Raw genomic sequence first — 72,089 nt, 5'->3', positions numbered from 1 at the left:
CAGTAACCCTTAAAGTTCTCAGTACATATATTCTTAAATTGCTATGTGTCTCAAAAAAAATCACCAATTATTATAATTTTTTTTTTAATTTGGCATAGATTGGTGGTAAAATGGCTGCATGAAAATATTCAAAATACCCCAGGTTTAATACCTTAGGTTGTCTTCTTTTAAAAAAATATATATACATGCAAAGGGTTATTCGGGGTTTCCTGACAGATATCAGTGTTAGAATGTAACTTAATTTTGAAAAAAATTGGTTTGGAAATAGCAAAGTGCTACTTGTGCTTATAGCTCTATAACTTTCCAATAAAGGCTAAGAACATGCTAACATTGGGCATTTCTAAACTCAGGACAAAATTTGGAAACTATTTAGCATGGGTGTTTTTTTAGCTGTTGTAGATGCGTAACAGATTTTGTGGGTCAAAGTTCGAAAAAGTCTGTTTTTTTTTTCAATTTTTTCATCATATTTTATAATTCTTTTTATAGTAAATTATATGATATGATGAAAATAATGTTATCTTTAGAAAGACCATTTAATGGCGAGAAAAACAGTATATAATATGTGTGGGTACAGTAAATGAGTAAGAGGAAAATTACAGCTAAACACAAACACCACAGAAATGTAAAAAGAGCCTTGGTCCCAGTGGCAAGAATTTTGAAAAACAGCCTGGTCACTAAGGGGTTAAAGTAAAATGGCAACTCACAGTGAGGAAGTGACCAAAATACCTTTACTAAAATACAATACAGTTTAAAATGTCCACAACGCGTTTCGCCAGCAGGCTTTTGTTTTAAAAATGCCGCCAAAGTGATATCATAATTGCTTAATTGATGATTGAAAATGAAGTTACAATTAATTTATGGCTGTATAGCAAGAAACAGTAAAATGTATACAGAACAGATAAATATGTGGTAGTGAAAAACGAGGGTGCCAAAGGAAGTAAGACTAGACAGGTGGCCATACTTTTTAAATTTTTTTGAGCATCATGGGGGGTTGAAGTATGGCCGGCGATATCGTCATTAAGACGAAATAGGTGGGCATGGACACTTAGATGGGGCGTCATAAGAGGGAGTGAGTGATAGGTGGAGGGGGAATGGGTCACGTGATCGGCGGCCATATTAACCGGGCATTATGGGGGTTGTAGTAAGGCCGTCTTCATAGTGGCAAGGGGAGTGTATTAGGTGTTACTTAATGGCATGACCAACCAATGGTGGATGAGAATAATATCAGATGGGAGGGCATGTTGCAATAGTGTGAACTAAGATTATGAATAACCGTGGGTTACGAGGGCGTGGCCTAGTGACGCGAGTCAGTTAGGAAGAAGAGGGGGGAGGGGAGAAAAGTAAAATAAATATATATAAAAAGCTTATTAATAGAAGCTAACTGATAGAATAGGAGTTTTTTGAACCCCATCTTCAAATAGAACAAGAAAACAATGCCTAAAACAATTAAATGCAATGACATAAGTAAATAGTGAGAGGCATAACAAATTGGAATAAATATAAAGGTAGAATCTTAAGATAAAAACAAAGGTGATATAAAATGAAAGACATATGGTCCAATTATTATGAAAAAAAGATTAAGATCATTAAAGAAAATTAAAAAGATCAAAATCGACATTAAGACCATCTAGTTCTAGAGTTTTTAAAAGGAATACCAAGTTCATTTTATTTTCCCTAAAAGATTTTTTTAAATCACCACATCTCCATGGGTTTTTACATTTTTTAATACCAATGCATTTTAAGTATTGGAGACCACATGGACACTCTAGAAGGTATATGACGTTTTTTTGTATTGCAATTTATGAAATCCTTAATAGAATAAGTAGTATTGGTATTGTTAGAAGTGAAGTGTCTGGTTTTGGATTTGATTTTTGGATCTGTTGTTCTACATACTATATATTTGTTGCATTTATAAAAAACATTTAGGTTGTGAGAGAAGTGATGGGATGTTAATAACAGAATTTTTAGTGTAGTTTTTTGTGAGGATGGTTCTTATATTTGGGGCTCCTCTAAATATTACACTGGGTTTGTCAGGGAGTAGTTTGCCAGCGTTTTGTAATAATTTTTCTTATAGTTTTGCTTTCTTCATTAAATTTAAAAATGACTGGCATAGATGTCTTTGTTGTGTTTGTCTTTGTAAATTAAGAGATCTTTTCTGTTTTTTAGTTTCATTTTTTCAAAAATTTTCTTTAGGTTTTCTAGAGGGTATTTTTGTTGATAAATTTGTCTTTAACCCCTTCAGGACGGAGTCAATAGTGCACGTTCTGATCAAAACAAAACGTAAACAAAAACTGGAATTTGCGCTATATGTCTGTTCACCCGTAGTTCCCCTCTTTCAAATTATATGCACCCACACTTATTATATATCATTTTGTTCAGGAGAAACAGGGCTTTAATCTATCATTAACTATTCATATATGGAACATCATTTATTATGAATAAAAGTAAAAAAAATGTGAGAAAATAAGATTTTTTTTTAAATTTGCATTTCCGTCTGACATTTTAACTGTGAATGTCATAATACAAAAAAAATGCACATATTTGTAATCAGCGATGTCTCACGAGTACAACAGTACCCCCCATTAACAGGTTTTATGTTGTTTTGGAAAGTTACAGGGTCAAATATAGAACATTACATTTTCAAATTGAAATTTGCCAGATTGGTAATGTTACCTTTGAGACGGTGTGGTAGCCCAGGAATGAGAATTACACCCATAATGGCATACCATTTGAAAAAGTAGACAAGCCAAGGTATTGAAAGTGGGGTATGTTTAGTCTTTTTTAGTAGCCACTTAGTCACAAACACTGGCCAAAGTTAGCGTTCATATTTGTTTTTGTGTGAAAAAAGCAAAAAACGAATATTTGGCCAGTGTTTGTGACTAAGTGGCTACTAAGAAAGACTGGACATACCCCACTTGCAATACCTCGGGTTGTCTACTTTTGCAAATGGTATGCCATCATGGGGGTAATTCTCATTCCTGGGCTACCATACGCTCTCAAAGGCAACATAACCAATCTGGCAAATTTCAATGTGAAAAAAAGGAAATGCAAGCCTTATATGTGACTCTCTAACTTTCCAAAACACCATAAAACCTGTACATGGGGGGTACTGTCATTCTCGGGAGACTTCACTAAACACAAATATTAGTGTTTTAAAACAGTAAAACATATTACAACAATAATATAGACCATAAAAGTGCAGTTCGCTTGTAAAAAATGCAAAAAACGTCACTTTTACTTAAAATATCATCGTTGTAATACAATTTACCAGTTTGAAACATGAATATTTGAGTTCAGCGAAGTCTCCCGAGTAAAACAGTACCCCCTATGTACAGGTTTTATGGTGTCTTGGAGAGTTACAGGGTCAAATATAGTGCTTGCAAATTAAATTCTCTGCACTTTCTCCCTGTGTTGTCAGGCATGTCAATCAAATTTTAATTAATCAAATCACATAATTACGTTAAAAGATTATTTAAATATACATGTAGAATTTTAATATATATGCATTTATAGGTATTTAAATTCTACGTGTATACTAATGTAATCTTTTATGTAATTATATGTATTTATCTATATATATATATTTGCGGTTATTTGTATTTTATATATATATAGATATATATAGAATGTCATTCTAAGTGTATTTTGTTACCGATATATATATATTAATAACAAAATACAGTTAGAATGAAATTACATATGCATATATAATTTATATTAAATTTTGTTTCAATATTTTATTTATTTATTTTATTATTTTATTTATTTATTATTTTAATTATACGTATTTATATATAATATATATACTTTGTATATAATATATATATGTACATCTATTATATATATATAATATATATACATATTATATATATGTAACGTCATTCTAAGTGTATTTTAATATTAATATATATACTTATATTAATATTAAAATACACTTTGTATGACGTTACATATATATAATATGTATATATATTATATATATAATATATATACATATTATATATATATAAAAATATATTTAATTTATTTTTACACTTGTGTTTGATTTATTTTTTATACTTCCCACCAGCAGGGGGACTGTCTGATATTTCAAACAGTCCCCCTGCTGGCATATCCACAGCCAGCTATAGGGGGCCATGTGATCGCTCTTTGAGAGCGATCACATGGCCCCCGGGGGCCTCATTTGCCGTGGGAGGGCTGCCTGGGCTGTGAGGCAGTCCTCCCGAAGCGGATCGCGGCGGAGGTAAGTACATCTTACCTCTTGGGGCTGCAAGCCGTTACGGCGTGCTATGCCGTCATAACGGCTTTAAAGCCCACTTAACCCGTGACGGCATAGCACGCCGTAACGGCGTTAAGGGGTTAAGGGTATTGGATTGATCTTCAAATTCTCTCATAAGGGAGCAGTTTCTGCGGTGTTGTAAAAATTTACTTTTGGGGATTCCATCAAGCCATGGCTGATGGTGGCAGCTAGATTTGTCAATAACTGTATTGGAACATATTTAAAAAAAAATGTTTTAGTATTTACAGTTCCGTTTTGTATAAAAATTTGGATGTATAAAAAGTTAATATTTTCCTTACTGTATTCTGAGGTTAAAATGATGCCGTTGTTATTAAGATTAAGGTGCTTTAAAAATAAGTTTAGTGCATCTTCAGAACCATTCCAGACAAAAAACAGGTCATCTATATATCTAAAATAGGTAACTACGTTTTCCTTCCAGGGGTGGTCGCCCCAGCCAAGGACTCCCAGTCATCCATAAAAAGATTAGCATAACTGGGGGCAAACCTAGTTCCCATGGCTGTGCCTTGTTTCTGTATATAAAAGGTGTCTAAAATCCAAAAATAGTTGTTGGTTAAAATAATATTTATACCTTCTATAATACAATTAATTTGTTCATCTGGGATATTGTTGTCTTTTTTTAGTCTGTTGTACACCGCTGTGCATCCTTTGTCATGGGGAATAATGGTATATAAGGGTTGTACATCACAGGTGACTAGTAAGTAATTAGGATGCCAATTAAAATTATCTAAAAAACGTAAAAGGGTCATGGAGTCTTCTAGATAAGATCTCATGAGTTTAACGGATGGTTGTAGTAAAATATCAATATATTCTGATAAATTTGATAATGTAGCGTTAATACCAGATACAATGGGTCTACTTGGTGGGTTTTTTGTGCCTTGTGAATTTTAGGTAAGTAAATAACTGGAATTTTTGGATGGGGGACATTAAGATATTTATATTCTCTTTTGTTTAGAATTGTAGTTTCTTGGCCCTTAACGAGGAATTGAGATAGTGTATTCTTGATAGTGAGAATGGGATCTGATGGGGTCATTTGATTGTCTTAATGCTTCATTGATATACATAACTTTTGAAAGTATAACTAAACCACCTCCCTTGTCGGCTGCTTTAATAGCAATGCTGTCATCTTTTTGGAGTTCTATTAGTGCTTTTTGTTCTGGGTATGTGAGATTATGATATTTGTGTGTGTTATTTTTATGTTGTTTGTGTTTGATTTTGTCCAGATCTTGTAATACAAATTTTTCAAATACCGTTAGAGGGCCTGATTTAAAACTTGAACGGTAAAATGTTGAATTCTTTTTTAGAGAGGTATTTACTACCTGGGGTTCATTATGGGTTGTGGGGTTTGTGACTTCTAGGGAAGCGTTGGTGACAGTGTTGGATTTACTTGTAAAAAAAACTTTTTAGTGTGGCTTTCCTAACAAATTTGTTGACATCTAAAAGTGCTTGGAATGAGTTGAAAGGGTTGATTGGCGCAAATTTGAGGCCCTTACTTAAAACTGAGATTTGTGTGGAGGTTAAAATATATTGTGAAATATTAAAAATTCCATGTTCTTTTTCGTTAAGAGGAGTTAGTGTCTTTCTCTTTTGTATTCTTCTTCCACTTCTGTTTCCTATATACTTAGACTCCTCTTTTTCGCTCTTGAAGTGTAGGGAGTTTGGATAGTTGGGTTTTTGAGGGTTCTGATCTCTAAAAAATGATCGTCAATATCAATTTCGGAGTCCATGGATAGTAACTGGTATCTGTTGGGGTGATTATAATTGGTGGGAGGAGATAGGTGGTTGGGACTGTGATTTTTGTAAGAGTATCTTTGTCTTTGGGGTCTAGGAGCAACATCAAGGGTACAAAGTCTTGATGGGGGTTCGTGATATGGAGCAGAGTGTGGGTAATTTTGGTAGTGGGGTGATTGGACATGTCTTTTGGTGGTGTTTTGTGTTGTATTGTGGTAATTGCTAGGTGTTGGGTGGTATTTTCTATTGGAGTAGTTGTGCATTGGGCCTTGGTGAGAGTTGTGGGAATATCTATGTGAATGGGACCTGTTGGGGGGGGGGGGTGATGGGGGAAAAGGAGAGGTTTGATGGGACGGTGAGGGAATTGACGAACAAAGTGGTTATCCTGTCTGTGTTGGTTTTGGTAGTTTGTGTTGGTTGTGTGATAGGTATTAGTATCTGAAGTGTATTTTTCGTTGTTAGTCAGGTGATATGTTCTAACTTGATTGTTGGAGTAGTCATGTTTATCCCTAATGTATTTCTTTACTTTGATGTGTTTAGTGTCCATCTCTACTTTTTCAATTTTGTTTTGTATAATAATGGAATTTTGTTTGAAAACTTGAGTCTCTGTGAATGGTAAGAGTTTATTGTGGAGGTCATTGATTTCTACATCTAGTAAGGATAGTTTTTTACTTTTTTTTTTTAGAATGAGAGTCACCATGAGGCCCAAAGTGCATATACCGTATCTAATTTTTTTTTTCCATTCATTCATGAATTCTTCATCGTCTCTATCTATAAGAAAAATTATTACAAAACCCTGGCACATTTTAAAACATGCTGCTATGTTAAACAAACTACTCCCCGACAATCCCAGTGTAATATTTAGAGGAGCCCCCAATTTAAGAACCATCCTCACAAAAAACTACACTAAAAATCCTGTTATTAACATCCCATCATTTCTCTCGCAACCTAAAGGTTTTATAAATGCAACAAATGTATAGTATGTAGAACAACAGATCCAAAAATCAAATCCAAAACCAGACACTTCACTTCTCACAATACTAACACAACTTATCCTATTAAAGATTTCATAAATTGCAATACAAAAAAGTCATATACCTTCTAGAGTGCTGATGTGGTCTCCAAAACATGGATATGACATCCAGATGCCTAAAAATAAGACGAGCAGAACATTGCCGCAACATCAGCAAAGGATTAATAAAAACCATTCTGGATCAAAATATTTTTTTTTTGTCAATCTTTCTTTTATTAAGGCATGTGCAATAGGGTACAGAACAAAAAGAGGGGAAATGCAATAGTGATATACAGATAAGGGTTAATACAGCGTTAATTACATTTCCAGCTAAACAATGCCTAATTTTTATTTTTTATGTAGGTTAACGAGTTTAGGTTCACGTTTGGTTTTGAAACGGTTGAACAAACATGTTGAAAACCGAGTTTTAACAACAAGAGGATAGCAGGCTATTAAACCTTGTAGTTTGGACTGTAACGGAGTTTCAGTTATACTTGTGACACTCAAGTAGCCGTAGCTAAGATTCATCAGAGTGTTATATTGGCAAAAGGGCAGGTTCTACATTATGCAGTTATACATGGACTGTTTCAGCTGTTGCTAGCTCTTAACAAAAACAAACAAAATATACTGATAACAGGTTGCTTCTGAGCATACATGCGCTTATAAGAACAGTTAATACACAGGCTTAAATTCCCTAACATGTCAAGTATGTATTCAGTGTCGGCAATGGAGACTTCGTTTGCATATCACATACAAGCTTAAAATATATTATAAACAGGTTTAAGTCCCTTAATATGTTGTGTAAGCCGACAGTGCTCATAGTAGGTTGTAATGTTAGGAGGGAGAAATAGTGAAAAGAGTAACGTAAAGAAAACATAGGCCTAACGGTAACACGTGACAACATCTCCGATGTCGGGCTGCCTCTTGTTATATTAGTGGAATAAACAATACGATTGGAAACAGGATGGCTTATTTGTCTTAATCTAGCTAATCATAAGCAAAGTATCAAGTAGGTAATTAAGTAAAGTAAAACAGTGCCCTGTACTATCATGCATGGTTATCAAGGTTATACTAAGGCTGTGATTACTGCAATTTATGAGGCTTAAACATGCATCAAGTTGCATAAGTGCCCAGTACTGCTCGTTGTTTCAAACTAGGCATAGTAGCTTTTCAGATAACGGGAATTGAGGTCAGTTGTATAGCAGTCCATAAGCCTGACAACAGGAGGGTGCGTGGTAGAGCTTTATCAGTTGCCTTCATCCGATCAGTAAAAGAAAAAGACACGAAACTCAAAATATGGTGCATGGCGTTTAAGGGCTAGAGCAGCTGCTCAGATCGCTAGGTGGGAATGTCCAGTACAGTGCCAGTCCATCAAGGTAGCTGAACCGAGTCCGTCAGGAGGCAAGGTTGTTGTGTCGCTGGGAATGGTAGCACTGGCCCATTCTGTCTGAGTTCTTGGTAGCATTCAGCCGATGCCGGTCAGGAGCAAGGCAGGTGTCGGACGGATGGATGGTCGGCTGCTCGGCAGTGCAGCGAGACAGACTTCAAGTCGTGGGGTAAGCGTGCAGAGGGGTTGAGTGCGGTGAGAAGCTTCTCCCCAGCTCCAGGCTTTACATTGGGCCCCCACCTCGTGTCCACAGACTCGGGTACCTCTCTGGGCCGGGTCTTTCCCTTTATGGGCGCTGTGGAGGGATCTGGTGGTTCTCCGCCGCCGGCGGCGGGCGACCCCCCTGCGGTGTGGTCGGTGGTTTGGAGAGAATCTCCTGTTGGGCCTCTGCCTAGAAGGGCACTCCGCCATTGAAGAATTGGCGGCCATGTCCGGGATCTGCCCTCTCCGGCTCGCAGTCTCCCGCTTCCCCACTACTGCAGGTTGGTTGGGGGTTTGGTGTAAGCTCCGCTGCTCCAGTTTTTCCCAGAAACTATGCAGCAAAGCGTCCAGGCGTACATGAAGGGGCTGAGTTTCTCCAGGCTCCGTGTTGAGGAGTGTGGTCGCCATTTTGCGGTTTACAGCCTGCTGGTGCAGAGCCTGTTGTGGAGTGCCGTCGGTTTTTGCATCGTTTGTGGGCTGATGGCACATGTCGGTTGGGACCGGGATGACCCCCGCCGGTCTTGGGGGGGGGAGGGAGGTCCGATACTGCGGGTGCTGTGAGGATCGGTGAGCTGGGAGAGCGGCCGCCTCTCTCCAGCTCTGCGAGTTGTAGGCCTCGGCCCTCCGGTTCAGCATCACAGCGGGCATGTAGTCGATCAAGGTGTCTCCCGGTACCCCTGCTCCTGTGAGACAAGGCAGGGTGAACTGGGGTGCAGAAATTGTAGATTACCCCCTGATTTTTGCTGAAAACCGGGATCAGGCTCAGGAGCTCTCAGTAAACGTGTCTGTTCAGCTCCCCGGTCAGGCTCCGCCCCCCGGATCAAAATATTTTATTACGCACAACAAAAATGCAAAATACTCAAAATGCATTGGTATTAAAAAATGTAAAAACCCATGGAGATGTGGTGATTTTAAAAACTTTTAGGCAAAAATTAAATGAACTGGGTAGTCCTTTTAAAAACTCTAGAACTAGATGGTCTTGATGTCAATTTTGATCTTTTTAATTTTCTTTAATAATCTTAATCTTTTTTTCATAATAATTGGACCACATGTCTGTCATTTTATATTACCTATGTTTTTATCTTAAGATTCCACCTTTATATTTATTCCAATTTGTTATGCCTCTCACTATTTACTTATGTTATTGCATTTAATTGTTTTAGGCATTGTTTTCTTGTTCTATTTAAATATAGGGTGCAAAAACTCCTATTCTATAACTTTGCTTCCATTAATAAAAACTTTTTATATATATTTATTTTCCTTTTCTCCCCTTCCCCCTCCCCTCCCTAAGTGACTCGCGTCACTAGGCCACGCCCCCGTATCCCACGGTTATTCATAATCTTAGTTCACTCTATTACAATATGCCCTCTCATCTGAGATTATTCTCATCCACCATTGGTGGGTCATGCCATTAAGTAGCGCCTAATACACTCCCCTTGCCACTATGAAGAAAGCCATACTACAACCCCCATAATGCCCGGCTGGCTAATATGGCCTCCGATCACGTGACCCGTTCACCCTCCACCCTCCGAAAATGACTATCGACGGCCATACTACAATCCCCGTAATGCAAAAAAAATAAAAAATGGCCGCCGATCACATGACTGCATACAGCTATAAATTAATTTTTTACTTAACAATTATGACGTCATTTTGGCGCCATTTTTAAAACGCACCAGCTGTTTCACTCCCTTTATACACCCACACCTGCCAGGTGACCCGTTCACCCTCCACCCTCCGAAAATGACTATCGCCGGCCATACTACAATCCCCGTAATGCAAAAAAATTAAAAATGGCCGCCGATCACATGACTGCATACAGCTATAAATTAATTTTTTACTTAACAATTATGACGTCATTTTGGCGCCATTTTTAAAACGCACCAGCTGTTTCACTCCCTTTATACACCCACACCTGCCAGGTTACGTTCTCTGCATTTCCACTTGAAAAAGCCTGCTGGCGAAACGCGTTGTGGACATTTTAAATTGTATTGTATTTTATTAAAGGTATTTTGGTCACTTCCTCACTGTGAGTTGCCATTTTACTTTTTTTTATTTTCATTTACCTATTTTACCTGGCTTCTGAGTTTTATCCTGTTCCAGTGAGACATTACTCCAAAGAATCCTAGGTGGGGATTATACCACTCAAGCCTTATACACTGAGCAGTGCGCTTGCTCGTGTAAATGTGAGTAACCACTTTATATTTTATTTTCTTCTTTACTGATTTTTAATAGAGAACACTATTGCTGTTCCTTTTTATTTCATATGACCTTCTCTCAGACAAGACATCACTTCACGTATCCTATACGTGGGGATTATACCACTGTATGCGCTTCATACTAGAGTTAGTATCTATACAACTAGCTCTATAGTTAGCTCTATACAACGTAAGTAGGATCATGTAAGACGTTTACCAGAATAACACCTGATTGTTGAATATATTGCACCATTAGTTGTCTCTTTTATTTACACATACAGAGTGGAAGAACTTACGGAGCTGTTATCCCATATTCTACATTTTCGTTGCTTCTACATACATTCCCAAGATGACATTCTTGAACTCTACTACTGGACTTTTAATCACTTAGACTATATTATTATTATTTTTAACTACTTTGCTCTTTATTACTGGCATCGCCTCTCTACTACCCTCTACCCTATTTCTTTGTCTACCTGTAAGGCCTTCTGAGGGAGCCTTACTACCATGGTGTGCAGCCCAATTATCCATTGTTTTATCTGTACCAATAACTTGAGCGCTGACCCATCTCTACTCTTTTTTTCCTTTGATACATGTGTAAATATATACATGTTTAAACATATATAGAGTTTTCGAGTATGTATTTGTATATTGTATTTGTGTATATGTATATACTCTATAGGATATATTGTATATAAGAAGCAAGAGTCATACCCTGCCTAGAGTCTAGACCAATGAGCCAGGAAAATGTATTAAGCCCCCTCACTGACCCCCATCCAGCACTCAATCCCTCTGTCCTCAGTCTTCCCCTTTACCTTATGTCTGTGTATTTTGTTTGAATATCAGTATAGTTTATGTATTGCTTTTAGTATGAGCCTGAGTGATTATAGCTTGCAGTTCGGGTGAAGATTTGAATGGTTCCAGACGAATGCAGCATCCAAGTAGTGTTCTCCCCAGCAAGTAGACAGTTACCCAAACATCTGCCTAGACTAGATGAAGGGTACAACAGGAATGAAGTTTAATGGTGCCACACTGCCTTTTATGCAAGTCCCCATGCAAGGGGCACTCCAACATGGATCTTGTGGGGGACTCCAACACAAAGTTTACGAACAATAATAACAGTGACAAAGTGTAGCATTCCAAATACAAACAGATAACTCCCTCCTCTCTGCCTGTGAGATAATTGAGTCAAATACTGTAATAACTCAATTATCTCCAGGCACAAAAAACAAATTTTTCATAAAACTTGAAAAGTACCCCAAAACACAAAGTTCCAATAAATGTTAGATCCCCTGATAGCCCTGATATCGGTGACCAACATATCCAAAAATCACCCAGATCAGTTCAGGGGTTTTAGAATTTTATGGAAGTCTAATTTTGACCGATTGCACACGAGGCTCCTGCCCAGAAACAGTTCCATGAGTTTAGGTTGTGCGGTCGATCTATTTCGGAAGGTCGCAAAAACGAACAAATGCACAAATGGTACCCCCTAGCTCATAGAGCGATTGTTCCCCTAGTTTGTGGGAATCAAACTACCGAACAGCGCTTTCCTGGCTGTTCGGGAAAAGGAAGCAGGCATTCGTATACTTTGACCGGTGTTTGGGAAGTGGAGTGTCCGATTTTAGTTCCAGACACTCGACGACCAAGTCCTGCTGCCTCCTTTCTTGCGAACAAGATGGTCGCCATTTTCTCCTGCACATGGCTTTCGACTATATGAACGGCGGCCACACAGGGAGAGCACTTAATTGACTGTTCTCTTTGAAGATAATGAGCCAGGGGGTGTTCGGTGTTCAGTAGTTACAGCTCCCGAAAAGATAAAAGTCCCGAATAACATAGTAGTTTTATTACAATAGTGTATTGATTAATTGATATGATATATATATTATCTATTCTGTGTATCTATGTATATTTTGTATAGTGTTTTATACACTATATCTGTGCATATAATGTGTAGTTTCTATATGCATACACAGTATATTTTGTTTATATATATAGATCATGTATTGTATGTGTGTGTATTTTGTATGTTTATATGAATACATTTGTTTTTATATGTGCATAGATAGATATGTAAATATTTTCCACAAGAGAGCAATTTTTTTTCCATTTGTTTTTTTTAGGATCTTGGTTGGCATGAGGAAATAAGCAACCTGGCATCAAAAGGCTGAGAAAATGAAGCAATGATAGAAGTACTTGCCATAGACCCAGAAAAAAAGTCTTGCAGAATAAAAAAATAAAATATAGATCAAATATGAAATAAAATACATGTAACCAAAGACCATGTATGTACAAATGAAAATGTCTGAAGCTTACAAGTGCAATAGACTTAACATTTCCATATGCTAGCAGTGGATCGTGGACTGAGTAAAGAGAAAACTTTTCATAAAAAAAAAAGTAAAGAAACCTTCAGCATACCCTCAACAACCCCAACACGTATACCAGGATGCCGTTGGGCAGGGTAAAAGCGGATGGGTCAGTGGTGAGATTCATGTCACTAGCATCGTCTAATGTAGACGGACCTGTCCTTGATTACTACTTGATTATTTGGATGGCCTTGCTCCTGAGACCCATCGTTTTCTTCAATCAGCCCTTGTCCATCCTGCTCATGATCTGCTCTCCTGGCTTCCCAACCTTTGCTTCTGGACTTCCCCTCCTCGCTTTGGATTCTTCTAATAAAACTCCAATACCTCTATGTACTTCGAAGGAACCTGTCCTCATCTCAAGGATTCTTGGGAAGTGGTGTATTGCAAGGTTGTGCGATATCCTGCCATAGGGTTCCTTCTCCTCAGCTGACAGGACCATCCCCATCGGACCTGACAGGTACACACTCTTTTTTGTAATATGCATTCTATTTTGTTATTTCAGGGTACTGAGGAATGTACAGAATTCAATGTAACCACACTAGATGTTATATAGTTTGCTCATTAAAAGCCCTAGTACAATAACAACCTCTGCTCATAGCTTATGATAAAGAGCAAGAGGGCTATCAATGTGTCTCTGTATATGGTGGCTTATAACGGCATCAAATTGCAATTATTATAACTATAAGATTGTCCCAAAAAATCCATCCTTGGTAGTACATTAAAAAAAATCCTCATCCTTAATCAAGGGCATAACCATTCTATACTTTCAATATAGAGACAAAGGCAAACCATAGGAATTATTCTAGCCTTGGGGAATGAATAATTTAGATGTTATTAAAAAGAGAGGTGGTGAATATTTGCTAAACCTCCAGAAGCAAAGAAAAAGTTAACACAATTCGAAAAGAAAGAACCAACCAGAACAAAGACGGTCATATATTACTCCCTGCAGGATCCTCGCACTTCCTTTTTCTTTGATGAGTTTAAGCAGGAGGGCATGGAAGTCCATGAAGAGGGGAATAATGAACAAATCCACACAGAATGAAAGCCAACAGAACCAAAGTAGTCCAGATTAAAATGAAAGAAAAAATAAACTCTGTGAAACTAAACTGTTATAGTAGAGTGGCATGTTAATTAACAGTTAATGTAAACTAACCACAAAATACATCATCCAAACCAATGCAATACAGCACAAGAAACAGTCAGACGCAGCAAAACACGATAAGACGTGTGAAAACCACACACCCTCAATACAGCAAAGAAAACAATCAAAGAGGGGGAAGACAAAAACCAGGGTGGGACAATATTTGCCTCCTTTCTTTAATAAAATTTAGATTATTTGTTCACCAATAAAAATAATATTACCAAAATAAGCTCGCTAAAAACTGGTGACAACCAATCTGGAAATGAATAATACAGACAAATATAGTGCAGACTATCTGAATAGTACAGTGTACAGTAAGGGGGAGAACTCACATGTACCAGAGCCCTATCACCGCTGGCTCTGGGTTTGCAAAGCTCTGTTTGAAAGGGAAACGTCCCACACTGTGTAAATGGAATCTGGATGGTATATTCTCTGCTGCATTGGGAGCACGAAGATTTATCACCGGGTGGAAGTCCTCCATCTCTTTCCGGACAAGAAAGCTGTTGCTCAAGAAGGTAGGTGGGCCCTGCACCGGTTTTACCTTGCCTTTCTGTCGAAGTGCAACCATCTCCGTGTTGGTTCCACTCCTGCGCAACTACTGCACTAGGCACAACAGGAAATCAATCCAGAAATCATCTGCAGCACCCAGGAGGAGAGCTTCCCACTGTGGAAAAAAGTGAGACAACCTGCCAGCAATAGGTAAATGTGGAAAAGAGTGAGGGACTCTTACCTGAGGCATTTCTGGTCTGGGAGAATGATGTACCGTGACCTCTGCAGGAACCCCTTGGGAACAATGGGTGGTGCTGGTATTGGGAGGACAATGAGGGGAAGGACTCTAAAAGGTGGGGCCTCGTGCCCCAGAAGGCAGCTAGTAAGGCTCAAATGCCAACCAGTTCTGGAGGAAATATGGTCAGTCAACCAAAAAACTTTCTTGTATGAGAGCTGGACCTTGTCGAGTGAGGTGTAGATAGACACGTACCTGTTCAACTCCTTCATTTAAAAAGAAGACAAACTACCACAACAAGAAAACATAGTCTTAAATTAGAGGGGTAAAGGTTTAAAAATTATTTCAGGAAGTATTACTTTACAGAGAGGGTAGTGGACGCATGGAATAGCCTTCCAGCTGATGTGGTAGAGGTTAACACAGTGAGGGAGTTTAAGCATGCGTGAGACAGGCATAAGGCAATCCTAGAGTTAAGATAAGGCCAGGGACTAATGAGAGTATTTAGAAAATTGGGCAGACTAGATGGATCGAATGGTTCTTATCTGCCGTCACATTCTATGTTTCTATCATAAATGCATCCCTGAAGAAGAGACCCTTAGGACCAGCCTTTTGCCCACACACTATGGACCTGGTTCCAAGAGCCCCTGAAGGGGGCTTGTGATGGTAGCAATTGAAAAACATTCACTTCATGAAAAACATTCAGTTATTCATTGTTACTTGATAACGCTGCAGCGCAGCGCTCTCTGCTGACAAAATGACTATATTTACATAATGCTGGTATGCAAATTAGCGCAACCAAATACGTAGTTAAATGCATATATTGTTGCTTTTTTGATTTTTGCTGTGTTACTACTATTATATACTTAATTATAATTGCTTGTTTTCCAATGTGCTGTATATTTATATTTTAAATGTCTGTCACCACATGTTTAAGGTCTGCTATCCAGTACAATTGAACAAAGGGGTTAGGGAAGCAGGAGGGAGGAGGAAATTACATAGTGGGTGGGATGGAGACCCTGGCATCCTGGTGTTTCATTGTGCCCCTTTACCGTCTCATGTGTCTCATTGTGCCAACTGGATCAAATATTTTTGTTAGATATCCAAAGGGAAATTAAAATCTTTTTTCCATTACAGCATATCAGCAATTTCCTTTTTAAAGTAGCCGTGGGAAGTTGTTGGTAGCTAGCTGGTAGGGTCATAGAGCAAGGTTAACAGTTCAGGACTATTTGTGCAAAGTCTTTAAGTTCAATCAATTTCAGAGTCAAAACAAAAAGGAGATAAAATGTGCCCCACTCACACCAAAGTGTTAATTACATAGACGTACAACCTGGATCTATTGAATAGGAGATTCAGAGAGACCTATAATCTCCAAATAAAACAATATATTGTGTAATACCATAAGTACAAGGAAATGTGGGGAAGGGGTGGTAGCAAACTCACTAGAAGGCTGGAAGTTCAGGCATATCTCCCTTGCGTAGGGTAGCAATAAAATGTACTGTAGTTCTTCCTGGATATTTTTTCTTGTTCACTCAGATAAACAAAAAGAGAATATAGTGCAGATTGTGTAAAACGTATAACTTTATTGGTACAAATGTGCACGTACAAGAATTCAGAAGGCAGACTGGGATAATAACCCCCACCGGACCAGAAGGGGGTGGGGGATGGGGGAAGGCCCATGCACATAGATTCAGCTTGTTGCGGCGGCGGGAAAGCGGCCATCCCTCCCAAGCCTGCCATGAGTGTCGGCCTCTGACATTTGTCGAGTGGATTATGCTCGTAATGTTGCTTGGGTGGTATCATATTGTTCCTTTCGGTGTCTTTTCTTTCTACCCCAGCCCCTCTGTGTGTCTCTTTCTCCCCAAGTTCTTTGTGTGTCTCTTTCTACCCCAGCCCCTTTGTGTTTCTCTATCTCCCACCAGTCCCTGTGTGTGTCTCTTTCTCCCCTTCCCAACTCCTCTGTGAGTATCTTTCTCTCCCAGCCCCTCTATGTCTCTCTATGTCCACTAGAACATAGAACATAAACTCATAATGTAGGACTGATGAGATATTTGCTTGCATGGCCTCACTGCAAGGTCTCCTGACATGTTGAGTTTGAGTTATATTCTTATTTAAAGGCTAGATTTAGTATTTATTTAGCTGTAAGTCATAAACTACTGGCTACTACTGTACTAAGAAATCATTAGTCTGATATGAAATCAGTAGAGAGGATACAGTTAAGGTCCCCTTGATCATTGCTACATAGAAATGTGTAAGTGTAGACTGAGTGAGTGATAGACTGGGCAGTCTGCATGCTAACACATGAAAATTCCCTACACTACACTATACAGTGCACTGTATGACATCATTCATAATGCCAACAATTATTCAATCATTTGAAACTATGGGTTGTCATGGCAACTTTGGCTGCCTTGTTTACAGCAGGTGTCAACATCTACAGGAATCGACTTAAAACCACGCCGGATGAAATGTCTTATGCCACCAACCAGAGAAAGCCAAAGGAAGCCTGGAGGAAGTGACCTGGAAGAACTATTTTAAAAATGGGCTAATATGCAAGAGAGATTGACTACTCAGGAAGCAGGGAAGAAAGGATTAGTAAGGTAAGGAAAGTGCATTGTGGGTATTCCCCACTGTTTTAATTAATAAAACAATGCAGACTTTCCTTACTGCTTATCATTTGGGAAATATATACATACATTTATCTATTTGTGTGTCTAAAATATGTATATAGTGTGTACATCTATATAGTGCGTATATGTTGGACATGTTATAAATATTTATTTATACTTTTTTTGAAATATATACATATAAAGATATATACAATCATTATTATATGCAAGTATAGATTTTCTATGGCGCATAAAGTATATAATGTGTGTAAATGTAAAGTGTATATTTTGGATATAACATTTATAGTGTAGATTTCATACACAATGTATGTGTGTGTATATAGTGTATACTTTTTTATATCATATATATATATATATATATTATATAGCATTCATAATATGTATAATTATACAGTGTATTTATATTGTGTGTTTAGCTTATTTATGTATATATAGTAGATTTGAACATTGAACCTGCTGCACTGAAGCAAAAATCATATCTCTAAACCAATAAGCATTAAATATATAAAGTATATTGAGTTTATATATATATCAAATGTATATAGATATCAAATATGTAAATCTATTGTATAGATTCATATCTATATATAAATATATAGACAGTACACAGAGTTTAAATTGTATATGTTTATTATAGACAGTATGTATTGTTTAAATTGTATATGTTTATTATAGACAGTATGTATTGTATATGTATAATCTTTATAGGATGCATATTAGTTCTTATTTTTTAGTGTGTTATATATATAGCGTATATATTGAATATACTGAAGTTATTTTTAAAGTGTAATTATATTATTTATGAATATATAGTGTGTATATTTATACAATGTATCCATGCATAATATGTATATGCGTATATATATATATATATATAGTTTACATATAGTGTATAGTTATGTATTCTATATTACATATGTGTACATAGTGTATATAATGTATGTTCATATGTTGTATATATGCATTTCTATGTTTATTGGATATATAAATATATTATGTATGTTTATAGTATGCCTTTGTGTATTGCCTAGTGTATATAATGTATATTTATGTATTGTATATATGCACTTCTATGTTTATTGTATGTATAAGTATATATCTGTATGTTTACACATATATAGAGCTTATAGTATGTATTTGTATAATGCAGAATGTATATATATATACTGTATAGGATATATTGTATATAAGAAACAAGAGTCATACTCTAGAGTCGAAACCAATGAGCCTGGAAAACGTATATAGTGTATGTATATAGCTTTAGTTTGAATATGTATATAGTTTATGTATTGCTTTTATTATATATAGTATATTGATTTAATATATATGATGTACCTATATATATATATATATATATATATAGTATCTATTCTGCGTATCTATGTATATTTTGTATAGTACAAGTAAAGTAAAAGTAAATACTTAATATTGTTAGGATGGGGTTGCATATAGATTCATGTACATCGAAAAAATGTTTGGGAAGTCGAGTGTCCGATTTTAGTTCCAGACACTCGACGACCAAGTCCTGCTGCCTCCTTTCTTGCGAACAAGATGGTCGCCATTTTCTCCTGCACATGGCGTTCGACTATATGAATGGCGGCCACACAGGGAGAGCACTTAATTGACTGTTCTCTTTGAAGATAATGAGCCAGGGGGGTGTTCGGTGTTCAGTAGTTACAGCTACCGAACAAATAAAAACTAAAAGTCCCGAATAACATAGTAGTTTTATTACAATAGTGTATTGATTAATACATATGATATATATTATCTATTCTGTGTATCTATGTATATTTTGTATAATGTTTTATACACTATATCTGTGCATATAATGTGTAGTTTCTATATGCATACACAGTATATTTTGTTTATATATATAGATCATGTATTGTATGTGTGTGTATTTTGTATATGAATACATTTGTTTTTATATGTGCATAGATAGATATGTAAATATTTTCCACAAGAGAGCAATTTTTTTTCCATTTGGTTTTTTTTAGGATCTTGGTTGGCAACCTTTGCTTCTGGACTTCCCCTCCTCGCTTTGGATTCTTCTAATAAAACTCCAATACCTCTATGTACTTCGAAGGAACCTGTCCTCATCTCAAGGATTCTTGGGAAGTGGTGTATTGCAAGGTTGTGCGATATCCTGCCATAGGGTTCCTTCTCCTCAACTGACAGGACCATCCACATCGGACCTGACAGGTACACACTCTTTTTTGTAATATGCATTCTATTTTGTTATTTCAGGGTACTGAGGAATGTACTGAGGAATGTACAGAATTCAATGTAACCACACTAGATGTTATATAGTTTGCTCATTAAAAGCCCTAGTACAATAACAACCTCTGCTCATAGCTTATGATAAAGAGCAAGAGGGCTATCAATGTGTCTCTGTATATGGTGGCTTATAACGGCATCAAATTATTATAACTATAAGATTGTCCCAAAAAATCCATCCTTGGTAGTACATTAAAAAAAATCCTCATCATTAATCAAGGGCATAACCATTCTATACTTTCAATATAGAGACAAAGGCAAACCATAGGAATTATTCTAGCCTTGGGGAATGAATAATTTAGATGTTATTAAAAAGAGAGGAGGTGAATATTTGCTAAACCTCCAGAAGCAAAGAAAAAGTTAACATAATTTAAAAAGAAAGAACCAACCAGGGGGCGGAGCCAAGCAACCAAGCGGCCCAGACGTGCCAGGCAAGAGCTCCCACGCCTGGGAACAAAAAACGGGGCATCTTACCCAGCCATCGAGACCCACTAGCTGCAGACCGCGACAATCATGACCGGGAGGGGCTACCGCACAAACCGGTGCCCCTCTCAAACTCTAACTCAGCCTAACGGATACGCCAAGGCTTGCGGCCTACCAGAAGCTGAGCCACGGAGAGACGGCCGCTCTCCGGGCACAACAACAGTGACTGGGACCCCGACAGGTGGGGGATATCCCGGTCCACCTACTCAGACTGAGATACCCAAGCTACAAAATACCCTTGAGTATACAAGCAGATAAACGGAGACCACAAGGCCTGATCAAAATGGCCGACAGTGGCGCTACCCACTCAGACCGACAAACTCCCAGCGACTGGGCAGCAGACTTCAACGCCAGGTTCGAGGCTGTCTGCGACCGTTTCTGGACACGCCTGGAGCAGAAACATAAACCCACACCACCAACACTGGTCCATGCTGGGCCCAGCATACGCAGGAAACGACAGCTTGGCAGAGGGGAGGACTCCACAAAGCGCAAGAACAGAGTGTGGCAAACAGTGACCCAAACAGGCGCACTTCCCCACAGAGGCCCACACGGCATCGGAACCACAAGAGGTGAAACTTACCCAAGCTACCTGTGCAGCGGAAACGCCTGTGGAGGCCCAAGTATGCAGCCCGACGCAATCACAGGCGGGACACCAGCCACAGACACAACAGCGGGGAGACGGAAGGAACAGGGGGACACCCACGCCGAAGAAGAGTGGCAACTGCAGCCCTGACCCTACGGGAACAACCCTAGGACTCTTGAGACTTTTAACCCATGGGAATGGAGCACTGCTGTCCACGCAATCCCCAGGCTGGAGGACGCACCCGCCACCACAAGGCTGCGCAGCCCCCCACAGAGAACTGAGCCCACCTGTGAGTAATGACCCACAACAGGGCATCGGATGATCGACCGAGGCATGCACAAGACGGGCTAGCCACACCAACAGTAGCCCCAAACCTCCCCCTAACTACAGGACTCTTGGCGTCGGAACAGCCGACACACAAAAGTAAATTGTAAATTGTAAATCGTATTGCAATACATACACGGTCATACATGACTAGCACACTAAGCTGGATACCCTCCGCTTACCTAGGATACACATCACAATTAACAAAAGGATACTAGCAGCACCATATGCTGGCCTCCTCACAACACGTAAAGGGAATATACTACCTTAGGAACCACTCAAGATACGAATCTCAGTCTGATGTTAGTAACAATAGATGTTTGCATAGCATGTTTACATACCACTAACACCGAAGCTTTAAAAAAACAACTACTTACACACCTATACATTTTAAAAAATTTGTGCACGTTAATCGTTTGCCTCACTATGTAAAGCGTTATGAACGCATGGGGATTGCCTTTGGGGCACCTCAGGCATGCTTGTATATTTCTCTCGCACAACAAAAATAAAGAATATAAAAAAAAAAAGAAGAAGAAAGAACCAACCAGAACAAAGACGGTCATATATTACTCCCTGCAGGATCCTCGCACTTCCTTTTTCTTTGATGAGTTTAAGCAGGAGGGCATGGAAGTCCATGAAGAGGGGAATAATGAACAAATCCACACAGAATGAAAGCCAACAGAACCAAAGTAGTCCAGATTAAAATGAAAGAAAAAATAAACTCTGTGAAACTAAACTGTAATAGTAGAGTGGCATGTTAATTAACAGTTAATGTAAACTAACCACAAAATACATCATCCAAACCAATGCAATACAGCACAAGAAACCGCCAGACGCAGCAAAACACGATAAGACGTGTGAAAACCACACACCCTCAATACAGCAAAGAAAACAATCAAAGAGGGGGAAGACAAAAACCAGGGTGGGACAATATTTGCCTCCTTTCTTTAATAAAATTTAGATTATTTGTTCACCAATAAAAATAATATTACCAAAATAAGCTCGCTAAAAACTGGTGACAACCAACCTGGGAATGAATAATACAGACAAATATAGTGCAGACTATCTGAATAGTACAGTGTACAGTAAGGGGGAGAACTCACATGTACCAGAGCCCTATCACCCCTGGCTCTGGGTTTGCAAAGCTCTGTTTGAAAGGGAAACGTCCCACACTGTGTAAATGGAATCTGGATGGTATATTCTCTGCTGCATTGGGAGCACGAAGATTTATCACCGGGTGGAAGTCCTCCATCTCTTTCCGGACAAGAAAGCTGTTGCTCAAGAAGGTAGGTGGGCCCTGCACCGGTTTTACCTTGCCTTTCTGTCGAAGTGCAACCATCTCCGTGTTGGTTCCACTCCTGCGCAACTACTGCACTAGGCACAACAGGAAATCAATCCAGAAATCATCTGCAGCACCCAGGAGGAGAGCTTCCCACTGTGGAAAAAAGTGAGACAACCTGCCAGCAATAGGTAAATGTGGAAAAGAGTGAGGGACTCTTACCTGAGGCATTTCTGGTCTGGGAGAATGATGTACCGTGACCTCTGCAGGAACCCCTTGGGAACAACGGGTGGTGCTGGTATTGGGAGGACAATGAGGGGAAGGACTCTAAAAGGTGGGGCCTCGTGCCCCAGAAGGCAGCTAGTAAGGCTCAAATGCCAACCAGTTCTGGAGGAAATATGGTCAGTCAACCAAAAAACTTTCTTGTGTGAGAGCTGGACCTTGTCGAGTGAGGTGTAGATAGACACGTACCTGTTCAACTCCTTCATTTAAAAAGAAGACAAACTACCACAACAAGAAAACATAGTCTTAAATTAGAGGGGTAAAGGTTTAAAAATTATTTCAGGAAGTATTACTTTACAGAGAGGGTAGTGGACGCATGGAATAGCCTTCCAGCTGATGTGGTAGAGGTTAACACAGTGAGGGAGTTTAAGCATGCGTGAGACAGGCATAAGGCAATCCTAGAGTTAAGATAAGGCCAGGGACTAATGAGAGTATTTAGAAAATTGGGCAGACTAGAGGGATCGAATGGTTCTTATCTGCCATCACATTCTATGTTTCTATCATAAATTTATCCCTGAAGAAGAGACCCTTAGGACCAGCCTTTTGCCCACACACTATGGACCTGGTTCCAAGAGCCCCTGAAGGGGGCTTGTGATGGTAGCAATTGAAAAACATTCACTTCATGAAAAAATTCAGTTATTCATTGTTACTTGATAACGCTGCAGCGCTCTCTGCTGACAAAATGACTATATTTACATAATGCTGGAATGCAAATTAGCGCAACCAAATACGTAGTTAAATGCATATATTGTTGCTTTTTTGATTTTTGCTGTGTTACTAATATTATATACTTAATTATAATTGCTTGTTTTCCAATGTGCTGTATATTTATATTTTAAATGTCTGTCACTGTCACGATTCCGGGAACCCAACACGCTAACAGACACACACACAAACAGAAAAGATGCCGTACCGGACCTTAGAGTGGCCGGGCTATGCACCCACAGAATAGTCAGGAGACAAGCCGAGTCAGGGGAACCAGAAAACAGGATAACGATAAACAAGCCGAGGTCAAAGGGTAGGAGAAAGTCACAGAGTCAGATTAACAAGCCAGAGAGTACGTAACCAGAAATCACAAGTTCAGAATCAATACTATACAGCAAAGACCACAACAGGGCAGGGAGGAACAGGAAAGGTGAGTATAAATACCCTAGGTTAAATTCTGATTGGATAACTTCCAATCAGAATTAACAATCACACGTGGGAGATATCTAAGCCTCCCACTGTGATTGTGGTACTGTTGCTTTAACGCCGGGTCACTCACGTGACCCCGGCGTTTGCATAAATCAACGACCTTCCAGCGTGCAGCGTTATACATGCTGCCGCTGGGAGGCGTGACGGATGCGAGCAGCGAGCGGCGGAGAGGAGACGCCGCTCGCTGACAGGTAGGAGGAGGGGAGACCACGGGCGGCGATGGACTGAGGGTGAGTGCTGCGAGCTGCGAGCAGCCTCCCCTACTAGCCGCCCGCGGACCCCTGACATAACCCCCCCCTCGAGGACCGCCCAACGGGCGGGAAGCCGAAGGCTTCAAAGGAAACCGCGCATGAAAGGAGCGGACCAAAGAGGGCGCGTTCACGTCAGAGGCAGAAACCCATGACCGCTCCTCAGGACCGTATCCCTTCCAGTCAATCAGATACTGCAAGCGACCCCGAGAAAAACGAGAATCAAGCAGGGCAGCCACGTCGTACACGTCACTAGAGGCTGCGCGGATGGAAACTGGACACCTGAGAGGACCAGAGAATCGATTACAGAGCAGGGGCTTCAAAAGGGAGGTGTGAAAGGTGTTAGGAATACGCATGGAAGGAGGCAAGTCCAGGGAGTAGGACACAGGATTGACCCTACGCAATACCTTGAAGGGGCCAAGGAACCTGGGTGCGAATTTCATAGAGGGGACCCTGAGGCGGAGATTCTTAGAGGACAACCAAACCCTATCACCCGGAACATAAGAAGGAGCAGCACCTCTACGGCGATCAGCAAATCTCTTCTGAGCAACAGCCACTCGAGAAAGAGTAGCATGGACCTGATCCCACATCTTCCGTAAGGAGGTTAGGTGCTCGTCCAAAGCGGGTATTCCCTTGTCGGAGAATACGCCGGGAAGGACAGAGGGTTGGAACCCATAAGCAACCAAAAAAGGACTTAAGCCAGTGGACGAATGAGTCACAGTGTTTCTGGCAAACTCAGCCCAGGGAAGGAGGTGAGACCAGTTGTCCTGGTGTGCATTCGTGAAGCAGCGTAAATACAGCTCCACAGATTGATTCGCCCGTTCGGCAGCTCCATTGGATTGTGGATGATAGGAGGAGGTAAATGACAAGGAAATCCCCATCTCAGCACAAAAGCCCCCCCAAAACCGAGAGACAAACTGAGGACCCCTGTCGGATACGATATCCTGTGGTATACCATGCAAGCGGAAAACCTCATTGGCAAACACCCGAGCCAACTGAACCGCAGAAGGTAGTTTTCTGAGTGGAATAAAGTGTGCCATCTTAGAGAACCTATCAGTCACAGTCAAAATTACTGTCATTCCATCGGATGAAGGAAGATCAACAATAAAGTCCATGGATAGGTGGGTCCATGGTTTCTTGGGTACGGACAAAGGCATCAGGAGACCTTGGGGTTTAACAGTAGGGGACTTACACTGTGCACAAACACGACAAGCCTGCACATAATCCACTACGTCTTTCTTAAGTGAAGGCCACCAGAATTGTTGAAGGAGACCTTTGTATGTTTTGGTAACCCCTGGGTGACCAGCCGTTTTGGCGGTGTGAAATAAAACCAACAATTTCTTTCTATCTCTTTCTTTCACGTATAATCTATCAACAGGTGTCTCAGAGGGTGCTTGGGTTTGGTATGCCTTGATACCATCCAGGAAAAGGGACGAAATAACCAAACGGGTAGCGGCTATTATCTTAGACGTGGGTACAATGGGTTCAGGAGCGGGGGCAATAGACTCCAAAGGTTCGTATTGTCGGGAGATAGCATCAGCCTTGACATTACGGTACCCAGGCCTATATGTGATAATGAACTGAAAGCGTGAAAGAAATAAGGACCATCTGGCTTGACGAGAGGACAATCTTTTAGCATCAGCTATATAGGAGAGATTCTTATGATCAGTGATAACCAGGATTTCGTGTCTGGCTCCTTCCAATAAGTATCTCCACTCTTTAAAAGCCATCACAATAGCTAATAGTTCCCTGTTCCCGACATCATAATTTTTCTCCGAATCAGATAGTTTTTTAGAAAAGTAGCAACATGGATGGAGGGGTTCGTTATAGGATAGTCTTTGTGACAATACAGCTCCCACACCTGATTCTGAAGCGTCTACTTCCATTACAAAGGGAAGGGAAGGATCGGGATGGTGTAATACAGGGGCAGTGGCAAATGCCTTTTTGAGAGTCTCAAAGGCTTTAATGGCTTCAGGAGTCCAAACCCTGGGGTGCAAACCCTTTTTAGTCAGTTTAGTGATAGGAGCAATGACTGATGAAAAGTTTTTAATAAATCTGCGGTAATAATTGGCAAAGCCTATAAACCGCTGTATTGCTTTAAGGCCTTGAGGAAGAGGCCAAGACAACATGGCTTCTAATTTTGAAGGATCCATGCTGAACCCCTGTTCAGAAATGATGTACCCTAGGAATTGTACTGATGTTTGGTCGAATAAACATTTCTCCAATTTACAATAAAGACCATTTTGTAGCAATCTCTTAAGTACCTTCCTCACATGGGCATGATGAGACTCCAGATCAGGAGAAAACACAAGTATATCATCGAGATAGACCACGGCACAGACATGTAGTAAATCTCTAAGGACATCATTGATGAGGTCCTGAAAGACAGCAGGAGCATTACACAGTCCGAAAGGCATGACTAGATACTCGTAATGCCCACTGCGTGTATTGAACGCTGTCTTCCATTCATCGTTTTCTTTTATGCGAACCAAGTTATAAGCCCCCCTGAGGTCTAGTTTGGTAAAAAATCTAGAACCTTTGACACGGTCAAACAACTCAGTAATGAGAGGGATAGGATAAGCATTTTTAACTGTTATATTATTCAGGCCTCTATAGTCTATACATGGCCTTAAATCGCCCTCTTTCTTGGCAACAAAAAAGAAACCAGCACCAGCCGGAGAGGAGGACCTTCTGATAAAACCTTTACGTAAGGATTCCTGTATGTACTCCTCCATGACCTGGTTTTCTTTCTCAGAAAGCGGGTAGACCTTGCCCCTAGGAGGCATCTTTCCAGGTAACAAGTTTATGGCACAATCATAATCCCGATGTGGGGGTAGTCTATCAGCTTCCCTTTTTTCAAAGACCAATGCGAGGTCTGCATAGACAGGGGGGACAGAAACAGAAAGGGGTTTAGCTGTAGGGACATTGAGTAAACAAACGGGACGTAAACGGACCATACAGTCTCGTTGACAGGATTCCCCCCAGGAGAGTATATCCAAACAACCCCAATCAAGTACCGGGTTATGCTTAACTAACCAGGGGAAGCCCAGTATGATGGAAGCTGTAGGGGAGTCAATTATTTGGAAGGTTATCCTTTCTTTGTGTAAGGCACCCACGGCCATTACCATTTCTTGGGTCTCATGGGTCACCAGGGGTTTCTCAAGTGGTCTACCATCTATGGCCTCAACGGCCAAGGGTGTGGCCTTTTGGATCAGATTCAAGGCTGCGGTTTTAGCAAAGTTCTCATCGATAAAGTTATCTGCAGCACCTGAATCGATCAAGGCTTTAGTTGTAATCGTGGTTTGATTGACCAAAAGAGTAACCGTAATGAATGGTCTGGAGATGGACACATGAGGGGAAAAAACCATAACACCCGAGGCCGACCCCTCTCTAGGCCTTAGGTGCTGTAGTTTCCCTGCAAACTAGGACAGTTACTTCGGAGATGCCCCCTCTTACCACAATAAAGGCACAAACCCTCCCTTCTGCGGTATGTCCTTTCAGCTTCAGATAAGCCTACAGCACCTAATTGCATGGGTTCGGGAGGTGGTTGAGTAGGGGGAGGTAACGCTAGTAGTGCAGTACTGGGTAAAGCAGGTAACCCCTGTGTATTCATTCTTCTTTGACTACGCCTCTCTCTTATACGGTTGTCAATTAGAATGATATAATCTATTAGATCATCCAGAAGAATAGGCAATTCCCTGGATGCTATTTCGTCTAATATGTAAGCGGCCAAACCCTCCTGAAAAGCTGTTACGAGGGAGTCGTTATTCCAAACCACTTCAGCTGCCAGAGTGCGGAATTCAATGGTATAATCCGCTACTGATCTACTGCCCTGTCGGATCCTGAGCAGAGCTTTGCCAGCAGAAGCAACCCGGCCGGGCTGATCAAACGTACGTTTGAAAGCTGTTAGAAAGTCTGCAAAGGACATTGGGGACGTGTTCTCCCACATGGGGTTGGCCCATGCTAGAGCTTTTCCTGACAAATGGTTGATCAAAAAAGCAATCTTGGCTCTGTCAGTGGGGTATGAGCGCGGATTCATCACCAAATGAATAGCAATTTGGTTGAGGAAACCACGGCACGATGCTGGATCACCGCTATAGCGCTGAGGTGGCGTCATGTGAACCACGTGAGCAGGAGCGGTTACCGGATCAGGACTGGGTTCTGGCCCAGCAGCAACAACTTCTTGAACGGCAGGTTGCAAGTGGGCAGTACGAGCCAGTATGGTTTGTAAAGCCTGGGCAAACTGATCCATACGATGGTCTAAACCATCCATTCTAGCCTCCTGATTAACTAGGAGCTGTGGAATGTCAGCAGGTTCCATAATGGCCCTGTTGTAATGTCACGATTCCGGGAACCCAACACGCTAACAGACACACACACAAACAGAAAAGATGCCGTACCGGACCTTAGAGTGGCCGGGCTAAGCACCCACAGAATAGTCAGGAGACAAGCCGAATCAGGGGAACCAGAAAACAGGATAACGATAAACAAGCCCAGGTCAAAGGGTAGGAGAAAGTCACAGAGTCAGATTAACAAGCCAGAGAGTACGTAACCAGAAATCACAAGTTCAGAATCAATACTATACAGCAAAGACCACAACAGGGCAGGGAGGAACAGGAAAGGTGAGTATAAATACCCTAGGTTAAATTCTGATTGGATAACTTCCAATCAGAATTAACAATCACACGTGGGAGATATCTAAGCCTCCCACTGTGATTGTGGTACTGTTGCTTTAACGCCGGGTCACTCACGTGACCCCGGCGTTTGCATAAATCAACGACCTTCCAGCGTGCAGCGTTATACATGCTGCCGCTGGGAGGCGTGACGGATGCGAGCGGCGAGCGGCGGAGAGGAGACGCCGCTCGCTGACAGGTAGGAGGAGGGGAGACCACGGGCGGCGATGGACTGAGGGTGAGTGCTGCGAGCTGCGAGCAGCCTCCCCTACTAGCCGCCCGCGGACCCCTGACAGTCACCACATCTTTAAGGTCTGCTACCCAGTACAATTGAGCAAACGGGTTAGGGAAGCAGGAGGGAGGAGGAAATTACATAGTGGGTGGGATGGAGACCCTGGCATCCTGGTGTTTATGTCAGGATCGGGACAGGGATCGGGACAGGGATCCAACACGCAGGTGGTAGGAGTACAAACAGGTGGTAGGTACGTATACCGGACCTTAGAATGGCCGGACTTAACGTAAGGAGTAAGTAGAGAATGGTCTAGGAACAAGCCGAGGTCGAGGGAACGAGAGGACAGGTAAGCGAGAGACAAGCCGAGTCAAAGGGTAACAGAGATAAACAGGGTAGTACAAACAAGCCGGGTCAGAACCAAAGAGACAACTAGAATACAAGAGCACTGAGTGACTAGACAGGCTAGAACCACGACAGGGCAATAAGCAGATGCCGAAAGCCTTACTTTATACCTTGATTCTAGAGGGTAATCACGCCCCCGACGAGTCCTGATTAGTGCTCGGGACTTGACTGACAGGTCGACCCGGGTTGGCGTCATGACGTCGACTACTGAGCGTCGCGTCATATAAGGAAGTGGATCCTCTTTCTACCCCAGCCCCTTTGTGTTTCTCTATCTCCCACCAGTCCCTGTGTGTGTCTCTTTCTCCCCTTCCCAACTCCTCTGTGAGTATCTTTCTCTCCCAGCCCCTCTATGTCTCTCTATGTCCACTAGAACATAGAACATAAACTCATAATGTAGGACTGATGAGATATTTGCTTGCATGGCCTCACTGCAAGGTCTCCTGACATGTTGAGTTTGAGTTATATTCTTATTTAAAGGCTAGATTTAGTATTTATTTAGCTGTAAGTCATAAACTACTGGCTACTACTGTACTAAGAAATCATTAGTCTGATATGAAATCAGTAGAGAGGATACAGTTAAGGTCCCCTCGATCATTGCTACATAGAAATGTGTAAGTGTAGACTGAGTGAGTGATAGACTGGGCAGTCTGCATGCTAACACATGAAAATTCCCTACACTACACTATACAGTGCACTGTATGACATCATTCATAATGCCAACAATTATTCAATCATTTGAAACTATGGGTTGTCATGGCAACATCAATGAACACAACTCAACTTTGGCTGCCTTGTTTACAGCAGGTGTCAACATCTACAGGAATCGACTTAAAACCACGCCGGATGAAATGTCTTATGCCACCAACCAGAGAAAGCCAAAGGAAGCCTGGAGGAAGTGACCTGGAAGAACTATTTTAAAAATGGGCTAATATGCAAGAGAGATTGACTACTCAGGAAGCAGGGAAGAAAGGATTAGTAAGGTAAGGAAAGTGCATTGTGGGTATTCCCCACTGTTTTAATTAATAAAACAATGCAGACTTTCCTTACTGCTTATCATTTGGGAAATATATACATACATTTATCTATTTGTGTGTCTAAAATATGTATATAGTGTGTACATCTATATAGTGCGTATATGTTGGACATGTTATAAATATTTATTTACACTTTATTTGAAATATATACATATAAAGATATATACAATCATTATTATATGCAAGTATAGATTTTCTATGGCGCATAAAGTATATAATGTGTGTAAATGTAAAGTGTATATTTTGGATATAACATTTATAGTGTAGATTTCATACACAATGTATGTGTGTGTATATAGTGTATACTTTTTTATATCATATATATATATAGAGTATATAGCATTCATAATATGTATAATTATACAGTGTATTTATATTGTGTGTTTAGCTTATTTATGTATATATAGTAGATTTGAACATTGAACCTGCTGCACTGAAGCAAAAATCATATCTCTAAACCATTAAATATATAAAGTATATTGAGTTTATATATATATCAAATGTATATAGATATCAAATATGTAAATCTATTGTATAGATTCATATCTATATATAAATATATAGTGTGTACACAGAGTTTAACCCCTTAAGGACTGGACTTTTTTTGCGATGTTGTACATTTGCGACCAGGCATCTTTTTGACACTTTTGTGGTGTTTGTGTTTAGCTGTAATTTTCCGCTCTCTCATTTACTGTTCCCATACAAATTATATATTGTTTTTTTCAGGACAAAAGGGGCTTTCTTTACATACCATTATTTATATAATCTCATCTAATTTAATTTAAAAAAAATGAAAAAATATGATGAAAAATTGAAAAAAATACACGTTTTTTGAATTTTATGTGAAAAATCTTTTACTCATCTACAAAAGCGAATGAAAAAAACTGCTAAATAGATTCAAAATGTTGTCCTGAGTTCAAAAATACCCAGTGTTTACATGCTTTTTGCTTTTTTTTTGCATGTTATAGGGCTATAAGTACAAGTAGGATATTGCGGTTTCAAAACATACATTTTTAAAATGTATCAATAGTGACATTGTAACACTGTTATCTGTCATAAATTGCTAAATAACACCCCACATGTACATATTTTTTTAAAAGTAGACAACCCAGGGTATTCAATATGGGGTATGTCCAGACTTTTTTAGTAGCCACTTAGTCGCAAACACTGGCCAAAGTTAGCGTTCATATTTGTTTGTGTGTAAAAAACTAAATTGAACGCTAATTTTGGCCAGTGTTTGTGACTAAGTGGTTACTAAAAACGACTGGACTTACCCCATTTGCAATACCTTGGGTTGTCTTCTTTTGCAAATGGTATGCCATCATGGGGGTAATTCTCATTCCTGGGCTACCATACGCTCTCAAAGGCAACGTAACCAACCTGGCCATTTTCAATGTAAAAATATTTGACCTATATATTTGACCCTGTAACTTTCAAAAAGGCTATAAAACCTGTACATGGGGGGTCCTGTTCTACTCAGGAGACTTTGCTGAACACAAATATTAGTGTTTCAAAACTGGAAAATGTATCACAACAATTATATCATCAGTAAAAGTGCTGTTTGTGTGTGAAAAATGCAAAAAAAGTCACTTTCACTGACAATATCATCGCTGTGATATGTTTTACTGTTTTGAATCACTAATATTTGTGTTCAGCGAAGTCTCCCGAGTAAAACAGTACCCCCCATGTACATGTTTTAGGGTGTCGTAGAACGTTACAGGGTAAAATACAGTGATGGCAAATTAAATTCTCTGGTCTTTCGGCCTGGGTTGGCAGGCAGGTCCCTTAAATTGCAATCAATAAAATAACTTAATTATGTAAAAATATTACCTAAATACGCACGTAGAATTTAAATATATATGCATATTTATATATTTGAAGTCTACGTGTATATTTATATAATTATTTATGTAATTTTGTATATCGACATATGAATAGTTCGCATTCTTTTTATTTATTTAAATATACATAGATATATATACAATTTCATTCTAAGTGTATTTTGATATAAATATATATATATTAATATCAAAATACAGTTAGAATAAAATTTCGTATAGATATATAATTTTTTTTCAATTTTTTATTATTATTTTAAATTTTTTTAATTTAATTTAAATTATTTATTATTCGTATTTTATAATAATATATATATACAATATATATAGTTATTATATATATTATATATATACGTGTGCAAATTAATTATAAGTGTATTTTTATATTAATATATGTACATATTAATATAAAAATACACTTAGCATGACATTATATATATGATATATAGACATATATTATATAGGTATAATATATGTCTATATATCATATATATATACACATATATAATAATATTTTTTTTTTATTACCTTTCACTTTACATTTTTTTATGATTTTACACTGGCAGGGAGACTGCCTGTCAGCACAGACAGTCCCCCTGCAGGCAGAGTCTAGGACACCTATTGTGACCATGTGGTCGCCCTGTTGGGCGATCACATGGCCCCAGGGGTCCTAAACCGCCATGGGGAGACTGTCTGGGCTGCAGGCAGTCTCCCCACACCGGGAGCACCGCCGATCGCCGCCGGGGGAACGACGGCGATCGGGTAAGTACATTTTAAATTTAGGACGGTTCAGGACCGTCGTCGGTCGGCAACGCAAAAATGCCGATGACGGTCCTGAACCGTCCTGCGTCCTCAAGGGGTTAAATTGTATATGTTTATTATAGACAGTATGTATTGTTTAAATTGTATATGTTTATTATAGACAGTATGTATTGTATATGTATAATCTTTATAGGGTGCATATTAGTTCTTATTTTTTAGTGTGTTATATATATAGCGTATTTATTGAATATACTGAAGTTATTTTTAAAGTGTAATTATATTATTTATGAATATATAGTGTGTATATTTATACAATGTATCCATGCATAATATGTATATGCGTATATATATATATATATATATATATATATATATATAGTTTACATATAGTGTATAGTTATGTATTCTATATTCCATATGTGTAAATAGTGTATATAATGTATGTTCATATGTTGTATATATGCATTTCTATGTTTATTGGATATATAAATATATATATGTATGTTTATAGTATGCCTTTGTGTATTGCCTAGTGTATATAATGTATATTATGTATTGTATATATGCACTTCTATGTTTATTGTATGTATAAGTATATATCTGTATGTTTACACATATATAGAGCTTATAGTATGTATTTGTATAATGCAGAATGTATATGTATATACTGTATAGGATATATTGTATATAACAAACAAGAGTCATACTCTAGAGTCGAAACCAATGAGCCTGGAAAACGTATATAGTTTATGTATATAGCTTTAGTTTGAATATGTATATAGTTTATGTATTGATTTTATTATATATTGTGGGGATATTTATGGGATAATAATTGTAAACAGAGAGAATTGCCCACGATTTCAATTCTCAGATCCCTAATCGTTATCGTGTTAAATGAAAATGTAAAACCATATACCGGTAATTAAAAATCACAAATTGTTATAAAAATAGATATTTATTTCTTAACAATTTAGATAATAATGATGAGTAACATGCATGATAATAATCAATGGAATTCGAGTATAACATGAATATGCAATACAATATGGCAATAATAATTAATATGCAGTATAAAACAATATGCAATACAATAGGCAATTTACTTCCTGGTTAGTATAGCATAGACTCCATTAGCTGTCAAGACTGATTTACGACCCTTTCTTTACAGCTAAGGAAACAAAGTTTTAAGGAGACAGAGCATTCCTTAGAGCTGCAGTAAAACTTTCTGGCAGAAGTAACCCTTTCAATGCTGGTTAGACCTCCTAAGTAGTTAAGATCTACTCCTATGTAATTTTAATTAAAATAACATTTAACCAGTCATCAACCTTTAAACATTTCCTTGCATCCAATGAGAAAATCTACTATGTTCTATAAGCTGATATTTTAATTAATTTGTCTAAATAGATATTTTATCTTATTTTAGAGCCAATCAATACAGCTGGATAAATGGTCATGATATGCTAACGTGATATTAATCACACAAATACATTAATGGCTATATTAATCCCAGCTGCAGATGGGATGCTATAACCATATATATATTCTTTAATAATTACGATTTCTAAATATGAAATCAAACATGATTTATCCAGTCATATATCATGCTATTAATTTTAATAAATTTTAATTAATTAATTAAATGTCTGTATATTTACCAGTTAAGTAGATATTTTCTCATCAGATATCCTCAGGTAGCTAAATGTCATAGATCTCTTTCTCTGCATGGAGTGTGAGAGTTTCTTGGTTACTCTGGTCGCCCGATTCTGCCTGGATCTCTCTGAATCTCCCGAGAGTGTTGTAATGCCTCTCTTCAATCCTTGAATTTTTCGAATCTCTGAATCTCCCCCTCTTCCCTTGTCTTAACTTTTTAAAGGGGATATTCCTCTAAGTGATAGCCAATCACAAATGTGGGGTGTGGTTGCCTTCTAGGTAATCATTTTAATATTCAGACTCTAGATGGCAGTATTGTTCCACTAGACATACCTATCCAGGAAAGAGTTAACTTTTCCTGGTGGCTATTTTTGACGTCATTTACGTTATCTTTATGATGGCTATTACTTATTTTATCTGTCAGATCAAGAGAATTTCTTCAGACTATGCGTCTGCAAATTCTGCTATAATTCCTAAAATTGATAGTTTATGAACTAAGTTTCACCTTAAACTATAATGGGACGTTGTACAATATCGAAAGTAAAATTTAATTATTTAATCCTCTGTCACCTAAGTCTGGGAATAGAATTTATTATATTCCATTAGTAATTAGACAGTCTGTCTACCCCCATTCTCAATGTCTTATCTATTTGGTTTGTTTATATACACATTCCATTCAGCTCTGGCTAAGCGGTCAGCAATAGAGAAAGGAAAGAAATGTTGTGTCTTTGTTAACTTGAGAATAACAAAATGGAGTCTGGTCTGTTTAGCAATGACTTCAGAATATACACTTTGTATTTCTATCATAGCACAAATGTCTGCCGATATAAATACCCTGACATAACCCCCCTTTAGTGGATATCATAGCCAAGTAATTTAGCTTATGAGTAGGCACTATGGAAGTCACAAGACATATTGTGCAATCACATAATTTCTGACATAGGCTCATGCGTGGAATGAACATTTTTGTATATATTTGTACCTGTAAGTGTTTTGAACTTTACGCTTAGTACAATCAACCATAATATCATTATTATCATAACACACCCAATAACAGTCTTAACATGGATGAACCAGTCAACACGATCAATAAGGTCAGTATCTAACTCAGAGTATTTAAATGTGTCCACAGAAATGTTGTCTTTCTTGATTGACATTTGGATAGTGTGGTTGGGCTTATGGTCCAGCAAGAACTTTAGATTAGGATCTAGAGGGATATCTAGATTCTGGAAGGGATCCACCATCTCAATAGCACTTTCGAGGACGTCAGTGTACACTGGGTATAGCGTAACGTCACCGATGGTGATACGAGAGTCGTGAGGTACCTTGATCAGTGATACAGGTGCTGGTAAGACAATTACTTTATTAGTCACCTGGTCCCTGCGAAAAACACTCATGTTTTTAAGACACGTGCTTACCAACCATTTATCTTTTACTAAGATAGCATGTACTAACGCATTACTGTCGGTTTTTGACAGAGTCACTTGACATGTTTATGAGCCATGTTTAAGGTACTCGATTCCGCACAAAACATTGGTAGAATCGTACACAAAAGGTTTTCCATCACATTGGAAATTATTGTCTTTGAATTTCTCACAGTCATTCAAAATGGGTATTGAATACCAATCTGGTATCCACGGTTGAGAAGCCAAAACATCTGGGGTTTGGACTTTTACATGGATATTGTCCTTCCATGTACCAACGTTGTAAATTGTTTTCATTTGAAAAATGTTTTTGGGAGTTACATATGGTATGGCCAATAAAAAGCAAATCTCCATACGTTCCGGATCAATTAAGAGAGGTATAGCGCTCCCCATCTCAAAGGCCAGATTTAATTGCATAGGCTCAATTGTTTCTCCATCCACATTGGCAAGCATCGCATGAACAATATCCTTGGATACAAAATACAGAGGTATGCGTCCCCCTGCCAATTCGATTATTCCAGTTTGCACTTCGTCGAGAAAAGCAAGTGTGTGGAACAATATTGGGTCATGCAGAAATAAAAGTTCACGCTTAAATAAGTCATGACTTTGGTGCAACTCAGTGGATTTGGCAATTAACTCCGGATGCAAATTTGTTGTAACAACTGTGTCTTCCACAATAGTTAACACGTCTTGGATAAGTGTTCTTTGCTTTTTTATCACCTGATGAATATCGTTAATGTGTTGCTTTAGCGCATAGATTTCCATATCCAGCTTTTGGACAGTAATAGAGTTGGCTGCAGACATTCCAGTTGCGACAACTGCACCAACAGTGGCACAAACTAATGCAACAATTATAGCGGTGAGGAACCTTTTGGGTCGGTTACTCATCGAAATAGAACTGGATACAAATGGTTTCCGGGCTTGCTCCAAGATGTTTTGCACACGGTCTTGTGCTCTTTGGAGGTGCATCTGGTACCAAGTCTGTAACTCAGGAAGCTGCATCGATGAAATGTTGTACGCCTTCTCGATGGAAATCTTGGGGTCCAAGCTGACGAACACACGTTGGGTAAGGATCCTCTTCTCTGTCAAGATGAACCCTGGTGTCTCTTGAATCAGGATGCCGGAGGATGGTCCCATCTCTGCGATCGGGTCGGTCCGTAGCTCTTGGCACAGGAGCAGTACGATCCAGAAACACGCCACATCCTTCTTGGACATCTTTCAACAGTCACGGATCAGGAACTCGTTTCAGACTTATCTACTAATGATTCAAGGTTTGTTAAGTATACAAACTTATAACAGTGTAACATCACTTGGCCTAGGACAACACATTACTACTGTCAGGGTACCTGAAGTCTCTACCTCCGAGAGAGGTAGAGACTTAGACGTTCATCCGTCCGGACGCCATGTTTCCTCTGTTCCTCGCGGTCGACCCGGTCACACAAACGCCGGCCGCGAGGGAGTCTCTTCCTTTTGTAGCATGGTGCCCGGAGGCCGACGTCATCACGCCAATCCGGAACGACCTGTCACTCAGTCCGAGACAGACTAATCAGGTTTCGTCGGAGGCGTGTCTATCCTCTCTAGCCAGGGTATTTAAACATACTTCGCCCTGTTGCTCATTGCCCTGTCGTGGTTCTAGCCTGTCTAGTCACACAGTGCTCTGGTGTTTCTCAGTTATCCTTTTGGTTTCGACCCGGCTTGTTTCCTTACTCTGTTTACCTCCGTTATCCTTGACCCGGCTTGTTCCTCGCTTACCTGTCTTCTCGTTCCCTCGACCTCGGCTTGTCTCTGACCATTCTCTATACTCTCTGTACGTTAGCCCGGCCATTCTAAGGACCGGTATACGTACCCTGTACCTGTTTGTACTTTGCGTGTTGGATCCCTGTCCCGATCCTGACATTACGACAGGGCCAATGGATCCTGCAGGTACAAACAGTCAGGTTGGTTCCTCTGATTCCAGGTTTGACGCCATGGAACACAGAATGGACCAAATGGCCTTAGCACTACAGGCATTGTTGTCTCGTGCTAATAATCCTCCAGAGGAGACGCGTCCTACTCCTATTTCCTCTGTAGGTTCAGGCCTAGAGGTAGCTACTGTAGGTGCCTCTTCCCGTGTTACTCCACCTGTACGTTATGGTGGGTCACCTGAGAAGTGTCGTGGTTTTTTAAACCAGATCAGCATTCACTTTGAATTGCAACCTCGCTCCTATCCTACCGATAGGGCAAAGGTTGGGTTTATTATCACCTTACTCATTGAGAAAGCTCTGAGATGGGCTAACCCATTATGGGAGAACGATAACCCGTTGGTATACAATTATACTGCCTTTGTAGCTGCTTTTAGAAGAACTTTTGACCCCCCTGGTAGAAAGGTCAATGCAGCCAGATTACTGTTGCGCCTGAGACAGGAGAACCGAACATTAGTGGATTATGCACTAGAGTTCAGGTCTCTGGCGTCAGAAGTTAAGTGGAATGAACAGGCTTATATGGATGTATTCTTGAACGGGTTATCAGATGTTATCCTTGACGAAATTGCTACTAGGGAGCTACCAGAGAATTTAGAGGACTTAATTTCGTTCATTTCTCGTATTGATGAACGTATAAGAGAAAGACAGAACACTCGAGAGAGGAACCTAAGACCTGCCTTTAAATTAGCACCCGCATTTCTAAGTCCTGAGTCCAATACCTCACTGATTCCTGAACCTATGCAGATAGGCAATACTCATCTCTCAGAAGAGGAGAGACTGTACAGGAGAAGGGAGGGATTGTGTATGTATTGTGGAGTCAGAGGTCATTTACGCCTGAATTGTCCTGTTCGCTCGGGAAACGCCCGCACCTAAGTTTCTCTAGAGGACAGGCCTTGGGTGTTTCTATTTTGTCCTCTACGCATAATTACAAAAATCACAGGCTTTTACTACCAGTTTCTTTAACATGGAAGAAGGAAGTACTTAAGACCGTGGCATTGATAGATTCCGGCGCTGCTGAGAATTTTATCGATCAAGCCTTTGCCACTAAGCACACTATTCCTTCCCAGTTAAGAGAGACCCCCTTGGCCGTTGAGGCCATTGATGGTAGACCACTACTCGAGCCTGTTATTACTCGTGAGACTATATCCATGAGCCTGTCTGTTGGTATCTTACACGAGGAGAGTATATCTCTTATGCTTATTTCGTCCCCTTCCGTTCCCATAGTCCTGGGGTATCCATGGTTAAAGAGACATAACCCTACTATCGATTGGGAGTTAGGGGAGATACTCTCGTGGGGTCAGGGTTGTCAGGAGAGGTGTTTACAGAAGGTATCCCCTTTGGCTGTAATTTACACACCTGACACTACTACCCAGCCTAAAGAGAGACAGATACCTCCTTTGTACATGGACTTAAAGGCAGTATTCGATAAAAAGAACGCTGATACTCTACCTCCACACAGGTCCTTTGATTGTAAAATTAACCTATTACCTGGCACCATGCCTCCTAGGGGCAATGTATACCCTCTATCCACTAAAGAGAATGCTGTTTTAGAGGAGTATATTCAGGAGAATTTAGACAAGGGATTTATCAGGAGATCCTCATCTCCTGCCGGGGCTGGGTTCTTTTTTGTTAAGAAGAAGGATGGGTCACTCAGACCTTGTATCGATTATCGAGGGTTGAATAAAATAACCATCAGGAATGCCTATCCTATCCCCTTGATTACAGAACTCTTTGATCGGTTAAAGGGCTCTAAGATTTTCACCAAGTTGGACCTCAGAGGGGCGTACAACTTGGTGAGAATTCAGCAAGGCCATGAGTGGAAGACAGCCTTTAATACCCGCTATGGTCATTATGAGTATACGGTCATGCCTTTTGGTCTCTGTAACGCACCTGCAGTTTTCCAAGATTTGATTAACGAAGTTCTTAGGGAATTTCAACATGATTGTGTTATTGTCTACCTGGATGACATACTCATACACTCTAAAGAGATTGAGACCCACCATCGACAAGTCAGACAGGTATTACACAAACTTTTACAACATGGTTTGTACTGTAAACTTGAGAAATGCAGTTTTGACCAGACCCAGATAGACTTTCTTGGATACGTGATTTCTGGGGAGGGCTTTAAGATGGATCCTGACAAACTCCAGTCTATTTTAGATTGGCCATTGCCTCAGGGACTCAAAGCTATTCAGAGATTTATTGGCTTCTCTAATTATTATAGACGCTTCATTAAGGGCTACTCGTCTATTATTGCGCCCATCACCAATATGACCAAACAAGGGGCGGATACTAAGACATGGTCTACTGATGCTCTAGCTGCTTTCAAGAGTCTCAAAGAACTTTTTGCTTCTGCTCCAATACTAGTCCATCCGGATACGACCTTACCGTTCCTGCTCGAGGTCGATGCCTCTGAGACAGGAGTTGGGGCGGTTCTGTCACAAAGATTGGGGGTAGATAAACCATTGCACCCATGTGGTTTTTTTTCTAGGAAACTTTCGGGCCCTGAGAGCAGATATGACATCGGCGACAGAGAACTCTTAGCAGTCATTAAAGCCTTAAAGGAATGGAGACATTTATTAGAGGGAACCTTACACCCTATTACTATCCTGACGGACCACAAGAACTTGTCCTACATTGGGGAGGCTAAGCGCCTGTCCTCTAGGCAGGCTCGTTGGTCCTTATTCCTGACTCACTTCAACTATGTGCTGACTTATAGACCTGGTTCAAAAAATTCTAAAGCCGATGCCTTATCTCGCCAGTATGAACCTTCTACTGTACCTGAGCCGGTTCTTTCCTCTATAGTTCCGAAATGCAATATTGTTGCTAATACGAATCTCAGGATTCATTCTCCGTTACTGGCCGAGATCGTTAAGCTACAACATTTAGCACCTAGACAGACTCCTGTGGGCCGACATTTCGTTCCTCCTGCTCTTCAACTGGAACTGTTGCAGTGTTTCCATAACAGCAAGATGGCGGGACATCCTGGTATTCGCAAGACTTTTGCGTTGATCTCTAAGGATTTCTGGTGGCCTGCTTTACGTAGGGATACTAAAGATTTCATCGCTGCATGTGAGGTTTGTACTAAGACCAAACAACCTCATACGCTTCCTTGTGGATTCCTGCACCCCTTAGAAGTTCCAGAGAAGCCGTGGTCCTGCTTGGCCATGGACTTTATTGTCGATCTACCTATCTCTAAAAAACAGACTGTTATCCTCACCGTGGTTGACAGATTCACTAAGATGGCACACTTCATTCCTCTGCCTAAACTTCCATCTTCTCCCGAATTGGCCGAGATATTCGCTAGGGAGATTTTTCGCCTACATGGGATACCCTCTCAAATTGTGTCTGACAGAGGTTCCCAATTTATTTCCCGTTTTTGGAGGTCCTTCTGTTCGCAACTTGGTATCAAATTGAACTTTTCTTCTGCCTATCACCCTCAGTCTAATGGAGCTGCTGAACGTACCAACCAGAAAATTGAACAATATTTGCGATGTTTTGTTTCCGAACACCAGGATGATTGGGTCGGTTTGATTCCTTGGGCAGAGTTTGCACACAACAATCTCGTTTGCGATTCTACTCATTCAAGCCCCTTCTTCATGAATTATGGCTTTCACCCGTCTATTCTTCCTTCGGCTTCTCCTTCCCAGGGGGTGCCGTCGGTTGATGTTCATGTTGCTAATTTGAGGAAGTTGTGGGATCAAACTCGGCAAATCCTTACGCACAATTCTATGCTGGTTAAGAAACATGCTGATAAACGTAGAAGGGCGGCTCCGCTCTTTGTTCCGGGTGATAGGGTATGGTTGAGCACGAGGAACATCCGTTTAAAGGTGCCCTCCATGAAGTTCGCTCCCCGTTATATTGGACCTTACAGGGTGTTGTCTCGTATCAATCCAGTTGCGTATCGTCTAGCTCTTCCTGATACCTTACGCATTCCTAACTCGTTTCATGTGTCGTTGCTGAAACCTCTTATTTGTAACAGGTTCTCCTCCACAACAGCCCCTCCTTGTCCTGTTCAGGTGGAGGGTCAGGAGGAGTATGAGGTTAACTCTATTATTGATTCTCGTATCTCCCGGGGGAAAGTACAATATCTGGTCGATTGGAAGGGATACGGTCCTGAGGAGAGGAGTTGGGTACCTCAGGAGGATGTTCATGCTCCTCGTCTCCGCAGGGCGTATCACTCTCGCTTTCCATCTCGTCCCGGTTCTTTCCGCCCGGTGGGCGTATCTGAGGGGGGGGGTACTGTCAGGGTACCTGAAGTCTCTACCTCCGAGAGAGGTAGAGACTTAGACGTTCATCCGTCCGGACGCCATGTTTCCTCTGTTCCTCGCGGTCGACCCGGTCACACAAACGCCGGCCGCGAGGGAGTCTCTTCCTTTTGTAGCATGGTGCCCGGAGGCCGACGTCATCACGCCAATCCGGAACGACCTGTCACTCAGTCCGAGACAGACTAATCAGGTTTCGTCGGAGGCGTGTCTATCCTCTCTAGCCAGGGTATTTAAACATACTTCGCCCTGTTGCTCATTGCCCTGTCGTGGTTCTAGCCTGTCTAGTCACACAGTGCTCTGGTGTTTCTCAGTTATCCTTTTGGTTTCGACCCGGCTTGTTTCCTTACTCTGTTTACCTCCGTTATCCTTGACCCGGCTTGTTCCTCGCTTACCTGTCTTCTCGTTCCCTCGACCTCGGCTTGTCTCTGACCATTCTCTATACTCTCTGTACGTTAGCCCGGCCATTCTAAGGACCGGTATACGTACCCTGTACCTGTTTGTACTTTGCGTGTTGGATCCCTGTCCCGATCCTGACAACTACGATTCATCAACATATGTATTCTTTCTAATTCTATTTTTATAACTTCATCCCTCACTACATTTATTACTGACTCCTCAGCAATATGCCTACAGCAATTAAACAAGCTATTAACCTGCTTAGAAATGTAGTTATTGGATGGCAAGGAAATGGTTAATGACATGAACGTACATGAGATCATGACACATCACAACATTTCACATCATACGATACCACGTGAATCAAACATTCATCCAGGTTAGTCGTTCACTCTTCTGCATCCGAATCCACACCTATAATCCTTAATTGAGATTTAGGATGACAAGCACGCAACTGGTTAATGTGAACCCACTTTTCAATAAAATCGCCATCCTTAGGAATTTTTATTTTGTACGCTACTGGGGAAATTTTGTCAATGATGACATATGGCCCTTTCCAAGAAGGTAAACATTTCTTTTCCTTGACTTGATTTCGCGCAAAATTATACAGATAGACTTGATCTGTTATCTCATATTCCTTTTTCGTGGTTTTTAAATCATAATAGGTCTTAACCCCTGTTGCTGCTTTCTCTAGATTCTTTTGGGCAAAAGCAAACGCATGTTGTAAATGCTTGCGCAAATCTTCAATATACTGATGCGTAGTGGCAGCATTGATCAAATTATGATCTGAAGTACGATATAGTAAATGCTGTGGTAAAACCATCTTTCTTCCTGTCATCAATTCAAAAGGTGACAATTTGGTAGCAGTGCTAGGTGTAGCTCTAATCGCCATTAAAACTAGGGGCAATTTAATGTCCCAGTCTTTACCAGACTCCTTAACGTACTTTTTCAGAATATTAACGATAGACTGGTTATATCGCTCTACCCCCCCCGCTAGACGCAGCGCGGTATGCAATATGTAGCTTTCGTTTAACACCTAGAATATTCCACATCTTAGCCATAACTTCGCTGGTAAAGTGACTACCTCTGTCTGACTCAATTCTTTGAGGCAGACCGAACCTGGAAAAGACATGGTAAATCAACAAAGTGGCGCACACGGTACTCGTGTTCTCTTTACAAGGCAAACATTCTATCCACTTTGTGTACATACATGTAACTGTTAACATGTATTTGTTACCTCTTGAAGATCTTGTTACAGGACCTATAAAGTCAATTTGGATATCAGACCAGGGTAATGACACCCCCCTCTTCTGAAGTGGTGCACGATGGGTTGGACCATGGGGTTGATATTGCGGACAAATCAAGCATCCCTGACAGTATGTCTTAACATCTCTTAACATGTGTGGCCAATATGCATAATCACGCAATATCTCATATGTGATCTTATCACCACGATGCCCAGATGTAGGTGCATCATGTGCGTGTTGGAGCATTAACCCTCGGTATACAGTTGGGACTACCCATTGTTGAATACTATGTTTAGAAGTTCTGACCAGCAACCCATCCATGATATTAAATTGGACTTTATATCTCATCAAGATTCGTAAATCTTCATTATCTTTGCAATCCTCATCTAAGATGGGATTGGCAGTAGGGTCTTCTATATGTTTATAGAATATACCTATGACAGGATCATTCTTCTGACTGGTAATCAGGTCCTCACTAGGAGCTTCTTGACTCCATTGCACGACATTTAAGTCGGCATTATCTCTAGCCTGTTGTCTAGTTATGGTTTCAACGTGAATTGAACCCATAAGATCATCAATGTTTAGGGTTTCACCATTGATGGCTGCTTGTTTTGCCAGTGAATCGGCTAAGTCATTAACATCCTTGTCAATACCTTCTATCTTAGAATGGCCTTTGGTTTTCTTCCAATATATGGTTAAACCATGTTCTTTAACCAACTCATCGATTTTACAAAACAATTTCCCATGTTTAACAGGTTTGTTATTGCTTTTCAGCATTTGGTTACGTTTCCAGCTAGGCAGATATTCGACGAAACTGTTGCGAACATAGTTGGAATCAGTTATGATAACAAATTCTGTGATACTATATTCTATTGCCATTTGAATGGTCTTATATACTGCACAGAGTTCGGCTATCTGACTGCTTTTGGGACCGATATTGTATCCTATAGATACATTGGGATAATCACCTATCCAGGCGATTCCGATACCTGCAACTAACTTCCGTTCAGCACCAGCGACGTGGTGATATGAACAACCATCAATGTATACCCACGGTAGTGGTCGACAGTATTCCTCGTCATAAACTTTATAAGGGGATAACAATTGCTCTTCTAGGAAGTCATCTCCGGTGTCATTATCATCCAGAGATGGAGCAGTACAGTCATGTAATTCTGCTAAACCTTGGGCAACTGGGCTTCTCTTATTATGTTTATAACGGACTTCTAACGGCCATCCCTGTAAGGATAGAGTCCATGCAGTAATTCGACTGTTAGAGAGGTTACCGTCTCTAATTCTTTCACTCTGCAGATACTGTAGAGGTTGGTGAGCTGTTTCTACAATTATTTTCTCACCTTGGATATAGCTACGAAAATTTTGTAGTGCCCAGACAGTCGACAATAACGCCTTCTCACACGTGTTGAATTTAACTTCAACAGGTGACAAAGTCTTGCTAGCATATGCAATAACTTTGTTTAAACTGTCCTGCTTCTGATACAGAACAGCACTTATGCTTAAATCGGTATATCCTGTCTCCAGATAGAAGGGTTTACCCCCCTCTGGGTATGCTAAACAGGGTGCCTGAGTGAGCTTCCTCCTCAGTTCACTTACCGCTAGGTCCTGAGGCTCCCCCAGTTCCAGGTAGTTTCCTTTTTAAGCAGGTGTAAGAGTGGTTTCGTTATTTCTTCATAGTTATCTATAAACTTACGGGAGTAATTAGTCATACCAAGGAACGATCTTAATTCCCTGATATTTGAAGGTGTTTTAGCCTTCAGTACGGCTTCAACCTTCTTCCTCTGGGGATTTAATCCTTCAGAGGTTACCTCATGTCCGAGGAAATTGACATGGGTGCGACACCATTGCGCCTTTTGTAAAGACAGTTTAATTCCTGCCTCTCTTAACTGAGTGAGAACATGTCTAATCTCTATGATATGCTTATCAAAGGAAGTGCTTTTCAGCAAGACATCGTCGACATATGATAACGTTCCTCTCTCAAGTGCGTCAGGCATAGCTTTATGCATGAACACAGCGAATTCATGACCAGAGTTTATGTAACCGAAAGGCATACGGGTCCAGGTATACTGCTGCTTCCCAAATGTGAAGGCCAATTTGTATTGGTCTTCATTATGGACTGGTACAGTCCAATATCCCTGCGCACAGTCAATGGCAGTGAATATTTTGGATCCCTGCATTTTTACCAAACATTGGTCTATGTATGGCACTGGCCAACCAGACATATAGACGCGTTTATTTAGCTGTCGTAAGTCAGCGCATAAACGCCATTGTCCATTAGGTTTCAGAATCCCCAAGATCGGATTATTATACGAACTGTGCACTGGACGTATAATGCCCCTTTCCTTTAAATTCTGAATGATGTCTTGTAGACCATCGTATGACGCTAATGGGAGTCTATATTGTTTGATAAATACAGGTGGTAAATTTGGGTCAGTTTGTATTCTGGCTACGTGGAGGTTAGTTAACCCACAGTCGTAGGAATCTTTGGCAAAAATATCTTGGAATTCCAAAAGGATTTCATTTAGCTGTTGCCGCTCAACATCGTTGGAGCAACCGTCAGCTAAAGATATTTGCTCTTCTAGCCTTTCCTGAAATCCTGGAAAGATTTCAGGCTGGCCTATCTCATAAGCTTCTTCAAGCCTAGAAGTTAGGTCAGTTCGGTGTTGACTTACCTTTTCTCTTCGGTCGTGGTACTCTTGTGATTCCTGCTCATTGAGCGGATGATCAAAGGTGATTGATGCTTCTTCGATTTTACACGAGCCGTCTTCGACATTGAAGGGATACACAGATAGGATAGTGAATAATCCTTCTGGGGAGGAATGGAATATTTGATCGACAATTTCGTCCTCAGTTAAGTATTCTTCAGGGATGAGGCCTATAATTTGGTTTTGGAAACCAAATGTATAGTACTCAGCATCCAATGCTAGACCTAATAATGTTCCTTTTGGTAAAGTAACACTAGTGGGTGTAACATTGTTGACCATTATATAGGTGGAATTCTTACCAATACTTACCATTGGTGTATGTGTTACCACCATCCCTAATTGTTGTATCCTGTTGGATAAACAGATTAGGGCATCAGAGTTTTCTAATCTCTGACCCTCCTTGACCTGTAGGGGTAAAAGAAAATTACTTGTCCCTTGTGGAATGGTTATGTCATCAGGTACTTGGATACTTACCGCATATGGTAGTATTTGTCCTGATTTCAGGGCGTTTTCCTCGTGTAGGTATCCACAAGGATTGCCTTTTAACCTTGTCCACAAGTTGGAATTAATCAGATCAAGGTGTATGGCAAAGCGATGTATGACATCATTGCCAATGTAAACCTGATAGCGAGGTTCGTCTATCACTAGGAATAAATGTTTAACTGTCTTATTTCCAATGGAAATAGATAGTAAAAATTTTGCTATCACATTATGACTCTCTGATTCGCAATCCAGGTTCTGGATCTGTTATGGTACTTTTTAGCAGTAAACCAAAATGTTTAAATGTCTATCTGTTCCTGTCCAAATCAATAAAATTGAATTGCGTATATACGCTGAAGTAATTAAGTCTGACACACAAGGTTCAGGTTAAAGTAACTTCGAGAAAATTTATTGGCAAGTGATTAAAAAGCGGACGCGCAGGCCCTTTTAAGAGACATTTTACGTCATCATTGATTATTAGAATATCAGCAAATAAACATCATTAATTGGATTAATTGTTAAGTGTCGGGATTAGTGTCCACCTATCAATATTATTAATTGGCTCAAAAACTAAGTGGTTAGTCCCGTGTCCACCCACCAAGAGGTGGGATTGTTCTGGACACGGGTGGGGGACAAGGGGGTCTTGAGCGTCATTTTACACGGTCGGTGATCTCAGGCCTCGTGGCCAGGTGCAAGGTCTCTTATGAATAGAACATTTCATTACTACTGTGTTCTCATGGCCTTCAAATTATACTATGTTGCAAGTCTAAGGAAAAGTCAGCATTTCCTGTGTTAATCATGTCTTTATAGAAAATATAGTCTTTGTCTATTGTATTAGATGTGTTGGGAAATTCTGTCATGTAAGGTAGTTTTAAAATGAACAAGTTAGGTTATGAGGACAAAATGGAGGATTGAAGAAGTCAGGTTAGGAGGACAAAATGGAGGATTGTCACAGTATAAAGTTAAAATGGAGTTAGTGCAATAATTCAATACAAGTACAATAAGGATTTTTTAATAATCCCACATCAGTCCCCCCTATGAAATGTTAGATTCTAAGAGATAAAACTTTATTAAGTTAGTACCAGGAAGACGTGTTAACCCAAAGGCACAGAAACCCCGTGGCCGCTAGCTAGGTGTTAATGCAAAGTGCAAGACTGTCCCTAGATCTGACCCTGATAGGCTAACTCATCCGTCAGTATGGCTCTCGAACACTTCACACCCATGGGTGTCCCATGGCAGCTAACCCACCACTTCTCCACACGGGGCCTTTACCATTCACTGACAGATGCTGTCCCTAAGCTAGTCCCTTCCTAGAATTCCTGCACTTTATCAACAAAAGGGATTGTTTGCAGCGGCAGACAGGGTGAGTTGATGTCTTGGAAATCTTGGTCATCAACTTCGAGATGGGTGAAAGTGGGTGCCGCTTGGTCAACAGTCTTCATGAGGGATTTTCTCAGACATGGGAGGATACAACAAAAGAGAAGAGCAAAGATAAAAAGAAAAATTAGTATAGCCATACCAATATGCATTAAAGCCTTTTGCCATCCTGTCATCCAACCAAACCATCCCAGGGATCTTGTATCCCAGAATTCCTTTTTAACTCTATAGACAGGTCATTTAATTTCTCTATGGCTAATGTAACTTTACCATTAGGGCCTGTGTTTTCTGGGATATAGGTACAACATGTCAAGGTGTCGGGCAAAATTTTACAAACCCCTCCTTTTTCGGCTAAGATCATATCTAGGGCCATTCTATTCTGAAAAGCCATTTGGGATGTGGCCTGCAACTGTTCGGCCAATCCCTGGAGGGCGTCTCTGGTATAATTAACAAAACGCTGTTGATTATAATAAATGTAATTTATCCAATTTAAATTCTTGTTTGTGGTAACTATGGCAAAAAGTGATTCAAATCCTGCAGCAACTTCATCTCTTGCTTTAAATTCATTGGGCACCCCCCTAGGCACCCCAATGGCATCAATATAAACATGAGGATCAAAACTTCCTTTTACTGGGGCTTCACGCTTAACCTTAGTGTGCCTGGACTCATGGGTGACGAGGTGTGTATCAGAGATGATATGTATAGGCATAATGGCTTTAGCCAAAGTACACTCCCCCCACCACTCCTTGTCCATTCTGGATCTTAGCTGTAAATCCCCACACAACCAGTAGATATCCCCTAATGACCTGGTGTGAAACTGCAACAAGTTCATAGAGACACTCCTGTAGGTAGCACAATACCCCTTAGAGAAGTTACCCAAGAATTTACCAATTCCATCATAATTAGCATAACAAGTGTAATTACCTTTATACACGGTAATACCATCTGGGGGTTTGACATCCTTGGTTAGGAGAGGATACTCCTTTGTCCATGCAATACATATGGACCTGTTAAAATCATAGTGATAGGCAAAAAGGCTTAAAACACATTCCTCTACATCTACTGGCAGGATTAGAGGTACAGTACCCAGGTGAGGCCGGGCACCGCCACACACATAGCATGCAGTCTTATTATGCTTATTAGCATTATATTTCATCCATTCTAACCATAAATTTACATCATTAAAACCTGTTTCAGCGGCCATGGTATCTTCAAAGGTGGGGTTAGCAATGGCCATCATGTCTTGAAAGGTCTGGATATGAGGTTTTAATGGGTTAGGGACCATATGGGTGGCCCCTTGCCACTCAGAAGAGTTGCACATATCTTTTAGGAAGAAATGCCCTAATTTACGGTAGGAACCCTTTTTCCAATACATTCCCATCACATACTGGTCTGCATCCGTTGGGCTTGGATGCTCAATGTTAAGGATTAATTTCATTGGTGTACCCCCCCCAGGCTTTCTCAAAGTCATTCTCTGGAGAAGGGATCTACCTTGATCATCTACTTTGGATAAGGCACTTTTTGGTTTGTAACCCCAGGCAGGCCCGGCATTCCATCCCGCCGCCCCCCAATGATTACAATTGTGCCCCCATTGCTTGTCAACTACACAAACATATGGGTCCTTTGAATGAGGGATATCTCTGTAGATACTCTGGATTTGAGATGTGGGGAATGGGCATTCTACGATATCACAATAATCAAAGGTGTAAGTAGCCACATGGGTGCACGATGAATTGTACCAGAAGGTATACCCACTAATATCTTTGGTGATGGCTACTTGTTGGGCCTTTATGAGGCTAATTAAGGAGAAGGTGTACCCGAGGTACATGCTTGTGCGGTATCTGCTTCCTCGGGGGCTGGAGATTTCTTGCAGTGGGAAGCGTGGATCCAATTTGGCCTACCGGCCAGTTTGACGGAAGTTGCGGTAATCAGGAGAACTTGGAATGGACCGTCAAATCTTGGTTCCAGGGTATTTTTCCGCACAAACTTCTTGACCAGAACCCAATCTCCGGGAAGCAGGTTATGGGTACCTGTATCCAATTCGGGATCTGGAATTGAAGAGAAAACTTGGGCATGTATTTTGTTCAAGGCACTTGCAAGTTCAGTTACATAATCTACTAACACATCTGATTGGAGCTGTAACTGCTGCGGATAATAACAACCTAGTCTGGGTGCTGTCCCAAATAGAATCTCATATGGGGACAGTGAATGCTTCCCTCTAGGTGTGTGCCTAACACTAAATAAAGCTATTGACAGGCTTTCTGGCCAGGGCATTTTCGTTTCTTGTGACATTTTTAATATTCTGGCTTTTAGAGTGCCATTCATGCGCTCTACTTTACCACTACTTTGCGGGTGGTAAGGGGTGTGGAAGGCTAGGGTCACCCCTAGAGCAGTCCAAATTTCTTTAGTCACTGTTGCTGTAAAGGCTGGGCCTTGATCACTTTCAATGACTTCTGGGAGTCCGAACCTACATACTATCTCTGTAAGTAGGCGTCTTGCGGTTGTTTTTGCAGTGATATTGGCCACTGGGTAGGCCTCTGGCCATCCTGAGAACATGTCCACTATGACTAGTGCATATTCATGGGGCCCACTCTTGGGCATTTGGATGTGGTCAATTTGAATTCGCTGGAAGGGGTACATGGGCTTTGCCAGGTGTTTTGCAGGCACCTTGATTGGTCTTCCTGGATTGCATTTTGCGCAAATGACACAGGCCTTACAGAAGCTGCTGATCAATGTTGTGATTCCGGGTGCTTCATAATACTTCTGTATGAGGGCGGCCATCAATTCCATTGACAGGTGTGCAGGCCCATGTTCCCATTGGACAACTGCTGGATATAAATTTTTTGGAAGACAAAATTTGAAGTTGTTGTAATATACTCCGTCCTTTTGGACAGCTCCTTTCTTTTTCCATTTCTGGATTTCTTCAGGAGTGACTGCAGCTTGCTGTTCTCGCAAAATTCGCAAATCAGTAGGAAGAGTTTGCAGAGCAAAAATAGGGACTTCTTCTTCTTCTTGTCCGGACACTTCTTCATCCACTTCCTGCAGATCCCTGGCTGCTAGCTTAGCAGCCTGATCAGCCAAATGGTTGCCCTTTGCTTCATCTGTATCCAATTTCCCATGGGCCTTCACCTTCAAAACGGCCACTTCTTTAGGGAGTAGGAGGGCATCCATTAGCTCCTTGATTGCAGTACTATGCTTGACTGGTGTACCGGCGGTGGTAAGAAATCCTCTTGTCTTCCAGATTAGGCCGAAGTCATGTGCCACGCCCAGGGCATATCTTGAATCTGTATAGATGTTGGCACGTTTTTTCTTCGGAAATTTTGCATGCTGAAGTCAGAGCCTGTAATTCAGCTTCTTGCGCAGACATTGCTGGCGGTAAGGATGATGATTTGATAACTTCATCTGTTGTGGTTACGGCATATCCTGTATGATATCTTCCTTCTTCATCAGCATATCTTGAGCCGTCCACAAACAGGGTAAAATCTGGATCTTGTAATGGATTCTCATGCACAGTTGGTAGGTGCACTGTCTCCATTTTCATCTGTTCAAAACAGTCATGAGGTGTTTCGGGGTCATAATCATTCACTATGACCAGATCTTGAAATTCTCTTTCTAGGAAGTGGCGTGGCCATGCTTCCAGAAGGTCAGTTGTTGGGTATTTGACAATACCATTTTCCTGTAGCTGTTCTTCATCCATGGTGGCCCATAACTTTGCCATGGGCCCAAGATCATTCCATGACCTTGTCTTCAATTTGGTAACAGGAATGTGTGGGATAGCAGTATCCCAATGGCGGTAGAGGTAGTTAAGTTGTTGAGGTAGTTGGACCAAGACCATGCTATTGCCTTCAGAGTCACAATAGAAATCTTGAGCAGTGAGCTTCACATCAGTCCAGTGGTAAAGCTCATCTTCATAGCAAGGTTCGGGAGTAATGTTTGGTTTGTACCACATGGTACAGAAGGCGTAATCTGGGCCTTCACAGAGAGGCTTCTCATCTTCATAGAATGTCAAATGTGGATGCATGACTTTCTTGATACATCCACAAAGCAGGTAAATGTAGGTTTCATCCGTGATAAATCCATAATAGATACCCCCCTCAGGGAGTGGAAGAAGAGTGGATGGGTTAAGAACTTGACATCTTTGGATGGAAATGTTGTCAGGTAGAAGAAGATGGCACTGGAGGCGTAGGTGTCTGGCTGGAGACACGTGCTTGAGCTGGACTTGGTTGATGATGGCAGAAATGTCATGAGGGGCCAGAACAACCAGAGGGTGGCCAAGGACCAGGTCTGAGGTTCTTTCTATGAGCTCTCTTGCAGCAAAAACAGCCCTGAGACAGGAAGGAGTCCCTCTGGCCACAATGTCCAGTTGACATGAGAAATATCCAATAGGCCTCTGGCGGCCTCTTAAGTCATTAGTTTGGGTGAGAACTCCTGTTGCGTGGCCCTGTCTTTCAGAGACAAATAATTTGAAAGGTTTGGAGTAGTCAGGTAGGCCCAAGGCAGGAGCAGAAGCAACGTCACGTTTGAGAGCATTGAAATTGTCCAGAGCTTCATTAGTCAAACAGAAAACTTGAGTGCGTCATAGAGAGGCTGCATGAGCAGGGAGGCTTCTGGGATCCATGCTCTGCAGTAGGAAATGAGGCCTAGGAAGGCATGGAGAGATTTTGAAGTCCTTGGAGTTGGAATATCCAGTACAGCTCTTACCCGGTCCCGAGTAAGATGTCTGGTACCTTGAGATAGGCAATGTCCAAGGAAAATTACTGAGGGTTGGCAGAATTGTAGCTTGATGAGCGAAGCTTTGCATCCTTGTTCTGCCAAATAACAAAGAAGACTAATTGAGCACTTTTCAGTAGTGGGTATATCATCTCCACAGAGCAGCAAATCATCCACATACTGGAGCAGAACAACTTCTGGGTGCTCAGCTTGCCATGGGTCAAGGATGGTGGCCATGGCCTTTGCAAATTGACTTGGAGAATTTTGTGCCCCTTGGGGCATGACAGTCCAGGTATACTGTTGCATCTCATGGGTGAAAGCAAACAGGTATTGGCAGGATGGGTCCAGTGGGACACTGAAAAAGGCATTTGCTAGGTCAATGACTGTGAAAAATTTTGCAGATGGTGGGACTCCAGAGAGCAGAGTATGGGGATTTGGCACAAGAGGGGTGTCCAGGACAGTGGCTTCATTGACAGCACGGAGATCCTGAACCATCCTGTACTTCTCTGGCTCACCTTTTGGAGTTTTCTTTTTCACAGGAAATAGTGGGGTATTGCATTCAGATTTACATTTTACCAAGGCACCCTTCTCCAAGAGTGCCTTGATCTGGGTAGAAATGGCTGCAGCCTGTGCTGGTTTTAAAGGATATTGTGGTTTTCTTGGTAACTTAGCTCCTGGGATAAGCTTTACCACCACAGGGGGAACATTTAGGTGACCTATGTCCTCTGGGCCTGAGGACCATAACTTGGCGGGCACCTGTGTTTTTAATACCTCTGGGAAATTGGACCTTAATTCTGCTGCTTTCTCACGGGGCTTTTCTAAATGCAGCATCAGAGGCAATGAGCACAAGGCTGAGGTGTCTGATTCAGATAGGGGTGTAGACATTTCTACCTGACCGTCTGGGGTAAAGGTGATAGAGGCTTGCAGGCGTGAAAGGACATCAGCACCTAACAGGTTAATTGGGCATGTGGAGGATACCACAAAACGAGCAAGCAGGCTAGAGCCAACTCGTAGTGGAGTTGTTAGAGGGCTATGCCTTGGCTGGCCATCTACTCCAACACAAGAAACATCAATATTGGACAGGAAGGATGGGTCTGGCAGGTCTTATTCTCGCAGAACACTACGGGCTGCACCTGTGTCAACTAGAAATGTGGTAGGGTGGCCTTCAATGGGCAAAGTCACTGTGGCAAGTGGCCCCCCCTTATCCCCTGTAGACACTGCCATTACAGGGGTTACAGACACAGGCTTGCCAATTTCCTAGATATCGGGTTCCTCAATTATCGGAACCTCTTTCTCGGCCTTGGGGGCCGGAGCAGGCCTGGATGGCTTTCTTGGTTCTCTCTTGGGTTCTGGGCAATCACTTTTGAAATGTCCCTTAGCCTTACAATTAAAGCAATGGCCATCCTCTGGTCGGACACCCTTGGGAACAGGGGTAGAGCGGGAGACCATGAGAGGAGCTGAAGTGGGTCTTCTTGGGGTCTGAGCAGATTCTAACCCTCTGGCAACTAAGAGCAGGGTATCCAGGGGAACAACCTTATATTCTGGGCGGGCAGCAATAATTCCCTTGCGTATAGAGTCTTTAACACCTTGGACAAACGCACCAGACAACATTTGTGAATGAATCTTGTCAGTAAGATCAAACCCCAAATCTGTAAACATTTGATACAGTCTTGCATGAAACCTTTCCACTGATTCTCCTTTATCTTGCATAACATCAGTAAGGCCAGCAGCCTGATCTGCAAGTTTGTCCTTAGCCCAGTCTCTTAATTGGCTACAAAAGGTTACTCCAGAGGGATAATCAACGTCACTGCTGAGCAGATCTGTACTGAGGTGTCGGGCCATGCTTGGCCAATATGCATCTCCTGCTTTAATAGCACAAATGCTCAGTAGATCACGCCATGCGGCGGAATAAGTCTTTTGAATTTGAACTATCCCTCGGTAGAAGGGCATAGGTTGCTTTTCTGGGTCAGGGAGTGATTTCATTAGAGCACTAGCTTGAGTGGGGTTGAAAGCAACATATTTAGGAGGGGCCCGTTCTCCCCGACCCTTGTGGCCAAAGGGGTCATCGATAGAACGATGAACGGAGGCTCCCGCAGCAACCTCCGATGAGACATGGGACACCCTGTCCTCCTCGTCATCATCGAATTCTATGATATTGGCTCTCTTGCGCGGTGCAGGGCCCGCGTGAGGTGAAAGGATCGGGGGTTGGGAGAGAGCCCCAGATGCAGGGGTGGCTAGCGAGTCATAACCTGGGGACAGGTAGTCACCGGGGATTACCGGCATCAGGGCTGAACTGGGGGCCGCCATATTGGAGGCGGGGAAAGGAGTTGCATTAGGATTAAGGGAAGAAGTGGCGGCCATGTTTGATATGGGCACTTCCGGGGCAGACTGAGCCGGACTGGGCATGACCGGAACCTGGGGAGTGGCTTGGGGAAAGGGAGGGTAACCGGGGTAGGGCAGGGCCATGGGATATGGGAAGGGGTAGGGCCAGGCAGGGGAGGGCAGAAGAGTAGGGTGGGTAGGTACATTTAAGGAGGTAGGATATTGGACTGGGGCGGAGCTGGTTATGGGAGGAGACAGGACGGGATTGGTAGGGATGGGTGCAGAAGGAGGAGTCGTAGCAAGGGAGGGAGGGGTAGTTAGTTGGGCGGATGCTGACGGGAGGGGATTAGCCATGGAGATGGTTTGCAGGGAGGAAATGGCAGATGAGATGTTAGGATTAGGCATGGAAGGGAGTGTGGGGATGGATGAGGATGATGGGACTGTTAGAGACGGGGAAGGGGTAAAGAAAGATCCGTCAGAATTCAGGACCGGGCAGACAGGGGAGGTGGTGGGATGGGACTCGGGAGGATTGGGAGTAGGGAACATAGTCAGCTGGCTATCACCTACTGCTGACTGAACCTTGGGGATAGACAACCCCTGGGCGCCATTTTGGGGCGCTGGCTGAGGGAAAACCCCAGCAACACAATTCTTATGATACACAAACAATTTCACACCTTTGTGATTTATCTCTTCCTCAACCCAACCTTCTAACTGAATAGCCTTCGCCACTCTGTACCATGCTTCAGCAGTCTTTAATAAACCATTATCTGTAAGCTTGCCTTTCATTTCTGCCAGTAACTTGCGCCAACTTTCTGGTTGCAATCTTCCACATGTCGGTACAGCAATTTTACATACTTTTGCAATCTTTTCAACACCTTTAACCATCTCTTCACCCTCTCTGTTCTCTACTAAATCACATGCTAACCAGCCCTTGCTGGGCTTATCTAAATCCTGTCCCATAGTCCCTTTACCCCTATACCAGCGTCCTAGATATAGAGAGAGAGAAGGAAAATTGAACAAGAACGTCTACAATGCTCGACTGCCACCCGAGAACCGTGGGACTTTCTCAGGTGCGTCTTCCCAAAACGTAGACCAGTCACTGAATTCGCCTACCCGGGGTGGTAGACACGGATTGGAGCGAGGTGAGAAGTGTGTGACCAATCACTTCTCTTTTAAGAGGAATGGGAGTGGATAGTATAATAATATAGAAAGTGTAGAAAAGATGAAAGGCAAGGAAAAATCCTTAGAGACAGACACAGGAGTTCATGAGACTCCTCATTAAACATACAAGACAACAATGCAGTTGAAATACAGTGCATGCATCACAGTTCAAATGAAATCAACAGTAATTCCTTTCCTTTACTCGTGTGCTTACTCCAAAGTCACCTCCCTCAACCCCGTAGTGTCTCCACTACCTGCAGCCGCGGAAAACAACTGACACCGGTCCGAATTCCGCCAGCCTCCCTCGACACAGCAGCCCACTAATGGTGTCTGCGCTACCCTCACCCTTGTAGTGCCCCTATAAAAACCCACTCTATAAGTCTCACTACTCCGTGGCGATGAAAACAGCAATGCCTGCCCGAATTCATCCACCACAAATAAAGAAAAATTGGAATGGCTCCAGCTCAGCGCTCAAAGCTGGAGGGTACCACCACTCTGCAAGCAGAGTAACGTGCACAGAGAAGCTAGCTAGGCTATCAAAGTGACACAAGAAGGATCCCCAGGAAACTATGAGTCTACACAATCTCCACAGATCCAACACACCTCTTTTTCCCTACAGCCCCAGCCACGAGGCTCCTAAAAGAGTTAAACAGGAAAAGATGACCCCCAGGAACACATCCACAGGTCAACCCCCCTTTTTCCCTACAACCACAGCACCGTGATTCCTAAAAGGGGTAAAACAGGCAACAGAAGACCCAGGCAAATCCCCTCAGGTCCACCCCCCTTTATCCCAAAAGGGGTAAAATACAAACAGATAGACAGATATACTGAAGACCCAGGCAAGTCCCCTCAGGTCCACCCCCCTTTATCCCAAAAAGGGGAAAACAAGCAAGACAGAACCCCAGGCAAATCCCCTGCAGGTCCACCCCCCCTTTATCTCAAAATGGGGAAACAGGCAAACAATTCAAACACACCCAGGCAACAGATAGACTAAAATGCAGGTAAACAAGTGAGTAACGAGGCACCGGGCAAGATATTACCTGTCTTTGATGTCCTCCCGGGAAGCAGTCACAGACACGTGGACGGGTCAATCAAAGGGGCCGGAACATACCGGTGGCTCTGCAGAAGTCTCTACCGTGTACCTGGAGGTGATCAATCTCCTTTCCTTCCCCCTGGATTCCTCCGTCCACCCTTGTCTTCCTTAGGACGGCTCACCGGCCGGACATAGCCCGATGCCCCACGTTGGGCGCCAAGTTGTTATGGTACTTTTTAGCAGTAAACCAAAATGTTTAAATGTCTATCTGTTCCTGTCCAAATCAATAAAATTGAATTGCGTATATACGCTGAAGTAATTAAGTCTGACACACAAGGTTCAGGTTAAAGTAACTTCGAGAAAATTTATTGGCAAGTGATTAAAAAGCGGACGCGCAGGCCCTTTTAAGAGACATTTTACGTCATCATTGATTATTAGAATATCAGCAAATAAACATCATTAATTGGATTAATTGTTAAGTGTCGGGATTAGTGTCCACCTATCAATATTATTAATTGGCTCAAAAACTAAGTGGTTAGTCCCGTGTCCACCCACCAAGAGGTGGGATTGTTCTGGACACGGGTGGGGGACAAGGGGGTCTTGAGCGTCATTTTACACGGTCGGTGATCTCAGGCCTCGTGGCCAGGTGCAAGGTCTCTTATGAATAGAACATTTCATTACTACTGTGTTCTCATGGCCTTCAAATTATACTATGTTGCAAGTCTAAGGAAAAGTCAGCATTTCCTGTGTTAATCATGTCTTTATAGAAAATATAGTCTTTGTCTATTGTATTAGATGTGTTGGGAAATTCTGTCATGTAAGGTAGTTTTAAAATGAACAAGTTAGGTTATGAGGACAAAATGGAGGATTGAAGAAGTCAGGTTAGGAGGACAAAATGGAGGATTGTCACAGTATAAAGTTAAAATGGAGTTAGTGCAATAATTCAATACAAGTACAATAAGGATTTTTTAATAATCCCACATCAGATCCACCTGTCATGTGGGGAAGCGTACCTGATCATTTTTGGATTAGCAATCTGCTTTAACAGACTTCTGCTAATATAGCTGTTCTCACTCTTTAAGTCCAGCTTTGCATTCCTACTTCTTCCTAAGTCATTTATCTGAATAGGAAAGAATAAGTTGTCATTAACCCTTTCAATTCTGGCAAGGAATTGAGCATGACCTGCCAGATCTACAGATTCAACATAGTCCCTGTGGAAAGAAATGGTTAAAACATCACCTTCCAGAGAGACATTCTGGATCCTCTCTGGAGCAATTCTTACGGAATGCTCATCTACAGGTGCGATTGCGTCATTCACCTGCAGGATAGTCACGTCAGGTGACTGACTATTCCTAAAATGTACCTCAATCGAGTCAGGTCTTTCTTCTATCACATGGCAGTTACGATCAGATTGTACATGTGATTTCTCATAGGTTATAGGAAACTTAGCTTGTGACCATACAATTCCATTCACACAGTCAATAATTGCGTTAAGTCTTCTGAGTATGTCTATACCCAGAATCAGTCGGTTATAGGGGAGATCTACCACTATCACCGGGTGTCTAAAGGTTTTGTTACTTATTTTAAACTTTAACCAAGTATTGCCAATAACATGAAGTGCATTCCCTCCAACACTCAACAGAGCATTGGGGAAATCTCTTAGCTTCGGCTTATCCGTTGCTAAGTCCATTACCTGCTGGAAGTAGGTATTGGATAAGATCGTGGCTTGTGAACCAGTATCTATTAACCCTTTGAAAGGCTGGGGTAGCGAATCCTGTATTTCTACAGACATGTAGTACCTTCCTTCATGTTCTTCTAATTCACATAAGAATTTAGAATGTGTCAACATATTACTTGTTTTCCATACATTACCGGTCACAGCAGTAGTTTCTACCTGTACTGAGGAGTGCTCAGTCTTACCCACAGGCCCATCCTTTTTAGGATTATCTTGAACTGTCAAGCGGGAACTAGTGGTCGGCATCTCATCAGTTAACCCTTTCAGGGCTGGATCCTGGAAACTAGTGGTTGCTGGGGCTACTTTAGCCTTTGGCTGAAATGAAAAAACAGAGGAACACGTTGCGCCTCCTTCACCCGGAAGTGAAGTGACAGGATTGGCAATAGGTTTCCTAACACAACTATTGTTTATTTGACTGTTAGTACCTGGAAAGGAAACAGGGTTAGGCATTACATCTACTGATAACCTAGCCTGTTTAGTCACTGTAGCTATATTTGCTGCGGCACTTGTTGTTGCTGTTGCAATTGCACAGGTGTCTCTGCAATTTGAGCTGTCCCTAAAAAAGGATTGATAGCAAAGACTTGGTTGATCTTTGTCATTTGCTCCATTAATTTGCCCATCTGGTCTGTCAATTGACCAACCTGACGACGCAAATTATTTCCCCCATTGCCGTTTTGTCTTTGCCCATTAGAATTTGGCTGGGATGGCTGAGACTGTTGGGAGTTATTGGAAGCAGATTGGTTGTTTCTGTTTCCATATCTCCTATTTCCCTGAGGATTCCTTCTCCATTGGGAATTGCCTTGGTTTTTATTAACCCAGGGGCGTTTATTCCCATTGGCATTGGATTTTTCAGAGTTATTGTCAGAGGAGTTTGCAGAATTGTTTCTGGTATTTTCCTGTTTCTGGGGCTTTGGTGTTTTCAAAACCTCAGAATAGGTCCTCTTTTTCTGTTGGGTTTCTAAACCTAACTGAATTTTAGTCTCTGACACCATTTTATCACCAGGTTTCTTAACCTTTGGCTGATTTTCGTCATGTGCATGGTGTATAGTATACAATTTCATGCACTGACTAACTAGCCATTCTAATGGTAGCTTACAATCATAATCTCTTGCTAGATTCATTTGTATACTTACTGGCATGGAATGAAAATACAGATCTTTGAAATCTGTGCTTTCATACCTGGGTTTTCTTTGGGCCACGGAGTATGCATTCTTAAGAATTACTAAAAATTCTCTGGGGCTTTGATCTGGACGGCACTTTAAGTTATAAAGCGCCTTCTTTGCAGAAGCAACGGTTTTATACTTACCATGTTCCATAATTATTTCATATTTCATCTTGGACCAGGACATTAATTGCATAGCTTGAAGACTTTCAAGATGAACACGGCACATTGAATCAAAGGTCCATGTAATGAACCATTTCTTTTGAATGTCATCATACATGCCCAATGAATTCATTGCTCTATCATAATTTTCCAGATGTTCAGATATGTTTCCTGAACCTCTAGAAAATTGTGGGACAGTCTCTCTAAGGAACTTAACAACCTTTGGCGATTCATAAACAGGCGTCGTTGATTTACGACTTCTGTTTCTTTTTAAACGTCTATGCGATCTGTCTGCTGAAGAGGAATTAGACCCGTACAACAGTGCAGATGGCATATCAGTCACATGGCCTTCAGAGTGGACAGTGCAATCACTTTCACTCCCATCACTCTGAGCTTCTTGTTCACTGTCACAATTCTGATCAGCATCAGAATCCTGCCAGTGTACAGAACCATGTCTGTTTTCATTCCTATCACCTGGAACTGGACTCTCCCTCTCAAGTTTGGCCAAGACAGCTTTTTCAAACTGTTCTGCCCAAGATTGCCAAGGTTGTTTGGCAATGCCAGGAGATGGAGAATTCTGTTTCACAGGTGATATTCCTGAATTACTCACCTCATTCCTTACAGACTGTTTTATGAAAACCTGGTCTGGTGTGGGAAAATCATGACAAGGAGGGGATTTATAGATAGTCTTTTCTTTCATTTTTGTGCAACTTTTTGGCACAGAATGATGGCTATCAACCTCACTGCCTGATTTCAGACTCTCCTCTTCATATTTATCCAATTGCATTTTGAGCTGATTTATTTCCTGTGCATATTTGTCCATCAAAGCTGTCATTTCTTTTTCATGATCAGCCTGACGAGTTTTATGCTCAGCAAGTAAATCTTGGAGTTTCCCATCTTGAATGCCAAATTGTTCACTGTACGTGTCCAGTTTGGTATTCAATACCTTGTTTTCATTTAACGCCTTAAGAAGTGCTGTCATAAAGAAAGGCCAGGAGTGTATTATGTACCCCATCTTTTTCTCTATGTTCTTTTGTTCAGCAATTACTTTAAGTTGTTTCAGTATGTGTTCATCAGTCATAAGCGTCCGTTTAGCATCCCATTCTACGCTCTTTAACCAAACGTCATAGCTTAAATCATTTTTCATATGTTTATGAATATTGATTAGAGCATTTTTTCTTAAGTCTTCAATTATTTCAGTATTATCTGTTACAGATGTATCGCTGGCCATATTTTATACAATGATTTAATCTCAATACAAAACTCTTTTCTATATTAAGATTAATTGCATGAATTACACAAATATTATTATTGTATGGAATATAATTTCAACTTAAACGATCTCAGCGACAGTGCCTCCAATTTGTGGGGATATTTATGGGATAATAATTGTAAACAGAGAGAATTGCCCACGATTTCAATTCTCAGATCCCTAATCGTTATCGTGTTAAATGAAAATGTAAAACCATATACCGGTAATTAAAAATCACAAATTGTTATAAAAATAGATATTTATTTCTTAACAATTTAGATAATAATGATGAGTAACATGCATGATAATAATCAATGGAATTCGAGTATAACATGAATATGCAATACAATATGGCAATAATAATTAATATGCAGTATAAAACAATATGCAATACAATAGGCAATTTACTTCCTGGTTAGTATAGCATAGACTCCATTAGCTGTCAAGACTCATTTACGACCCTTTCTTTACAGCTAAGGAAACAAAGTTTTAAGGAGACAGAGCATTCCTTAGAGCTGCAGTAAAACTTTCTGGCAGAAGTAACCCTTTCAATGCTGGTTAGACCTCCTAAGTAGTTAAGATCTACTCCTATGTAATTTTAATTAAAATAACATTTAACCAGTCATCAACCTTTAAACATTTCCTTGCATCCAATGAGAAAATCTACTATGTTCTATAAGCTGATATTTTAATTAATTTGTCTAAATAGATATTTTATCTTATTTTAGAGCCAATCAATACAGCTGGATAAATGGTCATGATATGCTAACGTGATATTAATCACACAAATACATTAATGGCTATATTAATCCCAGCTGCAGATGGGATGCTATAACCATATATATATTCTTTAATAATTACGATTTCTAAATATGAAATCAAACATGATTTATCCAGTCATATATCATGCTATTAATTTTAATTAATTTTAATTAATTAATTAAATGTCTGTATATTTACCAGTTAAGTAGATATTTTCTCATCAGATATCCTCAGGTAGCTAAATGTCATAGATCTCTTTCTCTGCATGGAGTGTGAGAGTTTCTTGGTTACTCTGGTCGCCCGATTCTGCCTGGATCTCTCTGAATCTCCCGAGAGTGTTGTAATGCCTCTCTTCAATCCTTGAATTTTTCGAATCTCTGAATCTCCCCCTCTTCCCTTGTCTTAACTTTTTAAAGGGGAAATTCCTCTAAGTGATAGCCAATCACAAATGTGGGGTGTGGTTGCCCTCAATCATTTTAATATTCAGACTCTAGATGGCAGTATTGTTCCACTAGACATACCTATCCAGGAAAGAGTTAACTTTTCCTGGTGGCTATTTTTGACGTCATTTACGTTATCTTTATGATGGCTATTACTTATTTTATCTGTCAGATCAAGAGAATTTCTTCAGACTATGCGTCTGCAAATTCTGCTATAATTCCTAAAATTCATAGTTTGTGAACTAAGTTTCACCTTAAACTATAATGGGACGTTGTACAATATCGAAAGTAAAATTTAATTATTTAATCCTCTGTCACCTAAGTCTGGGAATAGAATTTATTATATTCCATTAGTAATTAGACAGTCTGTCTACCCCCATTCTCAATGTCTTATCTATTTGGTTTGTTTATATACACATTCCATTCAGCTCTGGCTAAGCGGTCAGCAATAGAGAAAGGAAAGAAATGTTGTGTCTTTGTTAACTTGAGAATAACAAAATGGAGTCTGGTCTGTTTAGCAATGACTTCAGAATATACACTTTGTATTTCTATCATAGCACAAATGTCTGCCGATATAAATACCCTGACAATATAGTATATTGATTTAATATATATGATGTACCTATATATATATATATATATATATATAGTATCTATTCTGTGTATCTATGTATATTTTGTATAGTACAAGTAAAGTAAAAGTAAATACTTAATATTGTTAGGATGGGGTTGCATATAGATTCATGTACATCGAAAAAATGTTTGGGAAGTCGAGTGTCCGATTTTAGTTCCAGACACTCGACGACCAAGTCCTGCTGCCTCCTTTCTTGCGAACAAGATGGTCGCCATTTTCTCCTGCACATGGCGTTCGACTATATGAATGGCGGCCACGCAGGGAGAGCACTTAATTGACTGTTCTCTTTGAAGATAATGAGCCAGGGGGGTGTTCGGTGTTCAGTAGTTACAGCTACCGAACAAATAAAAACTAAAAGTCCCGAATAACATAGTAGTTTTATTACAATAGTAATATGATATATATTATCTATTCTGTGTATCTACGTATATTTTGTATAGTGTTTTATACACTATATCTGTGCATATAATGTGTAGTTTCTATATGCATACACAGTATATTTTGTGTATATATATAGATCATGTATTGTAGATCATGTATTGTATGTGTGTGTATTTTGTATATGAATACATTTGTTTTTATATGTGCATAGATAGATATGTAAATATTTTCCGCAAGAGAGCAATTTTTTTTCCATTTGTTTTTTTTTAGGATCTTGGTTGGCAACCTTTGCTTCTGGACTTCCCCTCCTCGCTTTGGATTCTTCTAATAAAACTCCAATACCTCTATGTACTTCGAAGGAACCTGTCCTCATCTCAAGGATTCTTGGGAAGTGGTGTATTGCAAGGTTGTGCGATATCCTGCCATAGGGTTCCTTCTCCTTAGCTGACAGGACCATCCCCATCGGACCTGAGAGGTACACACTCTTTTTTGTGATATGCATTCTATTTTGTTATTTCAGGGTACTGAGGAATGTACAGAATTCAATGTAACCACACTAGATGTTATATAGTTTGCTCATTAAAAGCCCTAGTACAATAACAACCTCTGCTCATAGCTTATGATAAAGAGCAAGAGGGCTATCAATGTGTCTCTGTATATGGTGGCTTATAACGGCATCAAATTGCAATTATTATAACTATAAGATTGTCCCAAAAAATCCATCCTTGGTAGTACATTAAAAAAAATCCTCATCCTTAATCAAGGGCATAACCATTCTATACTTTCAATATAGAGACAAAGGCAAACCATAGGAATTATTCTAGCCTTGGGGAATGAATAATTTAGATGTTATTAAAAAGAGAGGAGGTGAATATTTGCTAAACCTCCAGAAGCAAAGAAAAAGTTAACACAATTCGAAAAGAAAGAACCAACCAGAACAAAGACGGTCATATATTACTCCCTGCAGGATCCTCGTACTTCCTTTTTCTTTGATGAGTTTAAGCAGGAGGGCATGGAAGTCCATGAAGAGGGGAATAATGAACAAATCCACACAGAATGAAAGCCAACAGAACCAAAGTAGTCCAGATTAAAATGAAAAAAAAAATAAACTCTGTGAAACTAAACTGTAATAGTAGAGTGGCATGTTAATTAACAGTTAATGTAAACTAACCACAAAATACATCATCCAAACCAATGCAATACAGCACAAGAAACCGTCAGACGCAGCAAAACACGGTAAGACGTGTGAAAACCACACACCCTCAATACAGCAAAGAAAACAATCAAAGAGGGGGAAGACAAAAACCAGGGTGGGACAATATTTGCCTCCTTTCTTTAATAAAATGTAGATTATTTGTTCACCAATAAAAATAATATTACCAAAATAAGCTCGCTAAAAACTGGTGACAACCAATCTGGAAATGAATAATACAGACAAATATAGTGCAGACTATCTGAATAGTACAGTGTACAGTAAGGGGGAGAACTCACATGTACCAGAGCCCTATCACCCCTGGCTCTGGGTTTGCAAAGCTCTGTTTGAAAGGGAAACGTCCCACACTGTGTAAATGGAATCTGGATGGTATATTCTCTGCTGCATTGGGAGCATGAAGATTTATCACCGGGTGGAAGTCCTCCATCTCTTTCCGGACAAGAAAGCTGTTGCTCAGGAAGGTAGGTGGGCCCTGCACCGGTTTTACCGTTACCGTTCTGTCGAAGTGCAACCATCTCTGTGTTGGTTCCACTCCTGCGCAACTACTGCACTAGGCACAACAGGAAATCAATCCAGAAATCATCTGCAGCACCGAGGAGGAGAGCTTCCCACTGTGGAAAAAGAGACAACCTGCCAGCAATAGGTAAATGTGGAAAAGAGTGAGGGACTCTTACCTGACGCATTTCTGGTCTGGGAGAATGATGTACCGTGACCTCTGCAGGAACCCCTTGGGAACAACGGGTGATGCTGGTATTGGGAGGACAATGAGGGGAAGGACTCTAAAAGGTGGGGCCTCGTGCCCCAGAAGGCAGCTAGTAAGGCTCAAATGCCAACTAGTTCTGTAGGAAATATGGTCAGTCAACCAAAAAACTTTCTTGTGTGAGAGCTGGACCTTGTCGAGTGAGGTGTAGATAGACACGTACCTGTTCAACTCCTTCATTTAAAAAGAAGACAAACTACCACAACAAGAAAACATAGTCTTAAATTAGAGGGGTAAAGGTTTAAAAATTATTTCAGAAAGTATTACTTTACAGAGAGGGTAGTGGACGCATGGAATAGCCTTCCAGCTGATGTGGTAGAGGTTAACACAGTGAGGGAGTTTAAGCATGCGTGAGACAGGCATAAGGCAATCCTAGAGTTAAGATAAGGCCAGGGACTAATGAGAGTATTTAGAAAATTGGGTAGACTAGATGGATCGAATGGTTCTTATCTGCCGTCACATTCTATGTTTCTATCATAAATGCATCCCTGAAGAAGAGACCCTTAGGACCAGCCTTTTGCCCACACACTATGGACCTGGTTCCAAGAGCCCCTGAAGGGGGCTTGTGATGGTAGCAATTGAAAAACATTCACTTCATGAAAAACATTCAGTTATTCATTGTTACTTGATAACGCTGCAGCGCTCTCTGCTGACAAAATGACTATATTTACATAATGCTGGAATGCAAATTAGCGCAACCAAATACGTAGTTAAATGCATATATTGTTGCTTTTTTGATTTTTGCTGTGTTACTAATATTATATACTTAATTATAATTGCTTGTTTTCCAATGTGCTGTATATTTATATTTTAAATGTCTGTCACCACATGTTTAAGGTCTGCTACCCAGTACAATTGAGCAAACGGGTTAGGGAAGCAGGAGGGAGGAGGAAATTACATAGTGAGTGGGATGGAGACCCTGGCATCCTGGTGTTTCATTGTGCCCCTTTACCGTCTTATGTGTCTCATTGTGCTTCTTTATTGCCAACTGGATCAAATATTTTTGTTAGATATCCAAAGGGAAATTAAAATCTTTTTTGCTATTACAGCATATCAGCAATTTCCTTTTTAAAGTAGCCGTGGGAAGTTGTTGGTAGGTAGCTGGTAGGGTCATAGAGCAAGGTTAACAGTTGAGGACTATTTGTGCAAAGTCTTTAAGTTCAATCAATTTCAGAGTCAAAACAAAAAGGAGATAAAATGTGCCCCACTCACACCAAAGTGTTAATTACATAGACGTACAACATGGATTGATTGAATAGGAGATTCAGAGAGACCTATAATCTCCAAATAAAACAATATATTGTGTAGTACCATAAGTACAAGGAAATGTGGGGAAGGGGTGGTAGCAAACTCACTAGAAGGCTGGAAGTTCAGGCATATCTCCCTTGTGTAGGGTAGCAATAAAATGTACTGTAGTTCTTCCTGGATATTTTTTCTTGTTCACTCAGATAAACAAAAAGAGAATATAGTGCAGATTGTGTAAAACGTATAACTTTATTGGTACAACTGTGCACGTACAATAATTCAGAAGGCAGACCGGGATAATAACCGCCACCGGACCAGAAGTGGGTGGGGGGGGGGAGGGGGAAGGCCCATGCACATAGATTCAGCTTGTTGCGGCGGCGGGAAAGCGGCCATCCCTCCCAAGCCTGCCATGAGTGTCGGCCTCTGACATTTGTCGAGTGGATTATGCTCGTAATGTTGCTTGGGTGGTATCATATTGTTCCTTTCGGTGTCTTTTCTTTCTACCCCAGCCCCTCTGTGTGTCTCTTTCTCCCCAAGTTCTTTGTGTGTCTCTTTCTACCCCAGCCCCTTTGTGTTTCTCTATCTCCCACCAGTCCCTTTGTGTGTCTCTTTCTCCCCTTCCCAACTCCTCTGTGAGTATCTTTCTCTCCCAGCCCCTCTATGTCTCTCTATGTCCACTCAGCCCCTCTGGGTGTCTCCCCCAGTCCCTGTCTGTCTATTTTGCCCCTTCCCTTGCCTCTGTCTCTTTCCCCAGTCCCTCTGTGTCTCTTTGTGTCCCCCAGACCCTCTGGGTGATTCTCTCTCAACCCTGTTCTGTTTCTATTGCCCCTTCCCCAGCGCCTCTGTGTCTCTTTTTGTCCCCCGAGCCCGTCTGGGTGTCTCCCTCTCAAGCACCGGTCTGTTTCTTGCCCCTTCCCTAGCCCCTCTGTGTCTCTTTGTGACCGTCCAGTCCCTCTGGGTGTATCTCCCCCAATCCCTCTGTCTCTTTTGCCCCTTCCCCTGTCTGTCACTTTTGCCTCTTTCCCAGCCCCTGTGGCTCTATGCCCCCTCCCAGCCCATCTGTGTTTCTTTCTCTCCACAGCCCAACTTGTATGTCTCTTTTCCCCAGCACCTTTTCTCTTTCTCCCCAAGCCGCTCTATGGCCCTTCTACTAAAACTAAACCTTGGTCCGGCGGAATTAAAAATTCTATTAAAAAGAACATAAACTCATAATGTAGGACTGATGAGATATTTGCTTGCATGGCCTCACTGCAAGGTCTCCTGACATGTTGAGTTTGAGTTATATTCTTATTTAAAGGCTAGATTTAGTATTTATTTAGCTGTAAGTCATAAACTACTGGCTACTACTGTACTAAGAAATCATTAGTCTGATATGAAATCAGTAGAGAGGATACAGTTAAGGTCCCCTCGATCATTGCTACATAGAAATGTGTAAGTGTAGACTGAGTGAGTGATAGACTGGGCAGTCTGCATGCTAACACATGAAAATTCCCTACACTACACTATACAGTGCACTGTATGACATCATTCATAATGCCAACAATTATTCAATCATTTGAAACTATGGGTTGTCACGGCAACATCAATGAACACAACTCAACTTTGGCTGCCTTGTTTACAGCAGGTGTGAACATCTACAGGAATCGACTTAAAACCACGCCGGATGAAATGTCTTATGCCACCAACCAGAGAAAGCCAAAGGAAGCCTGGAGGAAGTGACCTGGAAGAACTATTTTAAAAATGGGCTAATATGCAAGAGAGATTGACTACTCAGGAAGCAGGGAAGAAAGGATTAGTAAGGTAAGGAAAGTGCATTGTGGGTATTCCCCACTGTTTTAATTAATAAAACAATGCAGACTTTCCTTACTGCTTATCATTTGGGAAATATATACATACATTTATCTATTTGTGTGTCTAAAATATGTATATAGTGTGTACATCTATATAGTGCGTATATGTTGGACATGTTATAAATATTTATTTACACTTTATTTGAAATATATACATATAAAGATATATACAATCATTATTATATGCAAGTATAGATTTTCTATGGCGCATAAAGTATATAATGTGTGTAAATGTAAAGTGTATATTTTGGATATAACATTTATAGTGTAGATTTCATACACAATGTATGTGTGTGTATATAGTGTATACTTTTTTATATCATATATATATATATATATATATATATATATAGAGTATATAGCATTCATAATATGTATAATTATACAGTGTATTTATATTGTGTGTTTAGCTTATTTATGTATATATAGTAGATTTGAACATTGAACCTGCTGCACTGAAGCAAAAATCATATCTCTAAACCAATAAGCATTAAATATATAAAGTATATTGAGTTTATATATATATATTAAATGTATATAGTTATCACATATGTAAATCTATTGTATAGATTTATATCTATATATAAATATATAGTGTGAACACAGAGTTTAAATTGTATATGTTTATTATAGACAGTATGTAGTGTATATGTATGTAATCTTTATAGGGTGCATATTAGTTCTTATTTTTTAGTGTGTTATATATATAGCGTATATATTGAATATACTGAAGTTATTTTTAAAGTGTAATTATATTATTTATGAATATATAGTGTGTATATTTATACAATGTATCCATGCATAATATGTACATGCGTATATATATATATATATATATATATATATATATAATGAACAATACACAAGATCCAGCGCACTCTCCTATCTACTAAACAGCAACTTCAATGTTGACAGATTTTCTTAGTTTTTCAAAGGTTTTTTTTTTTTAAAAACACCTTATCTAGGCAAAAAATAATGGGGATTTAGTTACATTATATGATCATACATTGCATAAGCCTGCCACAACGTCAATGTACCCCATCTTTGGCAGGTCCTACTCTCACAGCCTAATGTCTGCTCTTATGAGATTAACCCACTTACTTGGGAAACAAATTCCATCTGAGGCTCTCTGCAGTACAAGGCTAAATAGGGACCTGAGATGAGGCACCTGTGACAGGGAGGGGTGCAAAACCAAGGAGTTGGCTAGACTCCCAAATATATATATATATGGAACATGGGGGGGTGTGGTTGCACTCACCTGAACATGCTTAAATGGGGTGCTGCTGGGGGCCATATTATACAATGAACAATACACAAGATCCAGCGCACTCTCCTATCTACTAAACAGCAACTTCAATGTTGACAGATTTTCTTAGTTTTTCAAAGGTTTTTTTTTTTTTTTTTTAAAAACACCTTATCTAGGCAAAAAATAATGGGGATTTAGTTACATTATATGATCATACATTGCATAAGCCTGCCACAACGTCAATGTACCCCATCTTTGGCAGGTCCTACTCTCACAGCCTAATGTCTGCTCTTATGAGATTAACCCACTTACTTGGGAAACAAATTCCATCTGAGGCTCTCTGCAGTACAAGGCTAAATAGGGACCTGAGATGAGGCACCTGTGACAGGGAGGGGTGCAAAACCAAGGAGTTGGCTAGACTCCCAAATATATATATATATGGAACATGGGGGGGTGGTTGCACTCACCTGAACATGCTTAAATGGGGTGCTGCTGGGGGCCATATTATACAATGAACAATACACAAGATCCAGCGCACTCTCCTATCTACTAAACAGCAACTTCAATGTTGACAGATTTTCTTAGTTTTTCAAAGGTTTTTTTTTAAAAACACCTTATCTAGGCAAAAAATAATGGGGATTTAGTTACATTATATGATCATACATTGCATAAGCCTGCCACAACGTCAATGTACCCCATCTTTGGCAGGTCCTACTCTCACAGCCTAATGTCTGCTCTTATGAGATTAACCCACTTACTTGGGAAACAAATTCCATCTGAGGCTCTCTGCAGTACAAGGCTAAATAGGGACCTGAGATGAGGCACCTGTGACAGGGAGGGGTGCAAAACCAAGGAGTTGGCTAGACTCCCAAATATATATATATATGGAACATGGGGGGGTGGTTGCACTCACCTGAACATGCTTAAATGGGGTGCTGCTGGGGGCCATATTATACAATGAACAATACACAAGATCCAGCGCACTCTCCTATCTACTAAACAGCAACTTCAATGTTGACAGATTTTCTTAGTTTTTCAAAGGTTTTTTTTTTTTTTTTTTAAAAACACCTTATCTAGGCAAAAAATAATGGGGATTTAGTTACATTATATGATCATACATTGCATAAGCCTGCCACAACGTCAATGTACCCCATCTTTGGCAGGTCCTACTCTCACAGCCTAATGTCTGCTCTTATGAGATTAACCCAC

Source organism: Pelobates fuscus, chromosome 10 (assembly GCF_036172605.1).
Source record: "Pelobates fuscus isolate aPelFus1 chromosome 10, aPelFus1.pri, whole genome shotgun sequence".
Lineage (NCBI taxonomy): Eukaryota > Metazoa > Chordata > Amphibia > Anura > Pelobatidae > Pelobates > Pelobates fuscus.
The sequence above is the reverse complement of the archived record's forward strand: the minus strand, read 5'-3'. Positions refer to the sequence as shown.